The sequence below is a fragment of the Haliotis rufescens genome, unplaced genomic scaffold (genome assembly GCF_023055435.1).
Source record: "Haliotis rufescens isolate VD_foot unplaced genomic scaffold, xgHalRufe1.0.p SCAF_43, whole genome shotgun sequence".
Taxonomy (NCBI): domain Eukaryota; kingdom Metazoa; phylum Mollusca; class Gastropoda; order Lepetellida; family Haliotidae; genus Haliotis; species Haliotis rufescens.
The window spans coordinates 452,131-524,219 of NW_025964146.1; the positions used below are offsets into that span (position 1 = coordinate 452,131).

At 39.3% G+C, this 72,089-nt stretch overlaps 2 protein-coding genes across 2 annotated transcripts; one reads left to right on the plus strand and one right to left on the minus strand.

Moving 5' to 3' along the window:
- The first annotated feature begins 40,700 nt into the window (after positions 1 to 40,700).
- On the plus strand, positions 40,701 to 41,600 carry LOC125372570. The gene has a single exon (XM_048382981.1). It carries the CDS (start codon positions 40,701 to 40,703, stop codon positions 41,598 to 41,600), a length of 900 nt encoding a protein of 299 aa, XP_048238938.1.
- Positions 41,601 to 55,907: 14,307 nt separating this feature from the next.
- LOC124116666 (protein VAPYRIN-like) lies at positions 55,908 to 56,510 on the minus strand. The gene has a single exon (XM_046478095.2). The coding sequence runs from the start codon at positions 56,508 to 56,510 to the stop codon at positions 55,908 to 55,910; it is 603 nt and encodes a 200-aa protein (XP_046334051.2).
- Between the last annotated feature and the right edge of the window lie 15,579 nt (positions 56,511 to 72,089).

The following is a 72,089-nucleotide window of genomic DNA, read 5'->3' on the forward strand; positions in this document are numbered from 1 at the left end:
ATGTTTAAATAAAATCCAGAAATGGTGTCTTGAAAATGGTTTTAAATTTTCAAAATCTAAAACCAACTGTATACATTTTTGTAGGAAATATAAACCCCATAAAGATCCAGAATTAATTTTAGATAACACTCCCATTAAAGTTGTAACGGAAGCCAAATTCTTAGGTCTAATATTCGATCATCATTTGACCTTTCTGCCCCACATAAAATACTTAAAGAATAGGTGCTTGAAGGCCCTAGATTTATTAAAAGTTGTCTCAAATTGTAAGTGGGGAGGGGATCAAAAAACCCTCCTCCAACTATATCGAACACTTATCCGCTCGAAACTTGATTATGGCTCCATCATATATGGTGGGGCCTGTAAGAGCAATTTAAAATTACTTGACACCATTCATCATCAGGGCCTGAGGCTTTGCCTTGGAGCCTTCAGAACTTCACCTGTTCATAGTTTGTATGTGGAAGCTAACGAGCCTTCCCTAAAACACCGTCGCATTAAATTAGCTCTCCAATATATCTCTAAATTACGTTCCAATAACTCCAATCCAGCATATGACTGTGTTTTTAATCCCCTTTACGGTAATATATTCAAAACTAAATCTTCTCTTATTCCACCACTAGGAATACGACTACAAGCAGATATTTCTGCTGCTAAAATAAACCTTGGTAATATAGCCCCCACTCAGCTTTTCTCTTCTCCACCATGGCAGTTAGTACATCCAGAGGTGGATCTAACTTTAACTAAACTGAAGAAATCTGACACAAATCAACTAATTTATCAACAACAATATAATGAATTAAGGAACACATATAATACTTACAAATCCATATTTACAGATGGATCCAAGGATGGTGCTGCTGTTGCCAGCGCCACTGTCATTGGATCCAGAACCATATCATCTAGATTACCGAATGACAGTTCTATTTTTACAGCAGAATCGCAGGCAATATTAACTGCTCTTAAATATATAAATACCCAATCTAAACATAAACGGTTCATTATCTTCTCTGATTCACTTTCCTGTCTTCAGGCAATAACTAATATATCTTGTCATCATCCACTTTTACGTGAAATAATTGAACTACAAAATGATCTTGCTACTGGCCAGTACGACATCATCTTTTGTTGGTTACCAAGCCATGTTGGTATCATTGGTAATACAATGGCCGATGCTGCTGCAAAAGCAGCACTCACCAAATCTGTGACACCACTTCTTCTACCATACACTGATTATAAACCCTTAATTAGATCTTACATCACTGATTTAATGCAAAAGAAGTGGGACACTCAAGTAGGTATAAATAAATTACATGAACTTAAACCAACTATCGGCTACACCTACTTGGGCTGTCAGTCCAGATTTGAGGAGGTCATAATACGACGATGTCGTATTGGCCATAGCAGGTATACAAACGATTATTTGTTGAAAGGTGAGGATCCTCCATTTTGTATCCCTTGTGATGAAAGAATCACCGTCAAGCATGTCCTGCTTGACTGTGTTGATTTTTCCATCACAAGGGATAAATATTTCAAATCATCATCAATGATGGATCTTTTTAATAGAATCAATTCTCATTTAATTATTGGCTTTTTAAAAGAAATTGAACTTATTGATAAATTTTGAATTGTGTAAATAGCTATATTTTATATTGGTAATGTATAATTTGTAACTTAGATTGTTAGTGGCTATATCCTCTAAGGGGGTTGAAGTAGCGTAAAATTATTGTCCCCCTGAGAGGATATGTAAGACCACATCATTCAAAGTACATTTATTCTTACATCGGTTTTAAACGTAGTATATTTGTTTATTTTAAGTGTTGGCTTAATTGCTTCCCATCACCAGCAGCTGAAGGGTTGGTATAAATCCTGCTGGGGAGCCGTGCAGGTAGCAAAAGTAATGTAAGTCCCCACGGTCCCTAGTGAGGTGGCCTAACTTTGGTTGCTGGTGATCTCTAGCCCATTTTTATATTGTATTGTTGAATGAAAATTTATTCTTTTAACTATTCTCAACTAGTTTTAACATCGAAACTGTGATACTCTAGTTATCTTACTGTCCATCGTTGACAGCTTTTTAATTAAATGAAAATATAAATATTAAAAATGTTTCGTCACGATATGGCTGAAATATTGCCGATGTGACGTTAAATTTCACTCACTCACTCACTCTCTCCTCCGGGAGATAAAGCTACTGGAGGAGCTTCTATTTTGGTGCGGCGGGGCGTTGTTCACAGTCCTGTTCCGCTTGACACGAATATGCAAGCTGTTGCAGTTAGACTTACACTGCATATTGCCTTCACACTTTGCTCCTTATACATTCCTCCATCTTCAAATCTTCAGCGTAATGATCTCCAAAAACTATACGACCAACTCCCAAAGCCCTGTGTCATCATGGGTGATCTAAATGGGCATAATCCTCTACGGGGAAGTTCAACCATTAATCAAAAGGGAAAAGTAATCGAGGATTTTGTTTCCGATAACGATCTTTGCATTTTTAATGATGACTCCGACACTTACTTGCACCCTGCTACTGGTACCTATTCATCTTTAGATCTGTCTTTGACGGATTCAGTTTTGTTGAATGAATTCTCATGGTCTGTCCATGATGACCTATGTGGGAGTGACCATTTCCCCACGGTGCTTAAACCAATTAATCCCGCTGATGATCCACCTTCACCTCGATGGAATTTTGTGAAGGCTGATTGGCTTTTATTTCAATCTTTATGCAAAGATAAATTACTACCTACGTCTTTTCAAAATGTTACTGACCCGATTCAGTTGTTCTCAGATCTACTGAATGAAATTGCTGATGAATCAATACCTAAGTCCTCTATCAACCCACGTGTTCGTAAACCGTGGTTTGATGACACTTGCAAACAAGCTAGGAAATGTCGTAAGAAGGCGGAGAAGTACTTCCGTAAACATCCCACTGTCCATAATTTAAATATTGTAAAAATTTCAAATGCCAAGGCAAGACGTCTATTTAAGCAAAATAAACGTCAATCCTGGCGGACCTATGTCTCCAAAATTAACTCTCGTACCCCTATGTCCAAGGTATGGAATATGATTAAAAAGATCAAAGGCAAGGGATCAAATTCTACAGTTAACCATCTGAAGGATGGCGATACTTTGTTAACTGATAAATCTGCCATTGCCAATAGCATTGGTGAAACTTTATCTCATCATTCTTCTTCATCTAATTACGCTCCTGAATTTCAAAAATATCAGCTTCAACAGGAAAAGAAAAAAGTAAATTTTACATCTGATAATGGTGAAGATTACAATGAGGTATTTTCACTACATGAGCTATATACTGCCTTAGGGCAAGCTCATGATACAGCAGCAGGCGCTGATAATATTCATTATCAGCTGCTGAAACACTTGCCCGAATCATGGCTTGAAACTATGTTAAATATATTCGATGATATTTGGAAATCTGGGATGTTTCCAGCTTCATGGCATAAAGCCATTGTTATCCCCATTCCCAAACCTGGGCGGGATCATTCTGATCCATCAAATTACCGACCTATCTCTTTAACTAGCTGTGTTTGTAAAACGATGGAACGCATGGTAAATAATCGATTAGTGTGGTACTTGGAAACAAATAATCTTCTTTCCAATATACAATGTGGTTTCCGGAAAAATAGAAGTACTATCGATCATTTAGTGCGTTTAGAATCGTTCATTAAAAATTCCATTGTAAATAGACAACATGCTGTATCGATCTTTTTCGATTTAGAAAAAGCTTACGATACAACATGGAAACATGGTATTTTAAAAGATCTTCATGATTTTGGATTAAGAGGCCGTCTGCCTCATTTTATATCCCAGTTTTTAACAGACAGGCAATTTCAAGTCCGAGTGGGTACAACCCTGTCTGATCATTATAATCAGGATCAGGGTGTCCCACAAGGCAGTATTTTGTCTGTCACTTTATTCAGTATAAAAATTAACAGTTTGTCAAAAGTTTTAAATGATTCAGTTGATGGATCACTTTTTGTGGATGATTTTAATCTATCTTGTCGGGGTAAAAATATGCACACAATTGAAAGGCAATTACAATTATGTTCTTAATAAAATTAACAAGTGGTGTCTAGAAAACGGGTTTAAATTTTCCAAATCAAAAACTAATTGCATACATTTCTGCCGAAAATATAAACCGCATAAGGACCCTGAACTATTTCTGAATGGCACTCCTATCAAAGTTGTTAAGGAAGCCAAGTTCTTGGGACTTATTTTTGATCATCACTTAACTTTTCTCCCGCATATTAAATACCTCAAAGCTAAATGCCTGAAGGCACTCGATCTATTAAAAGTTGTTTCTAATTCAAAGTGGGGAGGGGATCAAACAACCCTCTTACACTTGTACAGGTCACTAATTCGTTCCAAACTTGATTATGGCTCCATCATCTATGGTGGAGCCTGCAAAAGTAATTTACAAAAACTAGATACGATACATCATCAGGGTCTGAGGCTTTGTCTTGGAGCCTTCAGAACGTCTCCCATTCACAGTCTCTATATAGAAGCAGATGAGCCTTCTCTTAAACAACGCCGACTAAAATTATCTCTACAATACATCACTAAATTATATTCTAATCCGTCAAATCCAGCTTTTGAATGTATATTCCATCCTCTCTACGAAGATCTTTACAATAAGAAATCGGCACTCCATCCACCACTCGGAATTAGAATAAAATCTGCAATATCAGCTTCAAATATTAAACTCCAAGATATAGCTCCTACTCAACTTTTCTCCTCTCCTCCTTGGCAAATGGTAAAGCCAGAGGTAGACCTGACATTAACCAAACTTAAGAAATCAGATACTAACCAATTAATATACCAACAAGAATACCACCAACTTAGAAACAATTATGACACTTATAAATCTATATTTACCGATGGATCCAAGGATGGTGGCACAGTTGCTAGTGCCACTGTCATTGGATCCAGAACAATCTCTTCCCGTTTACCTGATAACAGTTCAATATTCACTGCAGAAGCAAACGCCATTTTTACAGCACTTAAATATATCAGTAATCAATCTAAACATAAACAATTCATACTGTTTTCAGATTCTCTTTCATGTCTTCAGGCAATTAAAAATATGTCTTCAAAACATCCACTTTTAATCCAAATTCTTGAGTTATTTAATGATCTTGCTACTGGCCAATATGACATCGTCTTTTGTTGGTTACCAAGCCATGTTGGTATCAAAGGTAACACAATGGCCGATGCTGCTGCAAAAGCAGCCCTCAACAAATCTGTGACACCACTTCTGATCCCATACACTGATTTTAAACCCTTGATTCGATCTTACATCAGAGATCTTATGCAACAGAAGTGGGACGCCCAAGTAGGTATCAATAAATTACATGAAATTAAACCAAATATCGGTTACACCTACTTGGGCTGTCAGTCCAGATTTGAAGAGGTCATTATGCGACGATGTCGTATTGGCCACAGCAGATATACGCACGAATATTTATTACAAGGTGAAGATCCTCCGTTTTGTATCCCTTGTGATGAAAGAATCACGGTCAAGCATGTCCTGCTTGACTGTGTTGATTTTTCCATCGCAAGGGATAAATATTTCAATGTAAAAACAATTAAGGACCTTTTTAATGATGTTAATTCTCGTTTAATATTATGTTTTTTAAAGGAAATAGAGCTTTTTCATAAATTTTGATGTGTTCAATGTATTGTTTTACAAATTGGTAGTGCGAAATTCATAACTTAGATTGTTAGTGGCTGTACCCTTGAGGGGGGTTGAAGTAGCGTAAAATTATTGTCCCCCTAAGAGGGTATGTAAGTCCCAAATCATTCGAAGTATTTTTCTGCACACTAGGCTTTTAAACGTAGTATCTTCGTTATTTTAATCTATGGCTTAACTGGTACACTGTCGCCAGTGACTGAAGGGATGATATAAATCCTGCCGGGGTCCATGCAGGAAGCAAAAGTACTGTAAGTCCCCATGGTCCCCAGTATGGTGATCTCCCTTCAGTTGCTGACGATTTCTAGCCCATTTTTAAATTGTGATGTTCATTAATGCTTACTGCCTTTTAATATTCTCAACTAGTTTTAAATCAAGTCTGTGATATTCTAGTTATTCTACTGTCCTTCGTTGACAGCTTTTTATTCAGTTTAAATATATGTATCATAAATGTATCATAAATGTAATTTCTCGTCACGATATGGCTGAAATATTGCCCATGTGACGTTAAATAATAACTCACTCACTCACTTTATGGGGAGGTTCTATCATTAATCAAAAGGGTAAAGTCATCGAGGATTTTGTTTCTGATAATGACCTCTGCATCTTTAACGATGACTCGGACACCTACTTACACCCTGCAACTGGTACGTATTCATCATTAGATCTGTCTTTGACGGATTCAGTGTTGTTGAATGAATTCTCATGGACCGTCCATGATGACCTATGTGGGAGTGTCCATTTCCCCACCGTGCTTAAACCCATTCATCCCGTTGATGATCCACCTTCACCTCGATGGAATTTTGTGAAGGCTGATTGGCTTTTATTTCAATCTTTATGCAAAGATAAATTACAACCTACGTCTTTTCAGAATGTTATTGACCCCATTCAGTTGTTCTCAGATCAACTGAATGAAATTGCTGATGAATCAATACCTAAGTCCTCGATCAACCCACGTGTTCGTAAACCGTGGTTTGATGACACTTGCAAACACGCTAGGAAATGTCGTAAGAAGGCGGAGAAATACTTCCGTAAACATCCCACTGTCCATAACTTGAACATCGTCAAAATTTCAAATGCTAAGGCGAGACGTCTTTTTAAACAAAATAAACGTCAATCCTGGCAGAATTATGTCTCAAAAATTAACTCTCGTACCCCCATGTCCAAGGTATGGAACATGATCAAAAAGATCAAAGGCAAGGGATCAAATTCTACAGTAAACCATCTAAAGGATGGCGATACTTAGCTAACGACTAAATCTGATATTGCCAATAGACTTGGGAAAACGTTATCTCAACATTCTTCTTCATCAAATTACGCTCCTGAATTTCAAAAGTATCAACTCCCAACAGGAAAAGAAAAAAGTAAATTTTACATCTGATAATGGTGAAGATTACAATGAGGTATTTTCACTACATGAGCTACATACTGCCTTAGGGCAAGCTCATGATACAGCAGCAGGCGCTGATAATATTCATTATCAGCTACTGAAACACTTGCCAGAATCATGCCTTGAAACTTTGTTGACTATATTTGATGACATTTGGACATCTGGGACGTTTCCACCTTCATGGCATAATGCCATTGTTATACCAATACCCAAACCTGGGCGGGATCATTCTGATCCATCAAATTACCGCCCTATCTCTTTAACTAGCTGTGTTTGTAAAACGATGGAACGCATGGTAAATAATCGATTAGTGTGGTACTTGGAAACAAATAATCTTCTTACCAATATACAATGTGGTTTCCGGAAGAACAGAAGTACTATCGATCATTTAGTGCGTTTAGAATCGTTCATTAAAAATTCCATTGTAAATAGACAACATGCTGTATCGATCTTTTTCGATTTAGAAAAAGCTTACGATACAACATGGAAACATGGTATTTTAAAAGATTTACATGACTTTGGTTTAAGAGGCCGTTTGCCTCATTTTATATCGCAATTTTTAACTGACAGACAATTTCAAGTTCGTGTTGGATCAACCCTGTCTGATCATTATAATCAGGATCAGGGTGTTCCACAGGGCAGTATTTTGTCTGTCACATTGTTCAGTATAAAAATAAATAGTTTATCAAAAGTATTAAATGACTCAATTGATGGGTCATTGTTTGTGGATGATTTCAATATATCATGTCGTGGTAAAAATATGCGTACTATTGAACGCCAATTACAGTTGTGTCTTAATAAAATTCATAAATGGTGTCTTGAGAATGGCTTTAAGTTCTCACAGAGGAAGTCCAATTGTATACATTTCTGTCGGAAATATAAACCCCATAAAGACCCTGAACTCTTTTTAGATGGCACTCCAATCAAGATTGTAAAAGAAGCCAAATTTTTAGGATTAATTTTCGACCATCATTTAACCTTTTTGCCACATATTACTTATCTGAAGACCAAATGCCTGAAGGCCCTAGATTTGTTAAAAGTCGTTTCAAATTCAAAGTGGGGAGGGGATCAGAAAACCCTCCTTCACTTATATCGATCATTGATCCGTTCTAAATTGGACTATGGCTCCATTGTGTATGCTGGAGCTTGCAAGAGCAATTTAAAAAAGCTGGATTCAATTCACCATCAAGGACTACGTCTAGGTCTTGGTGCTTTTTGAACTTCTCCGGTTGACAGCCTCTATGTGGAGGCTGATGAACCTTCTTTAAAACAACGCCGTACTAAATTGTCTCTTCAATATATTTCTAAATTACGTTCGAACCCCTCTAATCCTGCTTATGCCTCTGTATTCTACCCCCTCTATGAAAATCTATTTCTGAAGAAACCGAAGCTGGTTCCTCCACTTGGGATTCGGCTCAAATCCAATATTACTGCTGCAAATCTTGATCTGGATCTTATCTCTCCTTCTCGGCTTTTGTCTACTCCTCCCTGGCAGTTGGTGAGGCCAGAAGTAGACATTTCACTGACACGCTTTCTCAAGTCTGAAACAAATCAACTGGTTTATCATCAGGAATATTTACAATTAAGAAACAAATATGACACTCACCGTTCAATCTTTACTGATGGATCCAAGGGTGGTGGCAAAGTAGCAAGTGCCACTGTCGTTGGATCACAAACCATATCATTTAGAATACCTGACAATAGCTCTATTTTCACTGCTGAGGCCAATGCTATCCTTACAGCTTTGATATATATTAAACACCAGTCTTCATGTAAACAGTTTATCATCTTTTCTGATTCTCTTTCTTGCCTTCAGGCACTGCATAATGTATCTTCCACTCATCCACTGATTTTAGATGTTTTAGAACTTTACAATGATCTTTCAACTGGCCAATACGACATCGTCTTTTGTTGGTTACCGAGTCATATGGGCATCACAGGTAACACAATGGCTGATGCTGCTGCTAAAGCAGCACTCAACGAATCTGTGACACCACTTCTGCTTCCATACAGCGATTATAAACCTGTAATAAGAAACTACATCAGAGATATAATGCAGCAGAAGTGGGACACCCAAGTAGGTATTAATAAATTACATGCTATTAAACCAACCATCGGTTACACCTACTTGGGTTGTCAGTCCAGATTTGAAGAGGTCATTGTACGACGATGTCGTATTGGCCACTCGCGATACACACATGAATATTTGTTAAAAGGTGAAGATCCTCCGTTCTGTATCCCTTGTGATGAGAGAATCACGGTCAAGCATGTCCTGCTTGACTGTATTGATTTTTCCATCACAAGGGATAAGTATTTCAAAGTTTCATCGTTAAAGGATCTTTTTAATCAGATTAATTCTCATTTAATTCTTGGTTTTTTAAAAGAAATAGAATTGCTTGATAAATTTTGATATGTACATGTATTGTAAAAAGTATGTGATTTTAATTTGGTAGAATGACGTAATAACTGAGTTTGTTAGTGGCTGTACCTTCAAAGGGGGTTGAAGTAACGTAAAATAATTGTCCCCCTGAGAAGGTATGTAAGTCCCATTTCATTCAAAGTATTTTTCATTTTCCATGTTTTTAATCGTAGAATTCTTGTTGTTTTTAAATGTTTTGGCTTAAACTTGCCGACAATCACCAGTAGCCGGAGGGATGGTGTAAATCCTGCTGGGTTACCATGTAGGTAGCAGAAGTATCGTAAGTCCCCATGGTACCTAGTATGGTGACCTACCTTTGGCTATTGGTGATCTAAAGCCCATTTTTATTGTGTACTGTTTTGAATTGTTATGAATTTTATTCTGATATGCTAGTTTTACAATCTACATCTGTGATAGTCTAGTGTTTTTACTGTCCTTTGTCGACAGATTTTATTGTCACTATGTATTAATATATAACTTGATTTAGTCACGTTATGGCTGAAATATTGCCCATGTGACTTAAAACTTAAATCACTCACTCACTCGCTCCGATGCTACAAGTGTCAACGTTTTGGTCATGGCTCCAAATCCTGTCGTAACTCGGTTGTTTGTCATCGTTGCGGTGCCAACCATGAGAGCACTGACTGCGAAGATGATTTGAAATGTGCAAACTGTTCTGGCCCACATGTTGCTCTATCTAAATCTTGCCCTGTATGGCAGATTGAATCTAAAATAATGAAACTGAAATGTGAAAGGAACATACCCTACCTGGATGCAAAGAAACTATTGAAAGATCAGACCACAACTACATCAACTATTTCTTACTCCGCTGCAGTCTCACGCCCTGTAACAACATCATCTATTTCGTGTCAGACTGACTTGACATGGGTCAAGTCAGAACAACCTGTTGCTACAATTCCAAATTCCACTATTTCCACACCTATTCCTGCCATCAGTCAATCAAGTTCAGGATCTCAGACTGAGATTCAGTCTGAGACACAATTCCAAACGTCTGGGAAACAACCAACAAATCTGAAAAAAAAAGAGAAAAAGAAATTGAGTAGAAAACAGCCACCTATTGTCCCTTCACCTTCAGAGGTTCCTTTACAGAACTCCTTTGGGCCTCTGGACATGGAGGTTACTCTGTCCTCACAGGACAGGTGGGGGAGTAGTTCCTCCTCACATTCACGCGAGCGATCTCCAATTGAGCCACCATGACTCAATTGTCTAATATAATGCAATGGAATTGCAGAGGACTTAGGCATAATTTTCATGAACTGCAGTTATTAACAAGTGATTTAAATACATCAGCAATTTGTTAACAAGAGACGTACCTTAAAAATACAGATAAGTTTGATTTAAAGCAATATAGTTCATATCATTCCTTCTCTCCTCCAGGAGATAAAGCTACTGGAGGTGCTTCTATTTAAGTGCGGCGGGGCGTTGTTCACAGTCCTGTTCCGCTTGACTCGACTCTGCAAGCAGTTGCAGTTAGACTTACACTGCATATTGCCTTCACACTTTACTCCTTATACATTCCTCCTTCTTCAAGTCTTCAGCGAAATGATCTACAAAAACTATATGACCAACTCCCAAAGCCCTGTGTCATCATGGGTGATCTAAATGGGCATAATCCTTTATGGGGAAGTTCTATTCTTAATCAAAAGGGTAAAGTGATCGAGGATTTTGTTTCCGATAATGATTTATGCATCTTTAATGATGACTCGGACACTTACTTACATCCTGCAACTGGTACGTATTCATCATTAGATCTGTCTTTGACGGATTCAGTTTTGTTAAATGAATTCTCATGGTCCGTCCATGATGACCTATGTGGGAGTGACCATTTCCCCACGGTGCTTAAGCCCATTAATCCAGCTGTTGATCCACCTTCACCTCGATGGAATTTTGTGAAGGCTGATTGGCTTTTATTTCAATCTTTATGCAAAGATAAATTACAACCTACTTCTTTTCAGAATGTTACTGACCCAATTCAGTTGTTTTCAGTTCAACTGAATGAAATTGCTAATGAATCCATACCTAAGTCCTCTGTCAACCCACGTGTTCGTAAACCATGGTTTGATGCTAATTGCAAACAAGCTAGGAAATGTCGTAAGAAGGCGGAGAAGTACTTCCGTAAACATCCCACTGTCCATAATTTAAATACTGTTAAAATTTCAAATGCAAAGGCAAGACGTCTATTTAAGCAAAATAAACGTCAATCCTGGCAGACTTATGTCTCCAAAATTAACTCCCGTACCCCTATGTTCAAGGTATGGAACATGATCAAAAAGATCAAAGGCAAGGGATCAAATTCTACAGTTAACCATCTGAAGGATGGTTGATACTTTGTTAACTGATAAATCTGCCATTGCCAATAGCATTGGTGAAACTTTATCTCATCATTCTTCTTCATCTAATTACGCTCCTGAATTTCAAAAATATCAGCTCCAACAGGAGAAGAAAAAAGTAAATTTTACATCTGATAATGGTGAAGATTACAATGAGGTATTTTCACTACATGAGCTATATACTGCCTTAGGGCAAGCTCATGATACAGCAGCAGGCGCTGATAATATTCATTATCAGCTGCTGAAACACTTGCCCGAATCATGCCTTGAAACTATGTTAAATATATTCGATGATATTTGGACATCTGGGATGTTTCCGGCTTCATGGCATAATGCCATTGCTATCCCCATTCCCAAACCTGGGCGGGATCATTCTGATCCATCAAATTACTGACCTATATCTCTCACTAGTTGCGTTTGTAAAACTATGGAACGCATGGTAAATAATCGATTAGTGTGGTACTTGGAAACAAATAATCTTCTTACCAATATACAATGCGGTTTCCGGAAGAACAGAAGTACTATCGATCACTTAGTGCGTTTAGAATCATTCGTTAAAAATTCCATTGTAAATAGACAACATGCTGTATCGATCTTTTTCGATTTAGAAAAAGCATACGATACAACATGGAAACATGGTATTTTAAAAGATCTTCATGATTTTGGATTACGAGGCCGTCTGCCTCATTTTATATCCCAGTTTTTAACAGACAGGCAATTTCAAGTCCGAGTGGGTACAACCCTGTCTGATCATTATAATCAGGATCAGGGTGTCCCACAAGGCAGTATTTTGTCTGTCACTTTATTCAGTATAAAAATTAACAGTTTGTCAAAAGTTTTAAATGATTCAGTTGATGGATCACTTTTTGGATGATTTTAATCTATCTTGTCGGGGTAAAAATATGCACACAATTGAAAGGCAATTACAATTATGTCTAAATAAAATTAACAAGTGGTGTCTTGAAAACGGGTTTAAATTTTCCAAATCAAAAACTAATTGTATACATTTCTGCCGAAAATATAAACCGCATAAGGACCCTGAACTATTTCTGAATGGCACCCCTATCAAAGTTGTTAAGGAGGCCAAGTTCTTGGGACTTATTTTTGATAGCCACTTAACTTTCCTCCCACATATTAAATACCTTAAAGCTAAATGCCTGAGGCACTCGATCTCTTGAAAGTTGTTTCTAATTCAAAGTGGTGAGGGGATCAGACAACCCTCTTACACTAATATCGATCACTGATCCGTTCTAAACTTGATTACGGCTCCATCGTCTATGGTGGAGCATGTAAAAGTAATCTACAAAAACTAGATATTATCCATCACCAAGGTCTGAGGCTTTGCCTTGGTGCCTTTCGCACTTCTCCTATTCCAAGTCTGTCTGTTGAAGCGGATGAGCCTTCTCTTAAACAATGCCGTCTGAAATTATCATTACAATACATCACTAAATTATATTAAAATCAGTCAAATCCAGCTTTTAATTGCGTATTTAATCCTCTCTACGAAGATATTTACAATAAGAAATCATCTCTTGTTCCACCACTTGGAATAAGAATAAAATCAGTCGTTTCTGCTGCGAACATTAACTTTCAAGATATAGCTCCCACACAACTTTTTTCATCACCTCCTTGTCAAATGGTAAGACCAACTGTAGATCTCACATTGACTAGTCTTAAGAAATCTGATACAAACCCACTAATTTATCAGAAGAATACAATCAATTACGAAACAATTATGACACTTATAAATCTATATTTACAGATGGATCCAAGGATCGTGGCGCAGTTGCTAGTGCCACTGTCATTGGATCCAGGACAGTATCTTAAAGATTACCCGATAATAGTTCCATATTCACAGCAGAAGCACATGCCATTTTAACGGCACTAAAATATATCAAGAACAAATCTAAATATAAAGAATTCATTATTTTTTCAGACTCACTTTCGTGCCTTCAGGCTATTAAAAATATGTTATGAAAACATCCATTTTTAATTGAAATTCTTGAGTTATTTAATGATCTTGCGACTGGCCAATATGACATCGTCTTTTGTTGGTTACCAAGCCATGTTGGGATTGTTGGTAACACACTGGCTGATGCTGCAGCAAAAGCAGCACTCAAGAAATCTGTGACACCACTTCTTTTACCATACAGTGATTATAAACCTATAATTAGATCTTACATCCGTGATCTGATGCAAAAGAAGTGGGACACCCAAGTAGGTATAAATAAATTACATGAAATAAAACCAAATACTGGTTACACCTACTTGGGCTGTCAGTCCAGATTTGAAGAGGTTGTATTAAGACGATGTCGTATTGGTCACTCACGTTATACTCATGAATATTTACTTAAAGGTGAGGATCCTCCATTCTGTATCCCTTGTGATGAAAGAATCACGGTCAAGCATGTCCTGCTTGACTGTATGGATTTTTCCATCACAAGGGATAACTATTTCACAGTTTCATCGCTAAAGGATCTTTTTAATCACGTCAGTAGTCATTTAATTATTGTTTTTTTAAAAGAAATAGAATTATTACATAAATTTTGATGATATGTTCTGTTAATAATATATATTTTAGTATTGGTAGCGGAAAACTTGTTAACTAAGATTGTTCGTGGCTTTACCCTTGATGGGGGTTGAAGTAGTGTAAAATGATTGTCCCCCAGAGAGGGTTTGTCAGACCACGTCATTCAAAGTAATGTTTTTTCACCACAATTTTAATCGTAGTATATATGTTCTTTTATTCTGGCTACATTTGTCAATAATCGCCAACACCTGAAGGGATGATGTAAATCCAGCTGGGGTCCATGCAGGTAGCAAAAGTACTGTAAGTCCCCATGGTCCCCAGTGTGGTGATCTACCTTCAGTTGTTGGAGATCATAGCCTGTTTTTATAATGTATTGTTATGTATAGTAATATCAATTTTATGACTCCATACTAGTTTTAAATATTTCTCTGTGATAAGTCTAGTTATTTTACTGCCCATCGTTGGCAGGTTTTTATACGTTTTCAAAGTATTTATAATCTTAAACCTTTGATAGTCACATTATGGCTGAAATATTGCCCATGTGACTTAAAACTTAACTCACTCACTCACTCACTCTAATTTACTTCAGGAATTTGAATGGTCAGTCAACGATGACCTATGTGGAAGTAACCATTTTCCTACTATTTTACAATCTGTGACACCATCTGATGTTTCTCTGTGATCAGGATGGAATTTTGCTAAGGCAAACTGGGCGTTATATGAAGTCCTCTGCACTAGTCATCTAAAACCTGGTGGTTTTCTTGATGTTTCTGACCCTATAAAACTTTTTTTCTGATAAATTAAATCAAATAGCTGATGAGTGTATTCCGAAGTCCTCTTCAAATCCTCACATACGTAAACCATGGTTCAGCAATGATTGCAAACTAGCTAGGAAGGCAAGGAAAAAAGCTGAACAGTTTTTCCGTCGCCATCCTATGGTCCACAATTTAAATAAATTTAAGATATTGAACGCTGAAGCACGGCGCACATTTAAACAAAACAAACGTCAGTCTTGGCAAAATTATGTCTCCTAGATAAATTCACGTACCCCGATATCGAAGGTATGGAACATGACTAAGAAAATTAAAGGTAAGGGTTCTAAATCTAGTGTCCACCACCTTAAAAGTGGGAATGAATTATTAACCAATACTTCTGATATTGCTTATAAACTTGGTGAAACACTGGCTCAACATTCTTCCTCCTCGAACTATGCCCCTATATTCCAAAAATATCAAAAGCAGCAAGAAAAAAACCCTATAAATTTTAATTCAGATAATGGGGAGGGTTACAATGAAATCTTTTCCATTCATGAGCTCAATACTGCACTTTGGCAAGCTCATAATACTGCTACAGGGTCTGATAATATACATTATCAACTCTTACAACATTTACCGCAATCCTGTTTAGAAACCCTCTTGATGATATTTGATAAAATCTGGACGTCCGGAGAATTTCCTTCTTCATAGCGTGACGCTATAATTGTTCCCATACCTAAACCTGGACGTGATCATACTGATCCTTCCAATTATCGACCAATTTATACACATTAGCTGGTTAGAAGGCTTCAACATTCTTGTTCGTTCCTCAGGAAATCCTGTGGGTATGAAATTGACACTTGTGTTCGACTCTCGCAAGGGTATTCCCACAAGTCCACCAATTGCTTCATGTTCTGATACTTCTCGAGATTTCAAGAAGACATCTCATGGACCCTAGCGTGGTGATCTACCTTCAGTTGTTGGTGATCTATAGCCTGTTTTTAAAATGTAATGTCTTTGTATAGTGCTATTGATTTTATTATTACATACTAGTTTTAAATTTTATTGCTGTGATACGTCTAGTTGTTTTACTGTCCCTCGTTGGCAGGTTTTTACATACGTTTCATTATATGTATTATATTTAACTTTTGATAGTCACGATATGGCTGAAATATTGCCGATGTGACTTAAAATTTTAACTCACTCACACTCACTCAAGAAGACATCTTTTTCAGCTTCTCTTTCAGGTTTACACGTATATGATGTTAGATATGCCACACATGCCCAAATATCTGTAATGAATTGAATATCCATGTTGGATCTTAGAGCTTTCAGTAATATAGGGTTGTAATTATTAATCAAAAGTTCATCTGTTTGTCGTCTCAAAACAATGTTTGTTCGTCTTGTTGAAACAGAACAAGCAGTTTTGTACTCTTCCATTGAAACATTGGCTCTTCTACAGATGCTTTCCAGGCTGTCAGTATAACAAGAAGGACCATCAATAAGTGTGTTTAGAACTTTCAAGACGACTTTCCTGGCAGCTTTAGTTTTTTCTATTTTCATTTCCCCTGTTGGAGGACGTGCCACAAGCGTCTCCTCTGATGGTGGACGTGGATAATGAAATTGACACTCTGCACAAGTGTTCTTCTTACATGTACGTGTGTGACAATGCTTTTGCCTTTGAAGAACAAGCTGGTATAAATCGGGATCATAATCTTCATCAGGAATATGACATGTAACATATTTCTCAATGAGCCACCACTTTCTCATCTGTATCCTGATCCAATTTTGGTGCATCAGCAACATGCACAGCAGAGTGGAAGTGAGCTGTCCCTCTTGCTTGCATCTCTTTCCGTATGTCATAGTTCAAGACCTGTACAACAGGGCGAACACCACTAAGTATGACTTTGTTCCAAACTTGTCGGAATATAAAATCTATGTGTCTTGCCACTGTGACTGGGTTCCTTGTAATCCATGACCTTTTTGTTGCCTAATCCATAGCCTCTATTTCTTCAAAAGAGAGCTCTTGACCATACTGCTTGCAACTATTTGTATTATTTCTGGCCAAGGGAATTCTGCTGCAGAACCAGTGATGAAGAATGTGTATGGTCCAAGTTTCCGTACCTTAGCCAACATATCCTGTTGCATTTCATGCCAGTATTGTGGTGTACCACGAACCTTCTTGAAGGATGCAAAGATCTCATCATCTTTCATCAGCTGCATTAACCTCTGAGGATCTTTCAGTCTACCGGCACTGATGTCATCTTGATGCATCTTTTTCAATGACATAGTGACACTCTCTTGGACTGTCTGTGTTTCAACCCAATGCAAACACTGAAATATGTACTGTGAATTTTCAGCAAAACGGAAATCACTGGAAAGAAGTCTGGAATTGACATACTTCTTTACACTGAGCTTAACTGTCCTTTCTTGTGGAAAACAATTCTCTCCGATGGGAAATAGACATGGAAATGATAGAGCCTCCCAATTTTACTCACTGTAAATAGACACAGGCCTTTGTCCTTCACCTGGAGCTAAATTCAGAATGTTATTTGGATGCACCAAAGGTCCTTCTTCTGGATATAACAAATTTCTGCTGTTTATAGAACGTGAAAGACTCAGTTCCTGGCGGATTTCTTGAGGAATGTCATTCTCAACTTCATCTTCTGAATCTGTTGTGCAGTGATCTCTGATTTGTTCAATGGTGATTCGGTGAGCAGGAGTGTCTTGCAAATCTTCTGTCTGTTCTGCCTTGGAGTTTTTTTCTAAATTAGCAGAAACATTCGTTTGTGAATGTTTGTCAACATGTGTCACTGCATTCCAAAGTTCTGCATTTTCTTCTTTACTGGTTGACTCCCAGGTAGTATTGGTGGCAACTGTTTCATAATGGCTGTTGTGTGAAATAAGGTATTCAAGAGCTCTGTTTACCATATGAGGGCGACTGAGTTCCTTTGCGACAAAGTGTTGATCAGAGAGTCTCCGTTTAGGGGAAAGGGTAATGATTTGAGAATCTGACACAGTATGGGGTAATGCAGAGGCAATATGCTGAAGATTTGTGGGCACCAACAGGACCTCTCAACCCATGCTGGCCACCCTTTGGAAGGGCAACTATTCTCATGAAAGGAATTATCCTTGAAATTAGCTGTTTTTCAAGGTCACACAACTGTCCCAGGACAAGTGGTACTTCTTGCAAATGTAACTTATTGGCCTGAGCTTGGGGTGGCATTTTAGTTTTCTTCAAGTATTTGTCACATGTTTTTCAAATGAACAGTCGTGGAGCATCAGATGGAGATAGCACATCTATAACTTTAAGCAGGACATCGTGATCATACTTTGCTGGATTGAATGACAGAAGAGAAGTTCTATATAGTAATCGGTGGCAACAAACACATTTGTATGTTGGACCCTCAGCTATTGCCTTAAAAAGGGAGCTAAATCTATCTTGACAGCTTGGTGCATAGTTTCTGTATAAGCTTGTCTCCCCTGCAGAAAATCCGACATAAGATCTTTCTTTGACTGATTAGAAGAAAGTCTCTTTTTCGAAATTCTCATAGCATCTTCATTCAGTATCCTATTTCTTTCTTCCGCATTGGCAATATGGCGTAATGTTTGTTTTCTTCCCGCTTCTTTCTTTTTCTGATATTCTTTTGGAATGCTTGTCATTACACTTCTCTTAACTGTTTTCCTAGATGAAAACTTTCGTCTCAGGATTCTTCTCTCTTGCTCTGGCATTTTGTCTTTTTAAGCTACTTTTCTTGCACAGTCTTTTGTATGTTCTGTTTCCCTTTCTGTGTCCGATTTCATCCTTCTTTTGTCTTTCTTTCTACGGGAATCTTTCTGTTTGTCAATTGTTCTTTCTTGCTCTGTCTTTTATCTTTTTTAGCTACTTTTCTTGCACAGTCGTTCGTATGTTCGGTTTCCCTTTCTGTGTCCGATTTCATCCTTCTTTTTTCTCTCTTTCTACAAGAATCTTTCTGTTTGTCAATTGTTTTTTCTTGCACACTAAGACAATGGCGCAGTGTTTTGTTTTTTTGCTGCATCTTTACTTTTCTGGCATTCTTTCTCAGCATCTTTCTTTCACGTCTCTCAACTCTTTTTCTCACAATATCTCTCTTTTTCTGTCTTGATCTATCATCAGCAGTTGCCTGCGACCTTTCAGCTGCTTTCCGTCCCCTATCCTTTTTCCTTTCATCTATTCTATAACTCTCATTTTTTCGTTGAAGACGTTTTCTTTCAGAACCACTCTTACGTGGATGAACTGTACTGTTTTTTTTATTTGCTTGACACTGTTGATAGCTGATGTAATTTTGCAAAGAGGGAATAAGATGGTTCATGTTGAATTTGTGGGAAAGGAATAACATCTCCTATCAAGAAAGACTGTTTTAAATGTTCACGAATTCTTGTGGTGTCATAATCTTTAAGAGCTGGATCCTGTCCCAAGAAACATGTGAAGGCAAATGCAACAGCCATGGCGCCACATATTGGATCTGTTGACTGTTGCGTTACCATTGGGTAATTAACATCTTTTTTGCACTCCATAAACAATTTTCAGTTGAGGAAATATGGCATGTAAGTGTGGAGTAGATCTCAGTGAATCATACACACTAATCCGTTTGGTTGTCGGGTTATAACATGAGGTCATCCAGTGGTGTTCAATATGATGAATGTTTACTGAGAATTGATTGTCAGGCACATGATTTAAGTGGCAAGCATCTTGTGGATTGGCAAGAAAAAATTCTATCTGAGCAGGTGTTAAATAACCATTGTATTGTGATTCAGCAGGATGTGCATGAGCTCTGAGCAGGTTCAGTGCAGCTTCCACTATGTCGTCGGGGATCTCCGTTCCAGCGTTGCCAACAAGACATGAAAGATTCTGAGGTGAATAATTTTGTGTTGAACTTGTGCTGGCAGACAGTACTGGTGCACTTCTGTCTGAGTAGGTCCTTTCAGATGATGCCATCTGCAAACATAAGAAAGTATTGTAATGAAAACGTTACATCAGCTGGCTTTGCTCAAACAATATCAACTGGAACTGAGTCAATGTTTCATCTACAGTACATTTAGTTGGAGTTAGAAAGGAGTATCAATCATCTTGATTAAAACAAATATTAAAGTAGTGATCAAATTGGACACCATTTGGTACATTTAGAGTGATTGACAAAATACTGTTTCCTTTTGAAAATTCAAAATACACACCCATTGAGTAGGAAGCTGCTGTGTATCACTCTGAGTACTTGTAGATGGGGGTGTCCATCTTGAGGCAGATGGGGCTTTGTGTCTGTGGTCTTCCCTGTCTGCTGAATCATCAGCTGACCCTTTCACTTGGGATGTTTCAGTGACTTCTTCGACAGAGTGTGTGTCACAGTAGTTTGCTGTCTGAGATGTCTTTCTCTGTCTATCTTTCTGTCTCTTCAAACGGTCTTTAGTTGGCAGAACAAACGGTAAATGAAATTTTTAATTTGTGAAAACAAACAAACAATGAAACACACTAAATATTCTGTATTAATGAAACGGCCAAGGTGTAGGTTAAAAGATTATTTTAATCATTTTTCAAAAGTACAAGACATATCAGTACCTGGTTTCGATTGAATTTGTGATCAATGAGATATTACTTCAAATTTCAACTGCAACCTAAAAAAGAAGAAGAAAATGTTTAATTCTGGAATAACGTACATCAACTTAATTATTTGATAGGCATTACCTAGAAGATGGCAGATGACAAAGTAGACACAATTTATGGATAACAACTTCTTTAAAACTGTAAAGGGGATGTTTCAGTTCAGATCCTTATACCGTTGTCAAGCAAGACTGAATGATAACTTACTTACTTACTTACTTTGGAGATTTAACGTGCGCTTTCCGACTGATGCGTATTTCGCACATGGGCCTGGCCAGGCCATTTAATGTGTTTCCGAAAGGGGCGAAAGTGGTCTGTGCAACCCAAGAGGGGGGTTTAGGGGTTGCTTATATAGAATTAGGGAATTTTGAGATTTGGAATAGATGCCGATAGGGTTGGGGAGGAGAACTAAGGGAGCTGGGTATGGTGGATGTTTGTTTGTTTATGTGATTTTGATTTGGTAGGTTATTGTGTTTTTAGATGCGTTTTATTAGTTCCGTTTTTATTAAGAATACGCCTAAGGCCTTGAAGTTTTCTAGTTTATTTTGTGGGTTTAGTATTGCTTCTAGAGTGAGCGCCTTGTTTAGATTGAGGGTGGTTTGTAATGCGGTTCGATGTGTAAGGTAGTGTGTGCAGTGGATGAGTGCGTGTTCTGGGGTTTCTGGTTGTTTGCAGTGTGGGCAGTTACCTGTAGTGTGTTTATTTATTTTTTAGGTGGTTATTTAGGTTTGTGTGTCCTGTCCTCCAACTACTATATATATTCTGTACAATGTTCCTCACACCTGAAAACAAAGGAACATGACAGTAAAACATTTAAATAGTAAACAAAAATGTCTTCATTAGTGCATGTACACATACCAGTAGCATGGTTGTAAGTGCGACTTTCAACTATTTCAACACAACATGTTTCCCTGTACATAATTATTACTGATTATAGAATAAAATATATCTCTCATCCACTCAAATCTACATTTGTGCTTGTTTGATTTTAATAAATTGCCGGAATAACTATTCAGTTTTTCATAACTTTGACATGTCATCAGATATTAAACAATCACAGCCTTTGTCTCACATTTGGTTACAAGGCTTGTTCAGCTTTGTAATGTACTGTCGGCAATCGGATCATGTTTCTTCCGAGAAACTAGACAACAGTTTGTTTCCATATGTAGAATCTACATGTATAACATCCAGTCGTAAAATAATACACTGTACTCATTTACACTAATAAGTTTTGCATGCATTTTGAATCATCATCCACGATCAGTGTTACATAGATCTACATGTCCCATGCCACTGTGAAATAATTCTCACCACCATCATTACGTAATGTGTTGAACATCAGCAATGAATATCTGTATATGAAGGTAAGGCCAGATCAAATCAATTACTTGTTTTAGTGACAATGTTTTGGGAAATGTCTAGATGAAGGAGGAAAAAAAGAAAGATAAATTTGGTCTAGTGTTCACGAGCAGTGATTCAAATTTTGCAATAGTGTAATCACAGTCACATCAATTTAAAAAAACCTAAAAATTATGAACTTAGGTTTTCAAAACTAGGACGGGTGGGTGTCGTAAAACAAGGAACTAGTTTGGTCTGGCCTAAAAAGAAAATAATAATTATTGCAATGGATTATGGTGATAGAGAACTGGTGTGTCTATCATCAATCGTTTAAACACATTGCAAATGATTTATAATTCTAAATACAAATCTGTGTACACAAACACACAAAAGTCAAATTGTATCACATTGGTATCTGGTAAGTTTTGATGGTGTGCCCAGGGGAGAGAGGTTTGTTCCTTGTGAGGGGCGCTTTGTTGGCGTATTCATATTCACTGTATTGGATAACAGGGAGATTCTACAACAAAGATGAATCATTAATAGTAAACCTGGAACGTAATCATCTCCTTTACAGGAAACAGAAAAAAAGGTGAAATATTACACAGCCAATGATAATGTCACTTTTGCGCCAATTTCAAGCTGAATAATCCAATGCCTGTGTCACATGAACATGCAGAAAATAAACTGAAAAACAATTACAATTATCAATGACATATCATCCATGACATCCTCAACCAGAAAAAGGTAAGTAATAGAAGGATCCATTTTTGTGGTATAGAGATCCACAAATGACAACTGAAAATGCTAGAAAATATTATCAATAGTTTGGAAAAGCATTCTTGAGTTATGGATGTCATAATACTCCAAGCACACATGTAGGTGTATCACATTTACAACATAAGCCATGTAGCTCTCAAATAAAAACAGCATTCCCCATTTATCTTTACAGATGCCAAAACACTAATGCCAAAGAACAAATGTACTCACAAGCAAGCAACGCATGTCATTCAAGGAAAATATCTACAAAGAATTCCTCATTTTATACCAAAATAGAATTAGAATACTTCAAAACATATAGATTCATTTTGTGAATATATACTTGTACATGGAATATATTCATGATATGCTAATGCATTTGAGAAGTATAACACTGCCACTTATGTCAGCAACTCTTGTGTTCTCAGTTGTGAAAAATAGTACACATAAAAAGGAAGAAACATGCAGAGTTAATCATATGCAGCCTTTTAGCCATGAAAAGCAAGATACGGGTTCAGGTGATTAACCAAAATATGTATTCAAATGTGTATAAAGCATATTAGGGATAATTAGGAAGTATATTGTTCATGCTAGGTTTGACATTAAAAGATAGACTACAAAGGTGAATTAAGCTTTTTGCCAGGAATAAGTGCAGTAATGGATTGTGTGTAACAGTCTACAGGAAAAGCACTACACCAAGCAACACCAACCACCACAGGCTAGGAAAAGGCCACACCATACAATAATAAATATAATCACCATGTTTTCACTGTTCATGTTACCGGCACCCACTGCGAGGAAGTAGGCTGGTTCGGGTGCCCCTGTTCATGTTACCGGCATGCACTGAGAGGAAATAGGCTGGTTTAGGTGCCCCTGTTCATGTTACCGATACCCACTGCGAGGAAGTAGGCTGGTCCAGGTGCCACTGTTCATGTTACCACCATGCACTGTGATGAAGTAGGCTGGTTCGGGTGCCCCTGTTCATGTTACCGGCATGCACTGAGAGGAAATATGCTGGTTCGGGTGTCCCCGTTCATGTTACCGGTACCCACTGTGAGGAAGTAGGCTGGTTCAGGTGCCACTCTTCATGTTACCACCATGCACTGTGATGAAGTAGGCTGGTTCGGGTGCCACTTGTAAATTGTGTTTTCACAATAATTCACCATATACCTTGTCAAAGTCCCTTTGTCAAGTGGTATACATCTCAATTAGGTTATTATGGTAACAGTTCTCAGACAACCCTGTGTAGATGTTTCTGTAGAATATGTAAATGAGTTATGCTCTTGCTAAGGAAACATTCGTATAAAATCCCAAACTATCAAAAGGCATGGTTTTCAAGATCTGCTCCGGAAAATGAGGACTACCGCCATTTTCAGTCTAAGTCAAAGTCGTTGTCTCAGAAACTCGAAAATAATTTTTTAAATATCCCAAACTATCAAAAGGCACCAGGTCACCACTTGACCTGTCTTTGTGCCAAGTTTGGTTAAGATATCTCTCACGTGTTCTGCTCCGGAAACGAAATGTGTCGGACGGACGGACTGACGGCACCCATTCCTATATCCCCCTTCCTCTTCGTGGCGGGGGATAATAAGCAACATGCAGTGTCTATCCTTTTTGATCTAGAAGAAGCATATGACACTACATGGAAGCACAGTATTTTAAAAGATTTACGCGACTTTGGATTGCGAGGCCGTTTGCCTCAATTTAAATCCAAGTTTTTATCTGACAGACAAAACTGTACGGCGTGGGTTCTACCCTGTCTGATCATTATAATCAGGATCAGGGTGTCCCACAAGGCAGTATTTTGTCTGTCACATTGTTCAGTATTAAAATAAATAGCCTATCTAAGGTTCTAAATGACTCCATTGCTGGATCTCTATTCGTGGATGATTTAAACATTTCATGTCGTGGTAAAAACATGCATACTATCGAAAGACAATTACAAATGTGTCTAAATAAGATATATAAATGGTCGTTGGAAAATGGTTTTAAATTTTTAAAATCGAAAACAAATTGTATACATTTTTGTAGGAAATACAAACCTCATTAGGACCCTGAGCTAGTTTTAGATAGCACTCCAATTAAAGTTGTAAAAGAGGCTAAGTTCCTGGGTATTTTTTTATATTACCATTTAACCTTTTTACCACACATAAAATATTTGAAAAATAAATGCCTGAAGGCCCTTGATCTACTGAAGGGGAGGGGATAAAAAAAACCTCAAATTATACAAAGCTCTTACCTGGATTATGGCTCCATCATCTATGGTGGAGCCTGCAAAAGCAACCTTAAACTTTTGGATACTATCCATCATCAAGGTCTAAGACTATGTCTTGGATCTTTCTGAACTTCTCCTATTGACAGTCTGTACGTTGAGGCTGATGAGCCATCTCTTAAACAACACGGAATTAAATTATCCTTACAGTTTGTCTCTAAATTATGCTCTAATAACTCGAACCCAGCATATGACTGTGTTTTTAACCCCCTTTATGAAAAATCATCAATTCTCCCCCCACTTGGGGCACTCGTGAAGAGCAACCTCCTCGTGGTGAGTGCTGGGTAGCGCTAATAGCTCTTCCCCCGTGTGGAACCAGGGTAGAATATTTCCACAGCACCCCATTGCTGGTGGTAAGAGGCGACCAAAGTGGGCAGCCCGTTTGCCGTGGGTTGCGTCCCTGTGTCGGCGGAGGACGGGAGTCTGGTAGTTGAGGGCACTGGTTCCTGGACCTGTGTTCCTTTGCCCAACACCATATATACTTCGACCCTTACTTCGCCTAGACGGGTGGTAAGATGGGCCCGGTCTTATCAATCATGGTCATGCCAGGCCCTGAGCACCTTACTTTTTTGCTCAATGCTCTAATTATTCGGCTTGGAAATGTATATCTGTAATTGAATTACTGTTTGAATTTGTTGAATTAATGAAATGTTTGAATATACATGAATATTGATTTTTGCACGACTTGATAAATTCTAAATTTGCCTAGATGCCAGTGCCAGAAGGCAGTGGCTCATGGGCCAATCCGGTGGATTTATTGATCTTCGATTAATACTTCTGCTTGAGTATACCCTCCCGTATCCTTGGTGCCGTCTGTTGGAGATCCACAGACGTGTGGCATCGTCCCTGTGTCGTTGCGGAGGACGGGAGTCTGGTAGTTGAGGGCACTGGTTCCTGGACCTGTGTTCCTTTGCCCAACACCATACTTCGACCCTTACTTCGCCTAGACGGGTGGTAAGATGGGCCCGGTCTTATCAATTGGCTGGTCATGCCAGGCCCTGTGCGTAATATTGTATATGCACACCTGTGTTGTATTTTCATGTATATTTTGGTCTTGGCCATGCATAACTTGTATGAGTTCTCAATTTTTGATTGAATAAATTGCCTAGAGTCTTACGCCAGAAGGCGGTGGCTCATGGGCCAATCTGGTGATGTTGACCTCCAAATTCAGTATGTATCCAATTACTTGTCATGGGCCGAACCAGCCTGGCATTTAATTTGGTATACAAATATTGCTATTTGCGTCATACTTGCTGGAGTATATCATCCCTGTATCCCTGGTGTTTGCATGTTGGAGATCCGGTGCAACACAATATCGCTCTTTGTGGCACTCCATGGTGGGTGGGGAGCAGGGGTGCTGAATTACTATATTTCACCATGTCGCACAAATACCCTGGTTCAACCCGTTCAAAACATAGACATGTCGATCTTGATGACATTGATCAAAATGAACAATTATCTCGTGGCTTAGATTCATGGGCCCGCTTTATTGTGATTGAGGCAGCTGACAAACAACCGATTAAACTTAATCCATTCGCCATTTCCAAAGCTGTCTTAGGAATTTGCGGCGAAGTGAAGAATGTGACACGTCTCCGTAGTGGCTCTCTTCTTGTTGAGTGCTCACGGAGGCAACAATCTCTCAACTTGTTGTCCATAACCACTTTTACCAATATTGAGGTTGATGTGTCCCCTCATAAAACCTTGAATTCTTGCCGAGGCATTGTTCGAGACAGAGCTCGTTGCCTGTCCGACATGTCAGAGCAAGAAATTGCAGACGAATTAAAATCTCAAGGAGTGACAGGAGTTAAACGTTTTACCATGAAATCTAGAGACGGAAACATCATCCCGTCAACAACTTATTTGCTTACTTTTACACTTTCAGCACTACCTACGTCAATCAAAGCTGGTTATCTAAACATCGGAGTGGAGGTGTATGTCCCCAATCCACTCCGGTGTTTCAAGTGCCAAAAGTTTGGACATGGCTCCAGATCTTGTGCTCACTCAGTGGTCTGTCAGCGCTGTGTTGCCAGTCATGACAGCACCGACTGCTCAGCAGAAATAAAATGTTCGAACTGTAAAGGACAACATCTGGCCTCATCCAGGTTATGCCCAGAATGGCTTCAACAATCCAAAATCCTGAAGTTCAAGCATGAGCAAAATATATCCTTTTATGATGCCAAGAAGCTGATCGAAAGTCAGTGCCCGCAAAGTCCACCTGCCAGAACCTTTTCTGCTGCTGTCACTACCTCCGCTCCTCCAACTGCATCCATTGCTATTCAGACAGAATTGACATGGATCACATCAGATCAACCTGTCAGCATATCATCAGTGCTTACTTCAAATTCGTCTTCAACTCAAACTATAAGCCACTCTCAACCTTTGACTGATCAAGCTGATACTGCTCAACCTGATACTGTTGAACCAGCTCCGACAACGCCAGAGGCTGTAGAAACTACGCCTACTGAATCTAAGGTTACTCTGACAAGGAAAGAACGTAAAAAACTTAATAGAAAACAATCAATCAGAAATTCCTCATCCTCAGAGGTTCCTCTCAATAACTCCTTTGATGCTCTGGACATGGATGTAACCCCATCGTCACAGAGCAGTAGTAGGAGTCCTTCATCCTCACGTGTACGTGAGCGTTCACCGATTGAGCCACCATGACTCAATTGTCTAACATAATCCAATGGAATTGTACAGGATTTAGGAATAATTTTAACGATTTACAACTTTTAATTCAACATTTTAAACCATCAGCTATGTGTTTACAAGAAACATACCTTAAGAACACAGATAAATGTGATGTCAGGAAATATAACATGTATAATCACTTCTCACCTCCAGGAGCAAAAGCCACTGGAGGTTCTTCAATCTTGGTGAGACAGGATATAATTCATAGAGCTATTCGGCACTCGTGAAGAGCAACCTCCTCGTGGTGAGTGCTGGGTAACGCAAATCGCTCTTCCCCCGTGTGGAACCGGGGCAGAATATTTCCACAGCCCCCCATTGCTGGTCGTATGAGGCGACTAAAATGGGCAACCTGTTTGCCGTGGGTTGCGTCCCTGTGTCGGCGGAGGACGGGAGTCTGGTGGTTGAGGGCACTGGTTCCAGGAATAGCGTTCCTTTGCCCAATACACCACTTCGACCCTTACTTCGCCTAGACGGGTGGTAGGATGGGCCCGGTCCTATCAATCGGCTGGTCATGCCGAGCCCTGAGCACTTATTGTGTTTGTGATATATTGCCGATGTGACTGTATTGTACTTATATCACTTTTGATTGAACTTTCTACTTAAGGACTTGGGAAAAAAAAAATTTGTGACAAATCTGGTATTTTGATTGTGGAAAATATAAATTGCCTAGAGTCGTATGCCCAGAAGGCGGTGGCTCATGGGCCAATCCGGTGGATTAATTGAATTTTCGTTAATCTACTTGAGTATACCATCCCAGTATCCTTGGTGCTGCCAGTTGGAAATCCACTGGCTTATAGCATTGTCCTTGTGATACTCCATGGTGGGTGGGGAGCTGGGATGGTGAACTATATACAACTTCACCATGGCTCAAAACAAAAAAACAAAACGTTCTTTAGATGATTCCTCTGATGAGGAACATGCCATTCCAAAGAATCTTTCTAATAGTTGGTCTCGATTTTTAGTCGTTTCCGCTGCTGATGGTTCACCATTGAAACTAAATCCTTTTGCCATTTCCAAAGCACTTTATGGCATTGCTGGTGATGTCAAAGATGTTAAAAAACTTCGGTCTGGATTACTGCTTGTTGAATGCAAGACTCAAAAGCAGTCTACAACATTACAAGCTGCTAATCTTTTGGTTTCTACTGCTGTACTCATTTCCCCACATAAAAGTCTTAATTCCAGCAAAGGGATTGTCAGAGATAGGGACCGTTGTCTCTATGATATGACCGAAAATGAAATTGCTGATGAATTACAAGATCAAGGTGTGACACATGTGAAACGTTTCACATACAAACGAGAAGAATCAATCTTTAAATCCAACACTTATCTGATGACATTTTCAAAATCAGCTCCTCCAAAACATATAAAAGCAGGACATTTTCACATCGAAGTGGACAGGTACATCCCAAATCCACTTCGTTGTTACAAGTGCCAGCAGTTTGGACACGGTGCACAATCTTGTAACAACCGCAAGATATGTCACCAATGTGGAGAACATGATCACGAAAGTGAGGTGAGGTGTACCAAAACACCTAAATGTGCAAACTGTTCAGGAGACCACGTGGCTTCTTCGAAGTCCTGTCCCAAATTTAAAATCCAGCATCAGATTGTGAAATTAAAACATGAAAGGAATATCACCTTCCTGGAAGCTAAACGGCTAATCATGGCTACTGTCTCTACACCTGCAGCTGTATCCTACTCAGCTGCTGTGTCTCGCACACATCCCAAATCCATGGCATCCGTTCAGTGCCAAACAGACATCACTTGGGTTTCCACAGCACACTACTCCTTGATTCAATCCAGTTCTTCTTCTCAAACTGATACTTCATCACCATCAGCAACTGTGTCAACACCGTTAATGGTAGCAGCGCCGGAACTTGCTCCGGCTCCAAATCCATCCCCTGTTGTTAAAAATGCCATCAAAAAGGTTGATTATTCCAAAACTTCAGATCGTGTCTCAAAGGGTCATCGGGACCCGATTCAGATATACAATCGTTTTCAGACTCTGGAGGACATGGATGTCTCTCCTCATCTCCAAGGGCGCAACAGAAGTAAGTCGCCACGAAGTGGGAGAAATAGATCTCCCGTTCACCCACCAGTAACATGACCATTTCCCATCCACTAGTACAGTGGAATTGCAGAGGTCTCAGGACCAATTTAAACGAGTTACACCTTTTAATACAAGATTTTACGCCATCAGCAATCTGTCTCCAAGAGACGTATCTCAAAGAAACCGACACCTTTGATTTGCGCAGGTACAGTTCCTATAATTCATTTTCTCCACCAGGTGTTAAAGCTACTGGAGGATCTACTGTTCTGGTGAAGCAGGGAGTGATCCACAGCCCTGTTTCACTTCGTACTAATCTTCAAGCTGTTGCAGTGCGACTGACTTTACACATAACCTTTACTTTGTGTTCTCTGTATATCTCTCCTTCCTCTGTGCTTCAGAGATCAGAGCTTCAATCCTTATATGATCAGCTCCCTAAGCCTTGCATTATCATGGGTGATTTAAACGGACATAACCCTCTGTGGGGAAGTGTTAACGTTAATCCTAAGGGGAAAGTACTTGAAGATTTTATTTCTGACAATAATTTATGCATTTACAATGATGGATCAAATACTTATTTACATCCTGCTACTGGAACCTATTCCGCTTTAGATCTGTCACTAACAGATTCAAATCTTTTGAACGAATTTACGTGGTCGGTCCACGATGACTTGTGTGGCAGCGACCATTTTCCTTCCATCCTAACAGCAAATAATCCATCTGACGTTCCACCCACATCAAGGTGGAACTTTACCAAAGCCAACTGGCCTTCCTTTCAGGAACTCTGTACTGACAGGTTGAAGCCTGATGTGTTCAGGAATATCACTGATCCTATTCAGCTGTTTTCTGATATTTTAAACGAAATTGCCAACATAACCATTCCAAAGTCCTCTGTAAATCCACACATTCGAAAACCATGGTTTGATAAAGAATGTAAACAGGCTAGGAAGTGCAGGAAAAAAGCGGCGAAATATTTCCGCAGACATCCAACTGTACATAATCTAGATCATGTTAAAATAACAAATGCCAAGGCACGCCGTACATTCAAACAGAATAAGCGTAGGTCTTGGAGAAATTATGTCTCTAAAATTAATTCTCGCACGCCGATATCCAAGGTTTGGAACATGATTGCTAAAATTAAAGGTAAAGGCTCAAAATCGACTGTCCACCATCTCAAGGAAGGTGACCATTTATTAACTGATAAAGTGGACATTGCTAATAAATTGGGTGAGACGCTGGCCAAACACTCTTCATCGACGAATTACGATCCCAAGTTTCAAACATATCAGAAACAGCAGGAAATGAAGAGGGTTGATTTTACTTCTCAAAATGGAGAAGATTATAATGAAGTATTTTCGCTACACGAGCTAAATACTGCACTTGGTCAAGCGCACGACACTGCAACGGGAGATGATAATATTCATTATCAGCTCCTAAAGCATTTACCTAATTCATGTTTAGAGACGCTTCTTGATATATTTGATCAGATATGGACGTCAGGAAATTTTCCTCCTTCATGGCGTAATGCTATAGTTGTCCCCATACCTAAACCTGGTAGGGACCATAGTGATGCTTCTAATTATAGACCAATATCACTAACTAGCTGTGTGTGCAAAACCATAGAGCGAATGGTAAACAATCGACTGGTGTGGTACTTGGAAACTAACAATCTTATAAGTAACATACAATGTGGTTTCCGTCAGAATAGAAGTACCATTGATCATCTGGTACGTTTAGAATCCTTTGTCAAAAATTCAATTGTCAATAATCAGCATGCAGTATCAATCTTTTTTGATTTAGAAAAAGCGTATGATACCACTTGGAAGCATGGTATTTTAAAAGATCTACATAATCTGGGGTTAAGAGGCCGTTTGCCTCAATTTATATCCCAATTTTTAACAGACCGACAATTTCAGGTTCGTGTGGGTTCCACCCTGTCTGACCATTATAATCAGGATCAGGGTGTCCCACAAGGCAGTATTTTGTCTGTAACTCTGTTTAGCATAAAGATTGATAGTCTGTCAAAGGTTTTAAATGATTCCATTGATGGTTCACTTTTTGTGGACGATTTTAATATTTCATGTCGTGGTAAAAATATGCGTACCATCGAGAGACAGTTACAGCTATGTCTCAACAAAATCGAAAAATGGTGTCTTGAAAATGGTTTTAGGTTTTCAAAAGCTAAGACCAATTGTATTCATTTTTGTAGAAAATACAAGCACCACAAAGATCCAGAACTATTTTTACATGGCACTCCTATCAAGGTTGTAGAAGAGGCCAAGTTCCTGGGTCTCATTTTCGATCACCATTTAACTTTTAAGCCGCATATTAACTATCTTAAAACTAAATGCCTGAAGGCTCTAGATTTGTTGAAAGTTGTTGCCAACACGAAGTGGGGAGGTGATCAGTCAACTCTCCTACACTTGTATCGGTCTCTAATCCGCTCTAAATTAGATTATGGCTCCATCGTTTATGGTGGAGCCTGTAAGAGCAATTTACAAAAATTAGATTCTATTCACCATCAGGGCCTAAGACTATGTCTTGGCGCCTTTCGAACGTCTCCTGTGGAAAGCTTATATGTAGAAGCTGATGAACCATCGTTAAAGCAGCGCCGTATCAAATTATCGCTTCAATATATTGCAAAATTACGTTCTAACCCGTTAAACCCTGCATATAACTGTATATTTCAACCCCATTACGAAGACCTTTTTCATAGTAAGCCTAAGCTGGTCCCACCACTAGGCATTCGGATTAAACCCCACATTACAGCTGCACATATTGATTTAGATAATATTTCTCCTTTCAGGCTTCTGTCTTCCCCTCCTTGGCAACTTATCAGACCGGAGGTGGACTTGACTCTCACACAATTTAAAAAACAAGACACAAATCAATTAGTATATCAGCAAGAATATTTACAAGTTAGAGCTAAATACGAATCCCACCGTTCTATTTTTACAGATGGATCCAAGGACGGCAGCACAGTCTCCAGTGCTGCTGTCATTGGATCCAAAACCGTCTCATCTCGCTTACCAGACCATAGCTCCATTTTCACTGCTGAAGCCAAGGCAATATTAAGTGCTTTGGAATATATCCAAAAACAGTACAGTTGTAAACGGTTCATCATCTTTTCAGATTCATTATCGTGTCTACAGGCAATCAAATCTAGCTCTTCGCATAATCCATTCATTTTAGATATTTTAGAATTGTATAATGACCTTGCTACTGGCCAATACGACATCGTCTTTTGCTGGTTGCCCAGTCATGTTGGAATCACGGGTAACACTATGGCTGATGCTGCAGCAAAGGCAGCTCTCAACAAATCTGTGACACCACTTCTACTACCATATAGTGACTATAAACCTGTTATTAGATCCTATATCAAAGACCTAATGCAGAAGAAGTGGGACACTCAAGTGGGTATAAATAAATTACATGCAATCAAAGCAACTATCGGTTATACCTACTTGGGTTGTCAGTCCAGATTTGAAGAGGTCATTTTAAGACGTTGTCGTATTGGCCATTCTCGTTATACTCATGAACATTTACTAAAAGGTGAGGATCCTCCATTCTGCATCCCTTGTGATGAAAGAATCACAGTCAAGCATGTCCTGCTTGACTGTATTGATTTTTCCATCACAAGGGATAATTATTTCCAGGTTTCATCTATGAAGGATCTTTTTAATATAGGTACTCATTTAATTATTGATTTTTTAAAAGAAATAGACTTGATTGATAAATTTTGATATGTATTGTTGTAAAAAGTATATTTTTAATTTGGAAGAATGAATTAATAACTGAGATTGTTAGTGGCTGTACCTTCAAAGGGGGTTGAAGTAACGTAAAATAATTGTCCCCCTGAGAGGGTACATAAGTCCTATTTCATTCAAAGTATTTCTCATTTTCCTTGGTTTTAATCGCAGAATACTTGTTTGTTTTTAAATGCTTTGGCTTAAACTTACTACTAATCACCAGTGACCAGAGGGATGGTGTAAATCCTGCAGGGGTACCATGCAGGAAGCAGATGCACCGTAAGTCCCCATGGTCCCTTGTGTGGTGGCCTAACTTTGGTTGCTGGTGATCTCTAGCCAACTCTTATATTGTATTGTATTGATTAGTCCAAATTTTATAGTTACTTACTAGTTTTATATTTATAGCTGTGATATTCTAGTTATTTTACTGTCCTTTGCCGACAGATTTTATAGGTTATAGTTATGTATTATTACTGTACAACTTGATTTAGTCACGATATGGCTGAAATATTGCCGATGTGACTATAAATCTTAACTCACTCACTCATAGAGCTATTCCTCTTACCACCAGTCTTCAAGCCGTTGCAGTCCGGCTAACATTTCACATCGCCTTCACACTTTGCTCTTTGTATATTCCACCATCTTCTCCACTTCAGCAGGCTGATCTTCAGTCTTTATTTGACCAACTCACTCAACCCTGTGTCATCATGGGTGACCTAAATGGACATAACCCTCTGTGGGGAAGTGTCGATACGAACACTAAGGGCACGGTCCTTGAAGATTTCATTACAAACAATAATTTATGTATATTTAATGATGGTGCAAACACATATTTACATCCTACAACAGGAACTTATTCAGCATTAGATCCGTCACTCACAGATTCTAATTTACTACACGAATTTGACTGGTCAGTCCATGATGACCTATGTGGAAGTGACCATTTCCCCACAATACTAAAGTCTATTCTCCCAACCTAGAACCACCTTCAACAAGGTGGAATTTTAATAGAGCAAACTGGCCCTTATTTCAAACACGTCGTTTTGAAACTCTGAAACCTGAAACGTTCCAAAACATCCCTGACCCTATTCAGATATTCTCAGAACAACTGAAACACATAGCTGATGAAACAATTCCTAAGTCCTCTGTGAACCCGCACATCCGCAAACCATGGTTTAGCGATGATTGCAAACAGGCTAGAAAGCGTAGGAAAAAAGCAGAAACGTTTTTCCGCCGACACCCCACGGTCCATAATTTAAATATTGTAAAAAAAAATAGTGCAAAGGCTAGACGAACTTTTAAACAAAATAAACGTCAGTCTTGGAGAAATTATGTATCCAGAATCAATTCACGCACACCTATATCAAAGGTGTGGCATATGATTCAAAGAATCAAAGGCAAGGGTTCTAAATCCAGCATTAAACATCTAAAAGATGGTAATGATTTATTGACAGATAAATTTGACATTGCAAATAAATTAGGTGAAACTTTAGCCAAGCATTCTTAATCATCCAACTATGACCCTAAATTTCAGAAAATTCAGCAACAACAGGAAAAGAAAAAGGTAAATTTTAATTCTGATAATGATGAAGACTACAATGAAGTGTTTTCACTACATGAGCTCAATACCGCTTTTGGGCAAGCTCATGATACTGCAACTGGAGCTGATAATATTCATTATCAGCTTTTAAAACACTTGCCTGAATCAGGTCTCCAAACACTTTTAACTATATTTGATGATATTTGGACATCAGGGACTTTTCCTCCTTCGTGGCATGATGCGATTGTAGTTCCTATACCGAAACCAGGACGGGATCATATTGATCCATCAAATTACCGTCCGATATCTCTCACTAGCTGCGTTTGCCAAAATATGGAACGTATGGTGAATAATCGATTAGTTTGGTATTTGGAAACCAATCATCTCATTACAGATATACAATGTGGTTTCCGGAAAAATAGAAGTACCATTGATCATCTTGTGTGTTTAGAATCGTTCATAAAAAATTCCATTGTACATAAACAACATGCCGTATCCATCTTTTTCGATTTAGAAAAAGCTTATGATACAACTTGGAAGCATGGCATTTTAAAAGATCTTCATAATTTTGGATTGCGAGGTCGTTTGCCTCAGTTTATATCCAGTTTTTTAACCGACAGACAATTTCGTGTGGGTTCAACCCTGTCTGATCATTACAATCAGGATCAGGGTGTTCCACAAGGCAGCATCTTTTCTGTCACATTATTCAGCATTAAAATTAACAGTCTCTCCAAGGTATTGAATGACTCAATTGATGGGTCACTCTTTGTAGATGACTTTAACATATCTTGTCGTGGCAAAAACACGCACACAATAGAAAGGCAACTGCAGCTTTGCCTTAATAAAATCCAAAAGAGGTCACTTGAAAATGGTTTTAGATTTTCTAAAGCAAAGACAAATTGTATCCATTTTTTTAGAAATTATAGACCGCATAAAGACCCGGAACTGTTGTTAAACGGTGCCCCCATCAAGGTTGTTGAGGAGACCAAGTTCTTGGGTGTTATATTTGATCGCCACTTGACGTTTTCACCCCATATAAAATATCTTAAAACTAAATGCTTGAAGGCTCTTGATCTACTAAAAGTTGTTGCAAATACTAAGTGGGGTGGGGATCAGACAACCTTACTTCACCTGTATAGATCCCTTATTAGATCTAAACTAGATTATGGTTCAATTGTTTATGGAGGAGCTGCTGAAAGGAATTTAGAGAAATTAGATAGCATACATCATCAGGGACTGCGGCTCTGTTTTGGAGCATTTAGAACTTCTCCTGTAGATAGTTTGTATGTGGAGGCGGATAAACCTTCGCTTGCACAACGCCGCTTGAAATTATCTCTTCAATATGTAACTAAATTACGTTCCAACCAATCAAACCCAGCTTATAATTGCGTTTTTGATCCACTTAATGATGAACTGTTTCTAAACAAGCCCAAACTTATCACACCACTTGGGGTTTGGATCAAACCTCATATTGCAGCTACTAATATTGATTTAGACATCATATCTCCATATGCACTTCTGTCTACTCCACCTTGGCAGTTAGTCAGGCCTGAAGTAGACCTTTCTCTAACTAAGTTTAAAAAATCTGACACAAATCAACTAATTTATCTACAAAAATACAACCAATTACGTTCCTCATACAATAGGTACAAATCTATATTTACTGATGGATCCAAAGATGGTGGCGCCGTTGCCAGCGCCACTGTCATTGGATCCAGGACTATATCAAACCGAATACCAGATAACTGTTCCATTTTTACGGCAGAGGCTAAGGCCATATTAACAGCATTGGAATATATAAATAACCAATCCCAACATAAACAATTTATTATATTTTCCGATTCACTTTCTTGCCTTCAAGCCATTCAAAATCTGTCTTGTACTCATCCCCTTTTAATCAAAATTGTTGAATTGTTTAATGATCTTGCTACTGGCCAATATGACATTGTATTTTGCTGGTTACCGAGCCATGTTGGTATTATTGGTAACTCAATGGCTGATTCTGCAGCTAAAGCAGTACTCAACAAATCTGAGACACCACTTCTGATTCCATACAGCGATTATAAGCCAGTGATCAGATGTTATATCAGTGATCTCATGAAAAAGAAGAGGGACACCAAAGCAGGTTTAAATAAATTGCATGAAATTAAACCAACTATTGGCTACACCTACTTGGGTTGTAAGTCCAGATTTGATGAGGTCATTTTGCGGCGATGTCGTATTGGCCACACGAGATATACACATGAATATCTTTTAAAAGGTGAAGATCCTCCGTTCTGTATCCCTTGTGATGAAAGAATCACGGTCAAGCATGTCTTGCTTGACTGTATTGATTTGTCCATCACCAGGGATAAGTACTTCAAAGTATCATCCATTAGGGATCTTTTTAATCAGATAAGTCCACATTTTATACTTGCTTTTTTACAGGAAATTGAATTGATTGATAAATTTTTATGACTATGTATTGTAAATAAATAAATAACTTTTACTATTGACAGTATGAATAATTAACTGAGATTGTTAGTGGCTATATCCTCTAAGGGGGTTAAAGTAGTGTAAAATTATTGTCCCCCTGAGAGGATATGTAAGACCACTTCATTCAAAGTAATTTATCTATCACTGTTTTTAAACGCATGTTCCAGCGGCATGCCATCGATGTGCTGGGACATGTGAAAACAGTACCATCTGTGATAAACCTCTACTCTGCGTGATCTGCTCTGGAAACCACCCCTCTTCATCCAAGGAATGCACAACTTGGAAACTCCAGTCAAAAATTTCATGAGTCAAGCACGAACGTAACATTTCTTTTTTCGATGCCAAAAAGATTGTTCTTGATCAGGAACATACAGGTCCAACATATTCTGCTGCTCTTTCCGCTTCTGTACAGGTCTCTAAGCCTAAACATGTAACATGTCACTCCACAGGTTGCCAGACCGACTACACGTGGACAAAAACATCTGGTCCAACGTTGTTGTCAGCAGCAGTTTCGGTGAGAACTTCACAGGAAAACTCTAGTTCCCAAACAATCAACACGTCACAGGAAATCACTCGGTCGTCTTGTGATAAGAATTCAAAATTAACTCAGGAACAGTCATCAGCAAAATTAGCTCAACCTTCGTACTCAGATAAAAGTATCAAACAAATTAAATCCAAACCAAAAGCAGTTATCAGAGTGCTAGAAACTCAAAAGGGGCAGAAAATGTGATCCAACTTTTTAATAAGTATGGATCACTTGAGGACATGGATGTGTCCGAAATCAGCCATCCTAGGGCACATAGCTTGTCGCCCTCAAGGAAGGTGAGGGGTAGGTCCCCAGTCAATCCCCCTAAAAGATAGTGACTTCAACAAATATAGTACAGTTGAATTGTAGATGATTAAAGACTAATTTTAATGAATTACATCTATTAGTTCAAGATCTTAATCCGTCAGCATTCTGCTTACAAGAAACATACTTAAAGCAGACAGATAATTTTTATTTACGTCAGTTCAGTGCTTATCATTCGTTTTCTCCTTCGGGCGACAGGGCCACTGGAGGATCTTCAATCATTGTGCGACAGAATGTTTTCCACAGTCCTGTTGTACTAAATACTAATCTGCAAGCTGTTGCAGTGAGACTTACTTTACACGTTGCACTTACATTGTGTTCTTTGTATATTCCGCCGTCGTCAGCTCTCCAGCAGTCTGATCTTCGAAATCTGTACGATCAACTACCTGAGCCATGTTTAATCATGGTTGATTTAAATGGCCACAATCCTCTTTGGGGTGGTACGAACACTAATACTAACGGTAAAGTACTTGAGGATTTTTTAACCAGTAATGATCTATGTATCTTTAATGATGATACACACACTTATCTGCATCCTGCAACCGGGACTTATTCTTCCTTGGATTTGTCCCTTTCTGACTCTAATCTACTTACTGATTTCGATTGGTCTGTCCACAATGATCTTTGTGGAAGTGACCATTTCCCAACTATTTTATCAACTGTTAATCCGACTGATGTTCCACCTTCTACAAGATGGAATTTTACAAGGGCAAACTTCACTGATGTTACTGATCCTATTCAGGAGTTTTCTGACATTTTAAATAGAATTGCTGACGAATGTATACCTAAATCCTCTACAATTCCACATATACGTAAACCATGGTTTAACACCGAATGTAAACAAGCTTGAAAAGTGAGGAAAAAGGCAGAGAAATATTTTCGACGCCACCCTACTGTCCACAATTTAAATAAATATAAATGTTAAATGCTAAAGCTCGTCGAACATTTAAACAAAATAAACGCCAATCATGGCAAAGATATGTCTCTAAAATCAATTCACGTACTCCAATATCTAAGGTTTGGAATATGGTGCAAAGGGTAAAGGATCAAAATCTGGTGTTCATCATCTTAGGAGGGTGATACACTATTAACCAATAAATTTGATATAGCAAACAAATTAGGAGAAACTTAAGCTTACCACTCTTCCTCATCAAATGGGCACTCGTGAAGAGCAACCTCCTCGTGGTGAGTGCTGGGTAACGCTAATCGCTCTTCCCCCGTGTGGAACCGGGGCAGAATATTTCCACAGCCTCCCATTGCTGGTCGTATGAGGCGACTAAAATGGGCAGCCCGTTTGCCGTGGGTTGTGTCCCTGTGTCGGCGGAGGACGGGAGTCTGGTAGTTGAGGGCACTGGTTCCTGGAACTGTGTTCCTTTGCCCAACACACTACTTCGACCCTTACTTCGCCTAGACGGGTGGTAAGATGGGCCCGGTCTTATCAATCGGCTGGTCATGCCAGGCCCTGTGTGTAATATTGTATATGCACACATGTGTTGTATTTTAATGTATATTTTGGCCTTGGCTGTCCATAACTTGTGTGTATTCTCAATTTTGGATTGAATAATTTGCCTAGAGTCTTACGCCAGAAGGCAGTGGCTCATGGGCCAATCTGGTACTTTCGACCTCTGAGTTCTGTATGTCTTCAATTTCTTGTCATGGGCCGGACCAGCCTGGCATTTTATTTGATAGACAAATATAGCTATTCATGTTGTTCTTACTGGAGTATACCACCTCTGTATCCCTGATGTTTGCATGTTGGAGATCCGCTGCAATAAAACATCGCTCTTTGTGGCACTCCATGGTGGGTGGGGAGCAGAGGTGCTGAATTATTTCCTTTCATCATGTCTCTCCAATACCCTGGTTCAAACTGTTCGAAACGCAGACATGTCGATCTAGATGTATCTGATCAAACTGAAAACTTATCTCGTGAATTGGATTCCTGGCCCCGATTTATTGTGATTGAGGCAGCTGATAATCAACCACTAAAACTTAATCCTTTCGCCATCTCAAAAGCAGTTTCAGGAATTTGCAGAGAAGTTAAAAATGTAACACATCTTCGTAGTGGCTCTCTTCTTGTTGAGTGTTCACGGAGACAGCAATCTCTCAATTTGCTATCTGTAACTACATTTGCAAATATTGAGGTTGCTGTGTCCGTACACAAAACCTTAAATTCTTGCCGAGGCATTGTTCGAGACAGAGCTCGTTGCCTGTCCGACATGTCGGAGCAAGACATTACAGATGAATTGACTAGTCAAGGGGTAACTGCAGTTAAGCGTTTCACCATGAAATCCAGAGACGGTGACATCATCCCGTCAAATACTTATATGCTTACATTTGCCCTGTCGGCCCTTCCTAAGTCTGTTAAAGTTGGTTATCTAAACATTGGAGTGGCGGTGTATGTCCCCAATCCACTCCGATGTTTCAAGTGCCAAAAATTTGGACATGGATCAAAATCTTGTAATCACTCTGTAGTCTGTCAGCGCTGTGGTGACGACCATGACAGCACTGGATGTACAGCTGACATTAAATGTTCAAACTGTAACGGCAAACATCTGGCTTCATCTAAATTATGTCCAGTGTGGAAAAAGGAATCAAAAATCATAAAACTCAAACATGAACAAAATATCTCGTTTTACGAGGCTAAGAAGGTTATTGAAAGTCAGTCCCCGTCTACTCCACTTACCAGAACCTACTCTGCTGCTGCTGCTGCTGCTACTATCTCTGCTCCTCCAACGGTATCGATTTCTGTTCAAACGGAATTGACATGGATCAAATCAGATACACCTATCAGCATAACTTCTGTGATTACGTCAAATTCATCCTTGAGTCAAACTGAAACTTTGTCTGTTTACCCTGATGCTTTTGAATCAGCTACTAAAGAGCCAGAGGCTACTGTTGAACCAGCAACAACTGGATCTGCCGATGTTACTCTGACCAGAAAAGAAAGGAAAAAACTAAATAAAAAACAGACAGACAGGAACTCCTCTTCTTCAGAGATAGTTGTCCATAACTCCTTTGATGCTCTGGACATGGATGTCACCCCATCGTCACAGAGCAGTAGTAGGAGTCCTTCCTCCACACGTGTACGTGAGCGTTCACCGATTGAGCCACCATGACTCAATCTCCTAACATAATTCAGTGGAATTGCAGAGGACTTAGGAATAATTTTAATGAAGTCCAATTATTAGCACAAGACTATAAACCATCAGCTTTTAGTTTACAAGAGACCTATCTTAAGCATACTGATAAATTTGAATTGCGTCAGTACAATTCTTATCATTCTTTTTCACCTCCAGGTGATAAAGCCACTGGCGGTGCTTCCATTTTGGTGAGGCAGGGCATCATCCACAGTCCTGTTCATCTCAAATGTAACCTTCAGGCTGTTGCTGTCCGTCTTACTCTACAAGTAACTTTCACTCTTTGTTCCCTATATATTTCTCCATCCTCAAATTTGCAGCAGTCTGACCTTCAGGATTTATTTGACCAACTACCTAAGCCCTGTATCATCATGGGTGATCTTAATGGGCATAACCCTCTATGGGGAAGTTCCAATATAAATAATAAAGGGAAAATCCTTGAAGATTTTATTGCTAACAATAATCTATGCATCTTCAACGACGGCTCGAACACATATTTACATCCTGCAACAGGTACGTACACTGCATTAGATCTGTCAATCACAGATTCTAACTTATATAATGAATTTGAATGGTCAGTCCATGATGAGCTTTGTGGAAGTGATCTCTTTCCGACAGTAATTACAGCTATAAACCCCACTGATGATCCACCTGTAACAAGATGGAATTTTTCTAAGGCAAATTGGCCGTTATTTCAGAACATATGTACTGACAAATTGCAACACGACCTTTTTATGGATGTTCCTGACCCGATTCAGTTGTTTTCCGATCAACTGAAAGGTATAGCTGATGAAACTATTCCTAAGTCCTCTGTGAACCCACATATTCGTAAACCATGGTTTACTTATGAATGCAAACAAGCTAGGAAGCGTAGGAAGAAGGCTGAGAAATACTTTCGACGCCATCCTACTGTTCACAATTTAAATAATGTAAGAATTAATTATGCCAAGGCTCGACGAACTTTTAAACTCATTAAACGACAGACCTGGAAGGATTATGTTTCCAAAATAAATTCTCGCACGCCTATGTCAAAGGTGTGGAACATGATCCTAAAAATCAAAGGCAAAGGTTCCAAATCAAGTATTCATCATCTCAAAGATGATAATAATTTATTGACAGAAAAATCAGATATTGCAAACAAACTGGGAGAAACTTTAGCCAAACATTCTTCTTCGTCAAATTATAATCCAAAGTTTCAGAAGTATCAACAACAAAAAGAAAGGAAAAAAGTCAATTTTATTTCTGACAATGGCGAAGATTATAACGAAGTATTTTCACTCCATGAGCTACACACTGCTTTAGCACAAGCTCATGATACTGCAACTGGTGCTGATGATATCCATTATCAGCTTCTAAAACACTTGCCTGAATCTTGTCTCACAACACTATTGAATATTTTCGATGATATTTGGACAACAGGACATTTTCCTCCTTCGTGGAGACATGCCATCGTTGTACCCATACCAAAGCCTGGCAGGGATCATACAGATCCATCCAATTACCGACCTATTTCATTAACTAGCTGTGTTTGTAAAACCATGGAGCGCATGGTGAATAATCGCTTAGTTTGGTTTTTAGAAACCAACAATTTAATCAGTGATATCCAGTGCGGATTTCGTAAAAACCGAAGTACAATTGATCATTTGGTTCATTTAGAATTATTTGTTAAAAATGCTTTTATAAACAAACAACATGCTGTATCTATCTTTTTCGATCTTGAAAAAGCTTATGATACCACTTGGAAGCATGGTATTTTAAAAGATTTACATGACTTTAGTTTAAGAGGCCGCTTGCCTCAATTTGTATCACAGTTTTTAACTGACAGACAATTTCAAGTTCGTGTTGGATCAACCCTGTCTGATCATTATAATCAGGATCAGGGGGTTCCACAGGGCAGTATTTTGTCTGTCACATTGTTTAGCATCAAATAAATAGTTTATCTAAAGTATTAAATGACTCAATAGATGGGTCATTGTTTGTGGATGATTTTAATATTTCATGTCGTGGTAAAAATATGCATACCATTGAAAGACAGTTACAGTTGTGTCTTAATAAAATTAATAAATGGTGTCTTGAGAATGGATTTAGGTTTTCACAGACCAAAACAAATTGTATACATTTCTGTTGGAAATATAAACCCCATAAAGATCCAGAACTCTCTTTAGATGGCACTCCAATTAAGGTTGTTAAAGAAGCCAAATTTTTGGGATTAATTTTCGACCACCATTTGACGTTTCTACCACATATCAAATATTTAAAGACTAAATGCCTGAAGGCCCTAGATCTGTTAAAAGTCTTCTCGAAATCTAAGTGGGGAGTGGATCAGACAACCCTCCTTCACCTTTATAGATCATTATTTCGCTCTAAATTAGACTACGGCTCCATTGTGTGTGCTGGAGCTTGCAAGAGTAATTTAAAAAAGCTAGATTCAATCCACCACCAAGGACTCAGACTGTGTCTTGGTGCTTTTAGAACTTCTCCTGTTGACAGTCTCTATGTCGAGGCTGATGAACCTTCTTTGAAACAACGCCGTGTTAAATTGTCTCTTCAATATATCACTAAATTACACTCTAATCCTTCTAATCCTACTTATGACTCCGTTTTTCAACCCCTATATGAAATGCTGTTTCAGAAAAAACCAAAGCTGATTCCACCACTTGGAATTCGGATGAAATCACATATTATTGCTGCAAATATAGATCTAGATATTATCTCACCATATCGTCTCTTGTCTACTCCTCCCTGGCAGCTGGTGAGGCCAGAAGTAGACGTTTCTCTAACCCGTTTTATTAAATCTGACACAAATCAACTTATCTATCAACAGGAATATGTCCAATTAAGAAATAAATATGACACCCACCGTTCAATCTTTACTGATGGATCCAAGGACGGTGGCAAGGTGGCATGTGCCACTGTCGTTGAATCAAACCATATCTCATCTAGAATACCAGACACTAGCTCTATTTTCACTGCTGAGGCCAATGCTATTCTTACAGCCTTAAAATACATTCAACGAAAGTCTGCATATAAACAATTTATCATCTTTTCTGATTCTTTGTCTTGTCTTCAGGCACTGAAAAAAGTCTCTTCTAATCATCCAATTATTTTAGATATTTTAGAACTTTATAATAGTCTTTCAACTGGCCAATACGACATCGTCTTTTGTTGGTTGCCCAGTCATGTGGGCATAAAAGGCAACACAATGGCTGATGCTGCAGCAAAAGCAGCACTCAACAAATCTGTGACACCACTTCTTATCCCTTACAGTGATTATAAGCCTGTTATTAAATGTTACATCAGGGATCTCATGCAGAAGAAGTGGGACACCCAAGTAGGTATCAATAAATTACATGAAATTAAACCATCTATCGGTTACACCTACTTGGGCTGTCAGTCCAGATTTGAAGAGGTCATTATACGACGATGTCGTATTGGCCACAGCAAATATACCCACGAATATTTATTGAAAGGTGAGGATCCTCCATTTTGCATCCCTTGTGATGAAAGAATCACGGTCAAGCATGTCCTGCTTGACTGCATTGATTTTTCCATCACAAGGGATAAATATTTCAAAATTACATCCATAAAGGATCTTTTTAATCAAATCAGTGCTCATTTAATCATCGGTTTTTTAAAAGAAATAGAATTAATAGATACATTTTGATTGTTGGTGGCTGTATCTTCACAGGGGGTTGAAGTATCGTAAAATAATTGTCCCCCTGGGAAGTCTCTTAAGTCCAGTATCATTCAAGGTATCATTTCCTTTCTCTGTGATTTCAATCGTAGTATTTTTGTTGATTTTAACTCTTTGGCTAATCTGTCTGATAATCGCCAGTGCCCAGAGGGATGGTGTAAATCCTGCTGGGGTACCATGTAGGTAGCAGAAGTACCGTAAGTCCCCATGGTCCCTAGTATGGTGGCCTAACTTTGGTTGCTGGCGATCTACAGCCCGTTTTTATATTGTATCGTTTGAATTGTATCTGATTATTTTATTGCTCTAAAACTAGTTTTAAAATTATAATCTGTGATATATTGCTGGTTGTTGTACTGTCCTTCGATGACAGCTTTTAATATATAATATCAATGCCTAACTTGTTCAAGTCACGATATGGTTGAAATACTGCCGATGTGACTTTAAATATTAACTCACTCACACTCCTCATCAAATGATACACCAACATTTCAAAAATTTAAAGACCAACAAGAAAAAAAGACAATTAATTTTAATTCTGATAATGGTGAGGATAATAACGAAATTTTCTCCATCCATGAGCTGCATACCACCCTTGGGCAAGCTCATGATACAGCCACGGGTGCTGATAATATTAATTATCAGTTACTCAAACATTTACCCGCGTCATGCTTAGAAACATTATTAAATATTTTCGATCATATCTGGACAACTGGGAATTTTCCTTCATCATTGCAGATGCCGTTGTTATTCCGATACCAAAACCTGGCCGTGATCATTCTGATCCTTCTTATTATAGGCTGATATCGCTTACTAGCTGTGTATGCAAGACCATGGAAAGAATTGTAAATAACAGACGTACATGTTATTTAGAAACTAATAACCTTTTAACAAATATTCAATGTGGTGTTAGAAAAAATAGAAGTACAGTTGACCATTTGGTTAGACTGAAACATTTGTGAAAAATGCTTTAATTAATAAAAAACATGCGGTATCAATATTTTTCGATTTAGAAAAAGCGTATGATACCACCTGGAAACATGGAATTGTAAAAGATCTTTATGACATGTGCTGGGGTCCATGCAGGTATCAAAAGTACTGTAAGTCCCCATAGACTCTAGTGTGGTGATCAACCTTCAGTTGTTGGTGTGACTATAAATCTTAACTCACTCACTCACTCACTCACTCAGTTGTTGGCGATCTATAGCCTGTTTTTATATTGTGTTGCAAAATGATAATATATTTTTTACATGTTCTCTAACTAGTTTTATGTAAATCTGTGATGTTCTAGTTATTATACTGCCCTTCGTCGGCAGAACTTTATACAGTTTAAAATATATTGTTGATGTCAAATTTTGTATCGTCACGATATCGCTGAAATATTGCCGCTGTGACGTTAAAATTTAACTCACTCACTCACTCTTTATGACATGGGTTTGAGAGGGCGTTTGCCAAATTTTGTATCTCAATTTTTAACAGATAGAAATTTCCAGGTTCGTGTGGGATCCACCTTGTCTGATTTTTACGATCAAGATCAAGGTGTCCCACAAGGTAGCATATTAACAGTAACGTTGTTTAGCATAAAAATTAACAGTTTAGCTAAGGTTTTAATAACTCTATTGACGGGTCTTTGTTTGTTGACGACTTTAATGTATCATATCGAGGTAAAAATATGCACACGATCGGGAGACAATTGCAACTTTGTTTGAATAAAATCAGTGTTTGGGCAGAGCAGAACGGATTCAAGTTTTCTAAGTCTAAAACTAATTGCATTCATTTCTGTCGTAAACATAAACCACATAAGGATTCAGATTTACATCTAGCTGGATCTCCAATTAAAGTTGTAAAAGAAGCTAAATTTTTAGGAATAATTTTTTATCCTCACCTCACGTTTTTACCACATATTAAATATTTGAAAGCTAAATGTCTGAAGGCACTAGATTTATTAAAGGTCGTTTCTAATTCCAAGTTGGGAGGAGATCAAACGACCCTCCTTCACTTATATAGATCACTTGTCCGTTCTAAGCTCGATTATGGCTCCATCATCTATAATGGAGCCTGTAAAAGTAATTTTAAATTACTCGATCCCTTACATCACCAGGGTCTTAGACTTTGTCTTGGATCTTTCAGAACCTCTCCCATTGACAGTCTCTACGTTGAGGCCGGTGAGCCACCACTTAAACTACGCCGAACTAAATTATCTTTGCAGTATATCACAAAATTATATCATAATCCATCTAACCCCGCGCACAACGCTGTGTTTTATCCTCTTTATGAGGATCTGTATAATAAGAAGTCCACTCTTATTCCGCCTCTTGGAATAAGAATAAAACCATTGATTTCTGCTGCTGGTATTAAACTGGAAAATATATCTCCTTTCCGGCTGCTTCCTTCACCTCCTTTCAATTGGTAAAGCCACGTCACCTGACCGACCGTAAGCCAAAGATTTTTCGATTTGGAGCAAGTCATGGCATGTGGGGGTGCAAAATGGCCCATAGCCACGCCCACAAGCGTCATGTCGGGTCAAGGTCGGTGCCAATGTGACGTGAGGGTCAAGGTCTACCCTCATGCAAAGTTTCAAGGCGCTGCGAAAACTTTCACATCCGAGTCGCATTTCACTCCTGGGCGTTGGACCGTCGCTTTTTCGACCAAAAATGAAAAATCGTCGTACGGGTCTCAGACTTTGCCAGACGTATTTTACATCACCTGACCGACCGTAAGCCAATTTTTTTTCGATTTGGAGCAAGTCATGTGGTGGTGGAAAATGGCCCATAGCCACGCCCACAAGCGTCATTTCGGGTCAAGGTCGGTGCCAATGTGACGTGAGGGTCAAGGTCTACCCGAATGCAAATTTTCAAGGCGCTGCGAAAACTTTCACATCCGAGTCGCATTTCACTCCTGGGCGCTGGACCGTCGCTTTTTCGACTAAAAATGAAAAATCGTCGTACGGGTCTCAGACTTTGCCAGACGTATTTTACATCACCTGACCGACCGTAAACCAAAAATATTTTGATTTGGAGCAAGTCATGTCGGGGTGGAAAATGGCCCATAGCCACGCCCACAAGCGTCATTTCGCGTCAAGGTCGGTGCCAATGTCACGTGAGGGTCAAGGTCTACCCGAATGCAAAGTTTCAGGGCGCTGTGAAAATTTTCACATCCGAGTCGCGTTTCACTCCTGGGTGTTGGACCGTCGTTTTTTCGACCAAAAATGAAAAATCGTCGTACGGGTCTCAGACTTTGCCAGACGTATTTCTACATCACCTGACCGACTGTAAACCAAAAATATTTTGATTTGGAGCAAGTCATGTCGGGGTGGAAAATGGCCCATAGCCACGCCCACAAGCGCCATTTCGGGTCAAGGTCGGGGCCATTGTGACGTGAGGGTCAAGGTCGACCTGGATGCAAATTTTCAAGGCGCTGCAAAAACTTTCACATCCGAGTCGCATTTCACTCCTGGGTGTTGGACCGTCGTTTTTTCGAATAAAAATGAAAAATCGTCGTATGGGTCTCAGACTTTGCCAGACGTGTTTTTACATCACCTGATCGACCGTAAGCCATACATTTTTGGATTTGGAGCAAGTGATGTTGGGGTGCAAAATGGCCCATAGCCACGCCCACAAGCGCCATTTCGGGTCAAGGTCGGTGCCAATGTGACGTGAGGGTCAAGGTCTACCCGCATGCAAAGTTTCAAGGCGCTGCGAAAACTTTCACATCCGAGTCGCGTTTCACTCTTGGGTGGTGGATCGTCGTTTTTTCGACTAAAAATGAAAAATCGTCGAACGGGTCTCAGACTTTGCCAGACGTATTTTTACATCACCTGACCGACCGTAAGCCAAATTTTTTTCCATTTGGATTAAGTAATGTTGGGGTGCAAAATGGCCCATAGCCACGCCCACAAGCGTCATTTCGGGTCAACGTTGGAGCCAATGTGACGTGAGGGTCAAGGTCTACCCGCATGCAAAGTTTCAAGGCGCTGCGAAAACTTTCACATCCGAGTCGCATTTCACTCCTTGGTGTTGGACCGTCGTTTTTTCGACCAAAAATGAAAAATCATCGTACGGGTCTCAGACTTTGCCAGACGTGTTTTTACATCACCTGACCGACCGTAAGCCAACAATTTTTCGATTTGGAGCAAGTCATGTTGGGGTGCAAAATGGCCCATAGCCACGCCCACAAGCGCCATTTCGGGTCAAGGTCGGTGCCAATGTGACGTGAGGGTCAAGGTCTACCCGCATGCAAAGTTTCAGGGCGCTGTGAAAACTTTCACATCCGAGTCGCGTTTCACTCCTGGGTGTTGGATCGTCGTTTTTTCGACCAAAAATGAAAAATCGTCGTACGGGTCTCAGACTTTGCCAGACGTATTTTTACATCACCTGACAGACCGTAAGCCAAATTTTTTTTACGATTTGGAGCAAGTCATGTTGGGGTGCAAAATGGCCCATAGCCACGCCCACAAGCGTCATTTCGGGTCAAGGTCGGTGCCAATGTGACGTGAGGGTCAAGGTCTACCCTCCTGCAAAGTTTCAGGGCCCTGTGAAAACTTTCACATCCGAGTCGCTTTTCACCCCTTGGTGTTGGACCGTCGTTTTTTCGACCAAAAATGAAAAATCCTCGTACGGGTCTCAGACTTTGCCAGATGTATTTTTACATCACCTGACCGACCGTAAGCCAAATTTTTTTCGATTTGGAGGAAGTCATGTGGGCGTAGAAAATGGCCCATAGCCACGCCAACAAGCGTCATTTCGCGTCAAGGTCGGTGCCAATGTGACGTGAGGGTCAAGGTCTACCCACACGCAAAGTTTCAGAGCGCTGTGAAAATTTTCACATCCGAGTCGCGTTTCACTCCTGGGTGTTGGACCGTCGTTTTTTCGACCAAAAATGAAAAATCGTCGTACGGGTCTCAGACTTAGCCAGACGTATTTCTATATCACCTGACCGACTGTAAACCAAAAATATTTCGATTTGGAGCAAGTCATGTCGGGGTGGAAAATGGCCCATAGCCACGCCCACAAGCGCCATTTCGGGTCAAGGTCGTTGCCAATGTGACGTGAGGGTCAAGGTCTACCCTCATGCAGAGTTTCAAGCCGCTGCAAAAACTTTCACATCCGAGTCGCATTTCACTCCTGGGTGTTGGACCGTCGTTTTTTCGACTAAAAATGAAAAATCGTCGTACGGGTCTCAGACTTTGCCAGACGTATTTTTACATCACCTGATCGACTGTAAGCCAATTTTTTTTCGATTTGGAGCAAGTCATGTTGGGGTGCAAAATGGCCCATAGCCACGCCGAGAAGCGCCATTTCGGGTCAAGGTCGGTGCCAATGTGACGTGAGGGTCAAGGTCTACCCGCATGCAAAGTTTGCCAGACGTATTTTTAAATCACCTGACCGACCGTAAGGCAACAATTTTTCGATTTGGAGCAAGTCATGTGGGGTCGTAAAATGGCCCATAGCCACGCCCACAATGGCCATTTCGGGTCAAGGTTGGTGCCAGTGTGACGTGAGGGTCAAGGTCTACCCGCATGCAAAGTTTCAAGGCGCTGCGAAAACTTTCACATCCGAGTCGCGTTACACTTTTGGGTGTTGGACAGTCGTTTTTTCGACTAAAAATGAAAAATCGTCGTACAGGTCTCAGACTTTGCCAGACGTATTTTTACATTACCTGTCCGACCGTAAGCGAATTTTTTTTCGATTTGGAGCAAGTAATGTTGGGGTGGAAAATGGCCCATAGCCACGCCAACAAGCGTCATTTCGGGTCAACGTTGGTGCCAATGTGACGTGAGGGTCAAGGTCTACCCGCATGCAAATTTTCAAGGCGCTGCGAAAACTTTCACATCCGAGTCGCATTTCACTCCTGGGTGTTGGATCGTCCTTTTTTCGACCAAAAATGAAAAATCGTCGTACGGGTCTCAGACTTTGCCAGACGTGTTATTACATCACCTGATCGACCGTAAGCCAACAATTTTTCGATTTGGAGCAAGTCATGTGGGGGTGGAAAATGGCCTATTTCAAGGCGCTGCGAAAACTTTCACACCCGAGTCGCGTTTCACTCATGCACATGGACCGAAGCTTCATTTGCTGATTGACCAAGCTACCACCTATTGTTAAACTGCATGCTTTGATTACACTGCATACTCTCTCAGCACATAAACTGCTCAGACCAGCAAAGGATAAAGAGATAATATTAAATCAGGTGAGTAAAATGGTTATAATCTCTATCTTGTGTTGTATTTAAATAATACAGTATGTTTAAAGTGTTATATAAAGTAAACTAAATGCATGTAATCTAACATAAATGTTGATTATGTCTAAATATTTAAATCTGCATAAGATAAGCTAAACACCCATACTTTATCACCAAAAATGTATCACTTCAATGAAATATGTGTGAAAGTGTTTTACTTCAAGAGTGTTTTAAAAAGCTTTGTAATGTACATATTCAGATGTGATACAGACAAATCATTGTAACTAAAATGTTCAATATATTTAATGTTAAATAGTGTTTTAGTCTATGTATTGTTTATTCAGATAATCTATGGTGTTGCCATACGTGTGGCAGTTTGGATCCACACCCTTGTATCACCCACAGGGTATGCATTGTGTTATTTATATTTGTCTAAGACTTACAATGTAATCTAATTGTGATGACCACATTTAATGTAAGATCATATCATTAATTTCTGTATTAAAGTATTGTATATGTTTTTACAGAATGTGTAAGCGTTATGTATTGATAGTGTGTATATATTAGAGTCAAAAGAAAGTCAAGGAGTTATCTCCCTTGAATGTCGGTATTGTGGATCATGTATATTACTGTATATGTTCTAGTATAATCGTTTAAGGTTCAGTCTATCGTGTGTTTAATGGATGACTGAGATATGTAAATACTTACTTGTAATAAGCCTATGCTATGTATCTAGCAGTAATGATAATGTTTTACTTAGTATTTATTGTGTAATTATGTGTTTCAGGGTGTATGATATCTAGATCCTTGATCACACTCATCGCATCGCAATAAAGTCCTCAACCCCGTGGTATGTGTTTGTTGACTCATTAAAGACATTCACTAAACTGCTACATAACCATTTACGACATACAATTAACACAGAATAAATATATTACGAGGTGCGATGTTTACATACCAATCACACATCATCTATATTTACACTCAGTTAACAATGGACCGATCCAGTCTGTCAATCAAAATTGGCGCATACGTCAGTTTGAGCCAATCAGAAGGCCGGGCGCGCTTTGCGGATTTGTCAGACTTACATGTACTTCCGGGGTCAAACGATACCCGGGAAGCGACATGGCTACTGTTTGTGCTATTTTCACTCGCAATAGCCTTTCTATGAAGAGATAGGACCCATACAGTAATGAATTACCTTATCCTATTCTTGTGAATTGGAATCATCCCTTCAAGGTTAGAAAGAAGAGGAACATTTCGTGAGAAGGAAGTGAATTACTGAAATATTTTTACAGATTGAATTAAAAAGAAAATCTTAGTTGATATAAGAAAATTATTGGTTTAGAATTATTTGCAACATAAGTTATTCACTGGTACTTGAAACTTAATGATATACATTTTAGTGAAACAATATAATTGTTTAAAACGATTATAAGTGTCGAGTCATTTTAATTAATTTACTGGAAATAATAGCAAGTATTTTTAATGAACTCAGAGTAACATGGGCAAGTAATGATCTAAATTATAACCTAATCAAGTTATTGATAAATATTCCAACGAGTTTTTTAATTGATGTCGTATAAAAGTATGATTAATATGATTTAATTGCACTAACGAACACTAAATGTTTGATGGTTCAACATCCACCTGATATAAAACTTAGCTTGTTGGCTCTTTCTATAGGTCATAATATTATTAAAATATTTTTAAATAATATATTATTAAAAAAAGATAGTGTTGAAAGTGATTACCTGTATCATAACGCATGATATTTATTTTAAGATACAAAGAATTTGTAATAACAAAGGCAGCATTTCTTTGTCACCCCTTGATCAGGCATTATCCAGAGAACCTGATCAATTCTGATATATAACTGTGAATATTGAATGTATTTAACCCAAATTGTAATTATTTACCTTGATTTGAGGAAATTGTCAATATTTGATAATTAAGTTTTGGTTATGATTATTTTGAGAATAGGCTTTATATTTACTTCACAGTGATTTTGCTGTCTTCAGGACAATTTCAAGTGGTTTGTTTATCTTTTGATATGACTTTACAAAATTTTAGAACAACTTTAGGACATTATTGATGACAATCAGTCAGTATCCTAAAATAGGAACTGGTCTGAATCCCTGTTTGTGTGTATTATTTTATTTGAGGAAAAGTCATGTTCACACCAGTATTTTCGAAGCATACTTGGGATATATGTTTAAATATATAATGAACTCCAGGTGTCCAGGAACCTGATATTTTGCATTTAAATGTATGTTGTTTCATGCATAAGTAGGTGAGGTGAAATGGGGTTTAACGTCGCGTCCAAGATTATTGCACTTATATAGCGACGTGCATGTACGTGTGTGTTTGTGTGGCTGCTTGTACTAGTCCGGACTGATGCCGATTTATAGTGCCAGCTCACTGAGATACCATGCCGCAGTTCAACATGAATACCCCACTCAGACACAGTATACTGACTCCGAGCCGACCAGTCCTTGTTTTAGACCCTTAACGCCGAGCGCCAGACAGGGTAACGAAAAGTACCATCTTTTAACGTCTTTTGGTATGACGCGGCCGGGGATCGAACCCCGGACCTTCCGCTCTCCGCGCGGACGCTCTACCACCAGACCACGGATTCGGTCTCATGCATAAGAAATACTTGTTACTTCACATCTGATTTTAAAAATGATATATATATTATTTGGTGTTATGTCCTATATGCATGTGGTTTCTGGAGCAATAAAAGAATTATTTCTTCTTAGTAAGTAACAGTCATGATGTCAACAGGTAATTTTGTTGATTAAAACTTCTGACATATATAAATCTTTGGATGGCATTTAGAAGTGATACATAAAAGAAAGAGAATTTAAGGATGGTGGTCTTCCTCATAATTAAGAAGTTGACATCCATAAATTCTCTTCCTAATGAGATATCTGTTGTACTTAAGTTACATGTTTAGTTGGTAACAGTTATAATTCTTGGATTCATGACAAGTCTTTTGAATAAAAGATCATATATGTATTTTAATTTGTGTTGTAAATTTTATCAATGCAAGTTAATTTTTGGGAAGTACTGCAGACCCTGTCTTCAAATACTTTTACCATCGCAGGTTTCCCTTTTCTGGAACATGGATCCGACTGATTTGATATAACCATGCAAGCACAGGTGCTCATTCTATCTTGGATCCTCTCAATGTTTTCAACTGTTTTCACATCAATATACCTGAATACTGACAGTTTATTAAGTCCAATATTCTGGAAGTGTGACCAGGGATTTATATCTAAATTTAGAATTTCAAACTAAGTGCCCTTGGCAAACAAATTGGGGAAAAAACTAATAATATAATTTCCTTACATTCTGCATTATTTTAGGATGGCATAGACATGTTAAAACTTGGGAAGAGGGACAGTTTACCGACATCTGATGCAGATTGGGGGCTGAATATCATCCTCTGAGCAGGTCTTGATTTATTCCAGGTGACATGCCCGACCCCATATTCCCGATGCCCAAATAAAATAGATCTATACGTTATGATTGATTTATAATATAATAAAAACCAATCTACCAGTGAGGGGAAATAATGTACTGCTTTGATTTTATCAACTATTCCTTTATGTTTATTCATTAAAAAGACCCACTAACTCGATGCCTTTCAGGTTATATTGGTTTTACTTAGAGCACCAGACACAAATACGTGGGCAATGTAACTGTTGACAATCTATTTATTGCTGAGTGCCATTTATAGATATCAACAGGATTTGTAACCCGTGCTTGTGTTTACGGTTTCCAGTACTGTCCATACACTTAAATTACGACGTAAAGTAAGAACAAAATTTAGTTACTCCGCCCTTGGATGAATAATATATTATTCACATGCTGTAAATTGACAATATAGTATGCTCTGCCTGACATGAGTGCTTCGAAGTAGTGCACGCTTCTAACTTTCAGCCATTGTGACTTCCTCATCGACCGATACACCATTACATCGGACTTATGACTCATTCTCAACCCCGATATGCAATTTGACAACTAAAATAGAACCCAAAACAGATCATGTATAACTCTCTTTAGATATTTTTGACACACAACTGGTAACAAAGCATTCTTAGTCAAATTCATCGCCCGCGCATTCAGGTTTCGCCGGCTATGACGCCATAGCGAATAGCCAGTGGTTGTCCCCCCAAACGCCGAAAACGAGGACGGCAGCTTGTGGACGGGACTGGATCGGTCTATTGTCCAATTGTTCCAATCATAACAAATGACAAAATGTCCCACAATCTTTTACCAAGATGTATTCAACTTCATTAACAAAAAAAACAAGTTTTATCTTAAAACTGAAATATAAACAACATGAGCGACGACGCCACTATCGGTACCAACTGTTCGTCACTGTCTGCACAAACACTACATTGATTTCAGGGAGCGCCGCGGGACACCAGCAGTCTCACCACACGTCCATGTCCCTCGTCTCTCGCCACGTCGGCCGCAGTCCACCCTTTCTTGTTCCTGGCGTCGATGTCCACCACGTTCAAAGACAGGAGAAACCTCACCATCCTCACGTCTCCTCTACGACAGGCTAAGTGAAGGATGGTGTCACCATAATCGTCCACCAGTGACACGTCAGCTCCTTTAGTCACAAGGAGCTCCACCACTTTTCCGTTTCCGTTTGCTGCCGCCATCACCGGTGTCCTGTTCTTCATTCCTCTACTCTTGTTGAAGTCCACTGCGTTCAGAGACAGGATATACTTCACCGTCTCAATCTCTCCCCCATAACAGGCTAAGTGAAGAATGTTGTCACATTCATCGCCCACCAGTGACACATCAGCTCCCTTACTAATAAGGAGCTCCAAAATGTCTCTGTTTCCCTCCTCTGCTGCCTTCATCAACGGTGTCATGCCTTTCACTCTACAGTTGAGGATGTTTACCCCTGTCTTTGACAGGATCTTCCTCACCTTCCCCAGGTACCCATTCTCGCAGGCGTAATGGAGTCGGCGGCAGACTGCTGTTGATGGAGACATCAATATTGTTCACACCTCAAAGTGTTGATACGTTACACGAACATTGATACACCCATGAACACTTCCAACATGTCTGACAACAATACAACGATTAACGAAATGACGACAGCTGGTTCATGTAATTCAGGATGATGTATAACATGTTTAAAATCTTTCTGCTGCATCAAGTTGTTGTATCATTATTCTCTGTTTGACAGGAGTAAACTTTTGTTAGCCTGAGCTTTATAAGATGATAATGTCCGTACAATTGCTGTTTGAAATTAGTAGAATAATATGACATTACACTGGTTTTATATCAGCATGTTTGTTGTTTTACGGCGTACTCAGCAATATTCCAGCTATATGATGGTGGTCTGTAAATAATGGAGTCTGGTCCAGACAATCAATTGATTGACATCATGAGCATTGATCTACGACAACGCAACCGATTCCCCACGGCTTTGTACATGTGCTTCTTACTTGTAGAGACTGTTGGAATGAAGGGTTAATGAGTAAGTTACCATCTGCTGGGTTCTCCCACCTACCCTGTGAAGCAGACGTTTGTGTCGTCACTGGGAGCAGTGAGACCCTCTCGCTATGGCTCGGATGCTGACTCGGGTCACTCGAGGCTGAAACACAGAATATGCTATTCAGAAAACTATATATTGCACATATAACATACTGAACAACAAAATTCGTGTGACATTAAATAAGATTTAGTGCAAAGTTATGTTTTTTACCAAATCTGAAACAGTTTCGGTTTGCAACAGATAAATGACTCCTGTAAGTGTTCAAATGGTTTAACTTGCCATACTGACGGTGGAACACCCAATTCAAGTAGGTATAAACAAACTTTATGCTATAAAAACCAACAATAGGGTATACCTACTTGGGTTGCCATTCGAGACAAGACGAAGTTATTTTGCAACGATGTCGTATTGGACACAGTCGATATACCCACGAGTATCTTTTAAAAGGTGAGGATCCTCCATTCTGTCTCCCATGTGATGAGAGAATTACAGTCAAGCATATTTTACTTGACTGTGTTGATTTTTCTCTCATAAGGGACAACTATTATCATTCAACATCTTTAAAGGAACTTTTTTATAATATCAGTGCTGATTTAATTCTCGTTTTTTAAAAAGAAATACTATTATTTATAATTTTTTAATCGTTTTAGAATAGTTGGATATTATTGTCAACTGAGATGTATGAAGGCGGTGCCACTCAGGGGGTTAAAGTAGTGTAAAATTATTGTCCCCCTGACAGTGGCACATGAGTCCATTTATATTGAAGTAATTAATATCAACTAGTGTTTTAATTCCTTGATTGTATTTTGATTTTTAATATTGGTTAATATTTCGTACAACCACTCGTTACCAAAGTGATCCTGCTGGAATCATGCAGGAAGCAAAAGCACTGTAAGTCCCCATGATCCCCAGTCAGGTGGTCTAGCTTTGGTTATTAGTGGTCTATAGCCATATTTAAATTGATAAGACTTAATCTATGTATAGCTATATGGTTTTTAAAAATTATGATCTGGTTTGTTTTATTAAAAACTGTGATAAACCTTACTATTTTACTGTCCTTTGTCGACAGATATTTTAAATCTAATACCTTGTTCCCATCGCTATATGACTGAAATATTGCCGATGCGATGTAAGATTTAACTCACTCACTCACTCAGAAAATGCGTGATTTCATAAAAAATATGAACATGCCAAAATGTCAATTTACAAATCAATAGCGTCTGTGTCCTCCTCTGGTTGCGATGCAAGCAACAAATCTTCGTCTCATGGAATGGACCAGGCGCACAAAGTCCTGTGGGATATCTGTCTGTATCTGCTGGAGCATGTTTCGTAGTTCCTGGTGTGTCTGTGGAACACGTGGTTGACGTCGAAGGCGCCGATCCATCTCATCCCACATGTGCTCGATTGGTGAGAGGGGAGCGAGCCGGTCAGGGGATGACATTCACGTTGTTTTTTTTAAGAGAATCCTGAACAAGTCGAGCAATATGAGGCCGGTCGTTGTCATGTTGAAAGGTGATGCCTGGGCCATGACGACTCAAAACCGGTAGAACAACGCGGTAGCGCTGTCCGTTGAGATTTCCCTCTACCACTATCAAACGGCTCCTCTGTCTTGCTGTAATCCCACCCCATACCTATAACGCTGCCGCCCCCGAACCGATCCTCTTCCATGACACAATGATTGACGTAACGTTCACCTCGACGTCGGTACACTCGAATCCGTCCATCGCTGTGGCTAAGGTGAAAACGAGACTCGTCAGTGAATAGAACTTGTCCCCACTGCATGGCCGTCCAGCGTAGACGCTGTTTCCACCACTGTAGACATGCTTGACGGTGGTTTCCTGTCAAAATGGCGGGTCTTCTGGCGACAATCCCTGCACATCTGAGGCGGCGACGTACGGTTTGTGAACATTTTCGTCGAAGGCCAGGGATGCTTCTTGCAGTCACTGTTAATGGCTGGAATCGATTTCGTCTTGCAACATCACGTTGACTCGATCCTGCTTCAAGCATACCAATGGCTCGCAAACGCTCATTTTCGGACAGGCGTGGCTTTTCGTAATGTTGAATAATTGCGTAATTTTGTTGTTTTTCTGAAACGTTGTTGTCAGCACGATGCTAAACAATGCATATGGAATCCCGTTAACGCACATGTTTTATACCAAATTTTGGACATTGAAATGCATGGGGCTTGCATAAAAGTCAACTTCTGCATTGAATGCTTGCTTTTCTGTAGCAGCTGCGTTTTTGTGACTTGATTCCCTACATGTACTACAATACTGAAAACCAAACTTTACTGGTTTGAAAAATACACTAAAATATTGGTGTCACAGGATCTTTTGTTGTTGAGTATACATTCTGGCCACAGACAAGTTCTTGCCTTTCGACAAATATGTTGCCTTTTAAAATATTCACTGATGAATTTGATTTAAATACATTCGTTATAGGGGAGGTATAAATATAAGGTAACTTTGTGATTGACAAATTCCTTAAAGTAGATTCAGACTGTTCTTCATCTATCCCATGCATCTATGTCGTAAGAAAAAACACTTCCTTAATCTAATTTCTAAAGTTTGAATCAGAGTGTATTATGTTGCACACTGCCTTTGTGATAATTACCGAGATATATTGCTTATCTTTGTTAAATGTTGTAGTAACTGAATAAATTGTTATTTTGGAACATGAACAAACATCATTCATGAACATTTTGCTACTTCAGTGAAATCAAATCAAATCAGATCTTAAATACAATAAAAACAAGAATATGTGCAGTCATTACTGTATTGGGACACCCGATGAGCTCTTACACCAGATACCTGCTCATTATAACAAATTATGGAATGATAAGTATTTTAGTTTAAATTAATTAATTGTGGGAGGTTTTGTTTTGACAAGGAAATGACCCCCTCAAGTTGTTGCGGTATTGCGTTGCAGCAGAATGTCTATATGGCAAACCTACATAGTACACACAGGCCAAAAAGTAAACATTGTTTTCTGATTTTCATTGTTTTCTATGTTGTCCCTGTGTATTTAAATAATACTCAGACATGTGTCTGTGAGATTGAAAATCAATGCACAGCGTTATATATTTTGTCAAGAAGGATATGACACCCACCAGTGTCGTACTAGTGGGAAAGATATTTATCGTGCATTTCACCGTCTATTGTAATGAGAAGATAATGTCCATGACAACTGTCTTGATGGCTTGTCTATGTCCATATAATTACAGTGTTACAACTTGACACTAGCCTGCTTGCCCGGGGCTGGTACAAATTCCTGCAGGTGAGTCGAATGTCCTCTTGTTTTAACATAAACAATTACAAGAGCATTTTATCCTTCTATGGGCTGGTAAAGCTTTTAAGTTCAGTTTTAACCCTTTAAATGCATGTATTATGCGAGCAGAAAACACAGAAATACACTGTAATAAATGTAAGTACAGCGACGACCTATCTACATTAGTAATTGTTCCTAGTGACTTTTCTAGATGTTTTAACACTGAAACTGTTGCAACTATTTCTTCTTGAAGCGAAACACCTGGCATGTTACGATATGTCTATGAAAACACTGCCATGGTTTCAATAGTCAACAATCCCTTTTAACATAAGAATAAACAGATCTTACTGGAGGTCTATGTTTTCTAATATAGGAATATGATCGTTCTGTGGACAAGAGAGCATTATGTAGGCGTAATTAAAATAATATGTTTAACGTTTGATGAGGAGTTTACTTACGGCAGAATTTATATCGTTTGGTGTGTCGGGTTATACATGAGATTTTCGGTAATTTCCTAACATCAAAGGTATAAATATAGGATGACAATGTAATGCGAAACAGGTCTGCTTGACCCTGCGCTTGTGGAACACAGTTGTATTTCCGTGTCAGGCAAACTCTGTAGCTTTGTTTGTAGCACTGTCATAATTTGAACATACCCAGTAAGGGCGGTAGTACAATCCTCACAGATCAGCTAACTATCTGAGACAGAAACTGTTGCCGACACAACAGTACTTTAGATGACGTTTGGTTGGAAAACCATCAAGGGTACAAACACGTGGCAATTACTAGGATATGGTGACAAATACGACTGCCCGTGTGATAGGCACCGAATTGTTTTTGCATTTGTCCGTTTTAAATGAGTCAAATTAGTAACAAAAATTAGAATCGTGCACACGTGTTCCACATTACCTTATCATTCTTTACAAAAATGTTGTTGCAGAAAAACGTTTGTTCCACATAATATTGCCAGCATATTAATAACAGAAAGCTCTAGAGATCACCGATTTAAAATGTTGTTGGAGACCGGCATTGAATTAATTGCAAAAGGTATTATGTTGCTGTGAAACCACGTTGGTTATTAATAAATCGACACCAACAATAACGATATCTGAAATATTGTCTCAAACAAACGATCCAGAAAAACAACACTTTTTGCCATGATTAGTACTTTGGTTTTATAATCATTGGAGCTAAAGCAAAGCCCAAATGGCAACTGAGTATAATCATTTCAACGCGTTCGTACTTACTTCATATGTGCACAATTAATAGAAAAGGCAGACAACAGAGTTCCTTGCAGTCAGCCTAGTACCCCTGCCACAGGACCCAGAGATGTCACGATTAGTCACCTCTCACACAGTCCAGTCAACGAATTACATTTGTTGTTCAACCGTTTCATTCATTCGTCAAGTCTATTCATTTAGTTAAATATATGTCATAAAATGCCATTGAGAAAATATCCTAAATCATTAAAAAACTATTTCCTTTTCCGAATTGATCCTTTGTTTCCAATGGTTGTCCGGCTCCACGTTCTGTCGTCAAAGAACATCTTCCTGAGGCAAGGGAGTTAAGTGACCTTATAAGTCCAAATTTCATCCTTGCCGAACTAGCTTGTAATCCAATCAAAACTGCGTAACGAAATCGACATCCTATTCGTAAACATCATGGCGAGTGCTGTGCAGATTTCGGATTTGCAAATCATGTGTACCTTCAAGTGTTGTGCTACAATCCACGCGCACTTGACGTCTGTGAGGCAGGGAATTTGAAACTTTTCTTCGATTAAGTTGATCAGATCGTCTTGACCTCGCGCAAGCCATTTAGTTTGAGGCAAAATCAAGTAGAGGTGGAATCTGATCTGTCAATACGAGGGACATGGAAGGGACATAACTCGTAATAGCCATTGGCTGCGCTACGATCGAGTCACGAACTTCCAGCCAAGCTCGGCAAAGGTGGAAACTGGACTTTTATAGTTCTAACTCCCTTGCATCGGGAAGATGTCGAAGCTCTTTGAAGATATAGCAATACTGTTACTTTGACGTGTAAATATACATTGTCGTGTTCTTCACTGTTGATGTTATGGTATGATATCTATATAATTATACAAAACAGTATGTAAAGCTCACTGAAATACTTGCATTAAGTCATTCTGATATGATTTTGTAATAAGAGCGTTTGTTTACAGACAAAGTCCAGGTACATGTACTTGATAGGCAAATTAGCTTGTGGGCGAGGTGTAATGCTAATTAAGTCATCACTGTGCCGGAGTGTGGCAACAATGGGCTGACTCCTCGGACTCGTCTCTGAGAACCGCTGGGCAAATCTCTTTCCATTCATTAATATTGATGAGCAATCCAAAACGAGGCTTTACCCATATTCCATAGCATATGGCGGCAAAACAAATTCTTACAAGCGACTTGACTAGTGTACGGCACATCACATTTGCATTCATTGAGAACTTCTCAACTGAACAAGGAGTTCAAATACTACAGGGACCGTTTGATCTCCACGCTGAAGAGTAAGTGTCATTCATTTCTACCATATTGACGATCTTCCACTTTGAGAGGTCACAATGACCTCGTCAGATAAATGTGGTTACGAGTGCTTATATTGACATGAATTCAAAGCCGTATATTATAACATAATAACTTGTATATTAATTTACTAAACAGTAGACATTATATCTTAATTAATCAAGTACTGCCACTATTCTGCAATATAAGCTGGCTACGCCTCAAATCGAAAAGAACAATTGAAGAACGGAGAGGGGTTTATTTCATGAAAATACTTTGTTCTATCATGACGTCATTCCTGGAGATTCGAATCTGCGCTCGCAACTTGATGACGTTATATATTGGACGTCGTTATGTTTGAGAGGGGAGTGTCTCGTGATTTGTTCCCCATAGATTTAGCTGAGCAACGCAGATAAAAGCAGTGGCCGAACGAACGCATCCAAAAGTGGGAGAGATTTTGACAGTCGGTATTGTGAGAACAGGTACAGATTATCGACGTGACGATTGTGAGAATGTCCGGGAAATACCACTACCAAACTCACCTGATAATTAAATGGAGTTGTCCGACATTGCCGAGGTCGGATTCTATTCATGATCAGGGAGTCTTCATTATTAAAATATGGGTAAATATGTTTAAAGCTTGTACTTTTTATCATCATCCTTAAAGAGGCTGTACATTATATTGATGTCTCATATAAGAAATATATGACTCGTGGTCATTGTTTATCGTACAATAAAACACTGCACTGAGAATAAACTACTCGAGGCTTCGCCCTTCAATGATTATTCTCCCTGTAGTGTCGTTTTACGATAAACAACTGCGCCACTCATAGTTTCTTCTCCCTGCAGTGTATTATTGTACGATAAACAACGCCTACTCGTTGTTTATTTCTTAAATAAACTACCTGATGAAATTAAGAAACTTAACACTATAATCATTGTTCTTGGTGATATGTAAACAAAATTATTATAAAATGTTGACCTCTAAACCATGGAGACTGAAATGGGCCCAGTCAGTACGAATCTGGCAACGCCGAGACTGGTAGAGAGGCGCCAGCACTAATGAAAGCAGGTTCTGCTTGTACAGGGCTGATGGCCACGTGCGTACCGTCGCAGGGGTGAACGCACAGCGCCCTGCTGTGTTTATGAGGTCGTTCCATTCGGTGGAGGGAGCGCCACTGCTCACCGTTGATGTAGATACTGACCTATACTTTCACCTAGACTTCCATGTTTGATAACACTGACACTGACGTAGTCACATGTTCACCTTATGTACTGAGCCAGCCTGACACCTAGACCTTCATGTTAGATAACAATGACATGGTCACACGGTCAATGTTATTACTGACCTATATTTTCCTAGACATCCATATTAGAATACACTGACTTGGTCAACTGACGTCCTGCCTGACATCCAGACATTTTAATCACTATCAAGTAGTGCAGATACCAGATGTTCGCGAAAAGGTGCGAGTATCCTGCTCCACCTGATGCAAATAAAGCGACATAACCTTTCCAATATCCAATAGAAATCTCTGCATAAAGCAGAGTCGAATGTACGGTTCTAACTATATCATGAGCATGTGTTTATGTGTAGTAATGATACCAGGTGTTCGCGAAAAGGTGAGCGTATCCTGCCCCAGCGGTGGCATCCTTCTCAAACACATGCAAAGACAGGTCAATTGTTCACCTGAAAAAACACGGGAACATATGGTACAAATAAAAATATGGAATTGCATCGGACATCATTTTTGTCACTGATGCATCAAATTTTGAAATGTCCTCCACATGTCTAACACAAAACTTTTTGAAAGCTTTGCCGAGGCCTTAAATGCTGTGACCTTGATAAAAAACTTATGAGCAAGAGTCGTATGACGCTCTTTGAAATCGTCGAAGAAAGAGCATAATCGACTTTCTCATATAATGGGTAGGTTTCTCTGCAGGATAATGCCAACGGATAAAAACGATATCCGTTGGGGTCAAATGCGGCTGGAGATGCAAATACCAAAGGTCAAGTTTCGAGTCAGAATTAATCATCTGGAATCTGGATAAACTCCTGTGATAAAAGAACAGTCTAATATACTGAAAATCAGTGTCTAACTGTGACGTAGCTGCGGGTAAGTTTGGGTAACTTTAGGGACATAAATTGCAAAAACATTTTGCGAGGGCACTAGTCCTAGCCAAGCGGAATCAGTAGCCACTTGGCTTGGATTTGGCGGACTTATGTTTGAATAGTTACCTTGTTTTGTTTTGTCGCTGTGTGTACATCTGACTGCACTTTTGTAACGTTATGACAGGACAGACTGTCAACAACGCCTCATCGTGGCCGTGACGTCTCATAGACTAGGGTTAGAGTAGCTTCCTTTTGACAAAGGGCAGTAAGTCTAGTGGACAGGCCGATGTATTGCCGCGAAAGGCAAGTAAAAATAATTCGTGTAGGCAATTGTTGTTTTGCGTATTTGTTGTTTCGCCACTGTAAAAAAAGCATGTTTCAGTTGGAACTATACTGACTACTGTCATTGTCCGACTGACACATCACTTACCCTGTGATGTAATATATATTAATGAGCACATTCCAGGAAAACCTGCAATGTTTCGGTAATGTTTGTAAAAAAAGGAAGCGATTTTCAAGCACAGAATTGAAGAATGACATTATATGATAAAGAGGTTATCACGCCTATGTGTTTGGGGATAGTAAATATCATGTATTCGGAATAAACAATATGTATTAAGCTCGCCAAGGCTCGCTAAATACAATGTTTACTCCTAATACAGGATATTTACCATCCCCAAACACACTCGCGTGATAACCTCTATATATCTGAAAAGTTGTAAAATGTAAACACCAAAGCCTGGAGCTTCTGGAATATTGCTCGACATGAAGGGAAAGTTGATAATTGGGAAGTTGAAGTCATCCCTCTTGTCATACAGTCGTGTGGAGGGTGTTTTGTCTGAATCTTCATGCATAGATGTAAATATGAAACAGACGAGGCGGTCTCACTGGTCTTCTTTATTTCTATTTCAGGTAAGTAAATCAGTGGAAGGGGATTGTCTATTTGATTGTTATTGAATGATAACAGATCATCGATGTACCTGAAGGTTAAGTTAAACTTCTTGGAAAAATTACCTTGTTTTGACAAATCACCTGATCAAACACCTGACCAAACACAAGAACATATGGTACAAGTCAAAATAGGGAATTGCATCTGGCTTCGATCTCGTCACTGATGCGTCAAATTTGGAAGTGTCTTCCAATTGCCTTCCATAAAACTTTTGAAACCTTTACCAAGGCCTTGAATGAACCTTGAACAAACAACTTTTGTGCAAGAGTCGTATGGCGCGCTTTGAATTCTTCGTAGAAAGAACATGCCCAAATGTACCTCTAAAGTTGTGAAATGTAGATACCAAAAGCTTCAGCTGATGGAAAGGTCCCCGACATAAAAGGAAAATACAAGTCATGCTATAATTATTAAAGCAACAGCGCCCTTCACTGTCATGTGTCAATACACGTCATGCTAGTAAGATCAACAGTGCAGAAAACTATCATGGGTCAATACAAGTCTTGCTATAATTATTATAGCAACAGCACCCTTCACTGTCATGTGTCAATACACGTCATGCTATTAATATCAACAGCGCCCTTCACTATCATGTCTGCGTAGACACCACCCTTATCAAAAGAACAATGCCTATCATAACTCTACTCCCCTAATCTGTTTCATCAATTCAAAACATTAGTGTCCTTTCTCTATCACAGATCTATACATGTCATGAAATGATTCAAAACAACAGTGCCCTTTCTCTATTACAGATCAATACACGTCATAAAATGATTAAAAAACCCAGTGCCATTTCTCTATCATAGATCAATACATGTCATGAAAGGATACAAAACAACAGTGCCCTTTCTCTGTCGTAGATCAATACATGTCATGACATAAATCAAAACAACAGTGCCCTTTCTCTGTCGTAGATCAATACATGTCATGAAATAAATCAAAACAACAGTGCCCTTTCTCTATCATATATCAATAAATGTCATGAATGATTCAAAACAACAGTGCCCTTTCTCTATCGTAGATCAATACATGTCATGAAATGATTCAAAACAACAGTGCCCTTTCTCTATCGTAGATCAATACATGCCATGAAATGAATCAAAACAACAGTGCCCTTTCTCTATCATAGATCAATACACGTCATAAAATGATACAAAACAACAGCGCCCTTTCGCTATCATAGATCAATACACGTCAGGAAATAAATCAAAACAACAGTGCGTTTTCTCTATCATAGATCAATACACGTCATAAAATGACTCAAAACAACAGTGCCCTTTCTCTATCATAGATCAATACATGTCATGAAATGATTAAAAAAACATGCCCATCAGTGTCACAGATAAATACACGTCATGAAATGATACAAAACTACAGAGCCCATCACTATAGTGAGTGAATACATGTCATGCTGTTGAAAACAATAGTACCCTCTGGGTATTCTCTGGGCGCTTACTGTTTACGCAGACGGCTTTCCCAGACCTAGTATCCAAACATCGGGAAATCAGGCTGCAGGTCTTGGATGCACAGGGCCATGTCTTGACCTTGAAGACCAACGAAAGGTATCATGTTCATATGGATTTATTGCCTTTACTATGAATTGTAGACGGAGTAAAACGGATCTGATGTAATATTAAAATAATAGAAATCTGAAATTTTTCGCTGAGTGATTTGTTTGGTTGTTTCTTTTCTGTCATATATCTGTATGGCTATTAATCACACAAATACACAATTATGCCTGTGAAGAAACTCCAAGGCAGAACGTCAGCATCAAATACAGAATTGTATTACTACTATTGACAACATCAAGTTTACACATGCTGTGATAATTGAGAAGACAGCATGAAACTTATATGAGTTTAGATTTTATTTAGCTACATGTAGGTGTATCTTTAACTTACATAAGTATGATCCTTAGATTGTACGATGTATCCTTCCCTCTTCTTAATTTTCTTTGCTTCATCGCTTGATTGTCGACAGGTCAAAGTTTCATGATTGTATTCGAAACTCAAACATCTACCCTTTTCATTACATCTTACTTGGCACAATTTGATGCCAATGTTCCTGATAGTGGCAGAACCAGGCGTCAACTTGTCTACGTTCTGAAGTTCACATTGTTTCGTGCTGCATGTGGAAAATACTGACAAGAAGTAAACTGCAAGACACAAGTTTCTACTGTCGCTTGACCACATCTGCGTCATCTTATAGATTCACAGAGGATCACAGAATTCACAGAATAGAGACTACTCCCGGTACCAGAGACTGTCACTTAGTAGATGAAGACGGCAAGACTATCTGCACGAATGTTACCAATGTACCACCAGGTAGGTTAGGGAATGCTTTGAAGCAGCGCGAGACGACGCGTGACGCTGCATTGAAGAGATCAATGCAACAACGTACGTGCACAAAGTAGGCAGGCACTGGCTCTTGTGGAAGCCGTTAAATGGCTTAAATCTCGGTCATGAACAGCTGTTTTATTTTCTCGCATTTTCATTTTGACAAAAAAAGTGTCTCAGATTTAAATCCTGATTCTTACAGATATCTACATATAAAATGTAATGCCCCTTTCTGAAAGACAAATTCCTGATTATGTCTCAACAACATCACCAGGTCAGTTGGATATATATGTAGTTATATACAGGCAATGTACACGAGGTCAGCTAGGTACATATGTACGCAGGTAGTGTACACCAGGTCAGCTTGATGCACATGTTACAAATAGACGGGTAATGTACACAAGGTAGAGCAATATACAGGTAATGTACATCAGGTCCGCTAGATGCAGTTGTTACAAATAGACAGATATTGTACACCAGGTCAGAGAGATGCATATGTACATCTATAGACAGGTAATGTACATCATATCAGCTGGTTGTATATGTACAGCTTTAGACAGGTAAAAGTCCGATCATCTACACCACAATGAACCCAACATTCCCATCACCTACATCATTATCAAACCAACATTCCCATCACCTATACCACTTTAAAACCAATAGTCCCATAATTTAAGTCACGATCACACCAACATTCCCATCACTCACACCACCGCCAACCCAACATTCCCAATACCTATACCTCTATCATTCCAAATGTCCCATCATCAACACCACAATTAACCTAACATTCCCTACACCATCACCGACATCAACCCAACATTCCCACCACTTACGCCACTATCAAACCAATAGTCCCATCAATATTTCCACCATGAAAGCAGCATTTCCATCACCTACACCACCATTAACCCACCATTCCCATCAGGTACATTACCATCAGCCCAACATTCCCTTCACCTACACCACCATCAGCCCAACATTCCCATCACCTTCACCTTCTCACAACATTCCCATCACATATACTGTCCTGTAGTGACCACCGGCTGGGTGTGAGAGACAATACTGTTTTGTACTGACCATTCCCTGGGTGTGAAAGACCAATGCTATCCTGTACTGTACTGACCAACGTCTGGATGTGAGGGACCAATACTGTCCTCTACTGACCACCGTCTGGGTGTTAGAGACCAACACTGTTTTCCACTGACCACCGTCTGGATGTGAGATCAATACTGTCCTGTACTGACCACCGCCTGGGTGTGAGAGATCAATACCCACCTGTACTGACCACCGTCTGGCTGTGAGGGACCAATACTGTCCTGTACTGACCACCGTCTGGATGTGAGAGACCAATACTGTCCTGTACTGACCACCGTCTAGGTTAGAGCTCAATACTGTCCTGTACTGACCACCGTCTGAGTGTGAGAGGCTTATACTGTCCTGTACTGACCACCGTCTAGGCGTGAGAGACCAATTCTCTCCTGTACTTACCCATCAATACCCATATGTTCTGACCACCGTCTGGATGTGAGAGATCAATACCCACCTGTACTGACCACCGTCTGGGTGTGAGAGATCAATACCGACCTGTACTGACCACCGTCTGGGTAGAAGATATCAATACCGACCTGCACTGTCCACCGTCTGGGTGTGAGAGATCAATACCGACCTGTACTGACCACCGTCTGGGTGTGAGAGATCAATACCGACCTGTACTGACCACCGTCTGGATAGGAGATATCAATACCGACCTGTACTGACCACCGTCTGGGTATGAGAGATAAATACCGACCTGCACTGTCCACCGTCTGGGTGTGAGAGATCAATACCGACCTGTACTGACCACCGTCTGGTTAGGAGAGATCAATACCGACCTGTACTGACCACCGTCTGGGTATGAGAGATAAATACCGACCTGTACTGACCACCGTCTGGGTGTGAGAGATCAATACCGACCTGTACTGACCAACGCCTGGGTGTGAGAGACCAATACCGACCTGTACTGACCAACGCCTGGGTGTGAGAGATCAATGCCGACCTGTACTGACCACCGTCTGGTTGTGAGAGATAATGACCGACCTGTACTGACCTCCGTCTGGTTGTGAAAGATCAATGCCGACATGTACTGACCATCGTCTGTCTAACAGTGACGAGCTCTGATCAGCGACTAAGTTCGTGTCATTATTTATTATCATGCAGTATCTTGAGTAAGTGTGGTGGGTGGGGGGTAGGGGTATTGAGAGGGAGGGGCAGTCGTCTGAGGCGGCAGAATTCAATGTGCAGAGTTGCATCCACAACTGGATTCCATACAACAGAGGAACTAAAAAATGTAACAAGGAAAATAGTTATGCTTGGATAACCAGGAAGCATAATTTAAAGTAAATATAGTATATTGTGGTATAGTATGTGTTCTCGTCAGTGAAATTTCTTTGAACATACGCACCCATGGTGGCCAGGGATAGAATAAGTCCCCGGAGCGCTATCTAATGTTGCAAGAAGCAGCTAAAAGGGTCGGTTTTAAGCTTCTGTGAGTTGGTTGACTCTGTGTCATCATTACCCACTGGGTTGTCTGAACCGTTTATTTACAGGACGCCGGGATACAGATGGGACTTTACCGAATGCGGCGTAAAACAACACACGCTTTTGAGCGCACACTCGGTTTCACTTACGAAGAACATAACAGTGACTTTGCCCTGGTTTAATATCAACAACTTTATGTGAAGTTCACACACTTTACTATACCGTCTTGGTATCCAAATGGCAAAATCCAGTGTAGTTTAGCGTGTAACTCTTTATATTGTACATATAATCTATATACCCAAAATGTTTATGGTACTGTGGACATTATCAAATCCTCTATATTAAAAGAACGAATAATTTATTTCCACAATGTATATTTCTACTTGCATTTATCGCACCCAGGCGTGCGTGTGTGCTTGCTTCTTCTAGTCCGGACTGGTGCCGTTTTTATAGTGGTAACCCAAAGAGATACCATGTCACAATTTATCATGACAACCCCACTCAGACACAGTATACTGACTCCGAGCCGACCAGTCCTTGTTTTAGCCATTTAAAGCCGAGTGCCAGGCAAGGTAACAATAATTACCATTTTTCAACGTGTTTTAGTATGCCTCGGTCGGGGATCTAACCCCAGACCTTCTGCTCTCCGGGCGGAGGCTCTACCACTAGACCACGGATGCGGTCTTGCTCCGGAGGGAGTCTGGTTACAAAACACCTGAAGTCCTGTTCCAATACACTATATAAATGATCATCGACAATATAGAATATTCCAAGTACAGAATTGGATCGCTAACCAAAAATCTGTATTGCCCATCATATAAATTATTTAAAATCTGTCTTCTTCAATCATGGACGTCATCAACAATGTTCTTTCTGTACAATTCGGGTTATATTTTATTCACTTGATACTGAGAACTATCTCTGTCAGCGTTACTTATTCATGGAACAGTAGGCAGGAGTAATATTTGGAACCTTCATCGATGTATTTTGTGGAATCATACATTTACTTGTTTTATACACGTTTAAATATACTCTTCAAAAAAAGGAACTTGACTTAGATATAAAACCACTTTTTGCCAAATATCTAAAATAATTACATTAAATGAGAACCAAATAAGTCAAACAGAAAGATGATGTGTCTATAATTCGCGGAAACACATGCAAAGAACATAAACCTAGCGTTTGGGGATCAATTTTACAGCTTCATCCAAACGCAACCGCCTGTAAAACACGTGCAGCACAGGATCCTGCATTTAGGCATGCATGCCCTCCTGCTGAATGGGTATAAAAATCCACATCAACGGCTGTTCATACAGTCATTATAACGGCAGTAGAGGCGGTGACAGAATGCCAAGACTGAATACAGCTCAACGGAACAACG

Bases quoted from the DNA above. Each gene is read 5' to 3' on its own strand.
- LOC125372570 (XM_048382981.1), top strand. From the start codon at position 40,701: ATGTCGGAGCAAGACATTACAGATGAATTGACTAGTCAAGGGGTAACT.
- LOC124116666 (XM_046478095.2), bottom strand. From the start codon at position 56,510: ATGTCTCCATCAACAGCAGTCTGCCGCCGACTCCATTACGCCTGCGAG.